This window comes from Cyprinodon tularosa, unplaced genomic scaffold (genome assembly GCF_016077235.1).
Source record: "Cyprinodon tularosa strain WSP-4 unplaced genomic scaffold, ASM1607723v1 ctg67, whole genome shotgun sequence".
Lineage (NCBI taxonomy): Eukaryota > Metazoa > Chordata > Actinopteri > Cyprinodontiformes > Cyprinodontidae > Cyprinodon > Cyprinodon tularosa.
This window is the reverse complement of record NW_024039418.1, coordinates 2,036,563-2,108,651: the sequence shown is the minus strand read 5'-3', so window position 1 is coordinate 2,108,651 and position 72,089 is coordinate 2,036,563. Positions and strand designations below refer to the sequence as shown.

The window sequence follows — 72,089 nt, the reverse complement described above, 5'->3', positions numbered from 1 at the left end:
CATGTTTCTGGAAAGTAGGTAAACCCCCCTTCAAAATTTCTTTATACATTTTTCTAGAAACGTGGGAGACATTATATTAAGACCCTTCTAGTGCCCACATTCAAGACATTTTTTGATATCATGTATGGTTTGGCTGTGCAGATTTTAAGATGAGTTTGTTTCTGCCATTTTACTGCCAAATGATTCTACCCTACAAAATCTTCAGATGATTCAATTGTTTTCTGCAGTTTGAAGTTTCTGATGACTTCCTATCACATTTTCATATGTTATGCAGGTAATTTCAGCTTTTTTCATTCAGCAAAAGCATTCCCACTTTGATGTTTCTCCGAAACAGCTTTTTCTAGTTAAAATAGCCTGCGCTTTGTAAAGTGAAAAAAGTCGTAACATGCAACTTTTGTAAAAACAAATGAACATGGCACAGAAGCACCACTGTTATGACGCAGCACCTGAAAAGAAAACCCGTTGGGGCCTTCAATGGCAGTGAAGAGAGCTCATCAGCAGGATGAGTAACCATGTTTGTTTCATTTTAAAGTGGGGAAACGTTACGTTAGTTTCTCAGGTAGCTCATCTGATGCTTTCCTTAGCTTGTTAGTAGGTTACAGACATTGATAAGGTTGGCTTCTTATTTTACTTTTAATTTCATTTGAATTAGCTTAAGCAGCGTTTATATTTTCTTTATAAATAAATTAATTTGCAAATTATGAGGGCAAGGCTTTTAAAGTTTAAATCTTCTGGCAAAGATAAAGTAAAGAAGATCCTGCAATTTATGGAAGTAAAGCAGAATAAAATCCAGCCAGATCAGTAATATGTCAATTAATTATCTGCCACATTCCCATGTAAATATCTGTCTTTGGAGGATGTGTTTTTTAGCACCCCTAGTTCTCTCATTTTTATTCCAAATACAATTTATAATTTGAATCACAGGGCTATTTTTATCTCTATGGTTCAGTATTTTCTCAAGTAGCAACTTTAACTGCTATACTTTCCTGTCTTAAAAGGCAGAACTCTTCTAGTCTATAAAAACCTCATTTGTTGAAATGGGGGGGGCTATTGTTTGAACCCCTTAGGGGCTTTAAAAAACAAAAATGCCTGTCTCTTTTTGCGCTTTATGAAACAAAATACCCTATATTTTGTGGATGTACAGCTACATTTCTCATGTAAGTTTGCGTAGTTTTAACACAAACATTTATTTTTCATATTGCACCAGTACAGTTAATGAGAAACCTGTACTTGCGTGCTTGTTTGTTCTGTCTAAAATGTTTATTTTGGAATGAAGAGGTTAATATAAAAAAAATATTTTGTGTCCGATTCATCGATTAATCGAAAAAATAATCGGCCGATTCATCGATTTTCAAAATAATCGTTAGTTGCAGCCCTAGAAACCAGGCTGCAGGACAGGATCGCTACATGATAAAACCCACAAACACGGCGCCAAGATGGCCACTGCTTTGCTAAAGCAACAGAGGGTACAGGCGGCGGACTGATTCAGTAAGTCTGCAGAACCGCATCCAGTCGAGTCTCTGTCTGTCATCCTCTAAGAAAAGGTTTAGGTACCAGCAGTTTAGACAATAATGTCTGTTTTATCTTGAGGGGGAAATAGAAGCACTGTTATACAAACTATAGAGAGACAACTTTACATTGTTTTAATGTTTCCCATCTTCAGAGTATGTGATCTAACACCTTCTGATGTGTGAGGGGCGTACTCGCTGTGAGATGCTGCATTTGGATTATGACAGCATCAGAATGAGGTCATTTTTTGTTTTACACAAACAAAATTAATAGCCTTTATTTTATCTCACCTGTTACGTTAAAGAAGAAAAGAACTACATAAAAAAGAAATGCTGCGAAACAAGATCCACTCTGCTCCACACTGTAGAGCAGAGTGATGTAGTCTGAGAGATTAGCGACTTAGATGAATGACTCTGGATCTGCTACTTCATAGAATACTAGAGTTTACACCAAGGCTCCCCTTATAGAAGATTATAGATACAAAATGATAATAATCTAAAAATTAACTTGTATAAGAGGAGCAATATTGTAGAGTGGAACTGATGCCATTTCTAAATGCTTCTTAATTTTGTGTCTAAAGGATTGTTTGTAGAACAGAAAGGTTTCTGTGTATGGAACATTACAGCTCTGAATGAAATGTCTATATATCACAATAACGAGCATTTGAATAAACATTTTTGATTATTTTAGCTCCAGTGATAGAGGATTATCTTTTTGTTTGAATTCCTAACAATATATAAATAAACCAATAGCACTTAATTTTGTTGCAGCTATATTTTCTGAACCAACCTAGTTTAATAGATCTTTAAAAGTTTATAAAACCAGCAATTATCATAGCATCACTATATTTTGTGTTTAGACTTAAAATCTGCTTATGAAATAATGTCATGGCTGTGAATTGATCATTGATGCTTAAAGCCCTTTTGCCGACAGACAAAACAAAGAATGCTGCATAAATTCTTCACTTTAAAGCTGTTGAGTCATTAGCAAACTAAAAACGTCCCATGATTAAGACATTTTCAAATGCAACCCATTTAATCTCCATTAACCCCAACAATAGCCACAGCAAGGAACAATACCTACATTGATAGCTCCGATTTAAATCAGTTTTCTTTCGACTCTCCTAATAAACTGTGAGGAAATGTGGCTAGCCTAACACCACATAATAGGGCTGGGCGATAATTCAATAACGATATATATTGATCGATAGACGTGTGGCGCAATAGAAAAAAAGAAGGTTGATAAAAGTTCGATAAAAAAGAAACGCAGTTTTCCTTCCTTCTCATTGTAGCCTAGCATGTAGGTTTATGCTAGTCACTGCTTCCTCCCAACCAATCACAATCGCGGACCCAGGCACGCCGTCACCAAGCGCCGCCCTCTCAAACCACAACACAGAGCACATGAAGATGTGCAGCAAGGAGAGGCGGAGGAAATTGTTTCAAAGAAGGGTTTTTGTAGTTCGGCAGTCTGGCAGTATTTCGGTCATGGCAAGTCGGACCAAAAACAAACCACAGTCATCTGGAAAATGTGTAGGGAACCAGTGAAAACGAAGTCTGATAACGAAACCAACTTTTTTTTTTATCATCTCAGCCGCTCACAGCCGCAGGAGTACGAGCTGTGTAGGCCCCGGTGCGGCTCTCCTCCGAGGAATCTTCGGAAAATATACAGGTGCTGGTCATAAAATTAGAATATCATGAAAAAGTAGATTGATTTCAGTAATTCCATTTAAAAAGTGAAACTTGTATATTATATTCATACATTACATACAAACTCATATATTTCAGATGTTTATTTTGTTTAATTTTGATGATTACAAATGACAACAAATGAAAATCTCAAATTCATCATATCAGAAAATTAGAATATTGTGAAAAGGTTCAAAATTGATGGCCCCTGGTGCCACACTCTAATCAGCTAATTAACTCAAACCACCTGCAAAAGCCTTTAAATGGTCTTTCAGTCTAGTTCTAGAGGCTACACAATCATGGGGAAGACTGCTGACTTGACAGTTGTCCAAAAGACGACCATCGACACCTTGCACAAGGAGGGCAAGACACAAAAGGTCATCGCTAAAGAGGCTGGCTGTTCACAGAGCTCAGTGTCCAAGCACATTAATAGAGAGGCGAAGGGAAGGAAAAGATGTGGTCGAAAAAAGTGTACAAGCAAGAGAGATAACCGCACCCTGGAGAGGATTGTGAAACAAAACCCATTCAAAAATGTGGGGGAGATTCACAAAGAGTGGACTGCAGCTGGAGTGAGTGCTTCAAGAACCACCACACACAGACGTATGAAAGACATGGGTTTCTGCTGTCGCATTCCTTGTGTCAAGCCACTCTTGAACCACAGACAGCGTCAGAAGCGTCTTGCCTGGGCTAAAGAGAAACAGGACTGGACTGCTGGTGAGTGGTCCAAAGTCATGTTCTCTGATGAAAGTAAATTTTGCATTTCCTTTGGAAATCAAGGTCCCAGACTCTGGAGGAAAAGAAGAGAGGCACTTCATCCACGTTGCTTGAAGTCCAGTGTAAAGTTTCCACAGTCAGTGATGGTTTGGGGTGCCATGTCATCTGCTGGTGTTGGTCCATTGTGTTTTCTGAGGTCCAGGGTCAACGCAGCCACATACCAGGAAGTTTTAGAGCACTTCATGCTTCCTGCAGCTGACCAACTTTTTGGAGATGCAGATTTCATTTTCCAACAGGACTTGGCACCTGCACACAGTGCCAAAGCTACCAGTACCTGGTTGAAGGACCATGGTATCCCTGTTCTTAATTGGCCAGCAAACTCTCCTGACCTTAACCCCATAGAAAATCTATGGGGTATTGTGAAGAAGAAGATGCAATACACCAGACCCAACAATTCAGAAGAGCTAAAAGCCACTATTAGAGCAACCTGGGCTATCATAACACCTGAGCAGTGCCACAGACTGATCGACTCCATGCCACGCCGCATTGCTGCAGTAATACAGGCCAAAGGAGGCCCAACTAAATACTGAGTGCTGTACATGCTCATACTTTTCATGTTCATACTTTTCAGTTGGCCAACATTTCTATAAATCCTTTGTTTTTATTGGTCTTCAGTAATATTCTAATTTTCTGATATGATGAATTTGAGATTTTCATTTGTTGTCATTTGTAATCATCAAAATTAAACAAAATAAACATCTGAAATATATGAGTTTGTATGTAATGTATGAATATAATATACAAGTTTCACTTTTTAAATGGAATTACTGAAATCAATCTACTTTTTCATGATATTCTAATTTTATGACCAGCACCTGTATATATATTTTCAGTTCTGGGCAGTTTCCCACGTAGTTCTAACAATTGAGATAAAAATGCTGAGGGGTCAGAAACTTCAAAGTAATAACTCAGGTTAAAGCAGGTAACGGGGGCGGCGGCGGTGGGGGGCATTTATTTATTTGTTATATTTATTTTGGTCACTTTTCTGGTCACTTTAGTTTATTCTTTATAGTTTATTCTTTATTCTAGTCTGTATTTAATAACATAACCCAGGTCTCTTACGTTATTTTTCTTTAAAACAATTCTGTTATGGTCAAAAAATTTGGTTAAATAAAGATTTAATTCGAAGTCTTTGTTTGTGTTTTTTATTAAAATTAAACCATTTAGCAATATTATAAAAAGTCCAGGCAGAGCTGCACATAAAATATGGTTTCAAATCTTTTCAATAATTATCGACATCGATCAATATGCATTTTTTTAATCAATAAGCTTTTTTTCTATATCGCCCAGCCCTACCACATAACATTCGATATTGACTATGTTCAGGGGCCGAATCTGCTTGATTAAATAAGATCAGAACCATAATACCAATGAGGGGCATTTAAAATTAATTCTTTAGAAAAACAACAAAAAGACAGAGGTACATATATGAGTGTTGACTAATCAGATCATTCATTACACCCTCTAAAGGGAGTGTCAGCCACTAAAGGTCCTTGCTGAAGATGCTGGTTGCTCACAAAGTGCTGTATTGAAATACATTCATATACATTTGGGCTGACGGAAAACGGTAGCAGGAAAGAAAATAACCCCAAAGCCCTGATTGTAAAGCATTAATCCATTTAAGAATTTGGAGGGGCTTCAAAAGGAATGACCGTGATCACACAAAGCCTAAACATCGGCTAAAAATGTGGTGTTCTTTTTGTCTAGCCAGTCAAAAAAAAGACTCCTCTGCTGATCAATTTTATGGAAATGTGGCGATATTATAATTTCAATTTCCATATTGACTGCAGGAAAAACAACATCAGCAAAGGTAGAGGCCACCTTTAAGTAGAGTTAGTTCCTCACACCTCAGCAGAACCACAGCGTGTTCGCTTCTATGCCATATCAATAAAAATAAATTATCAAAGAGGACAACAAAATAGGGATTAGATTAAATGAAATAGTGGTTAGATCAAATGAAATACTCTTTAGAAGCCATACATCTTTGTGTAACAAATTATGTTCCAACCTGAATTAATTGACTATTATAACTTTTTTAAAGGCACTGAATTTGGGGTTCCCGTTATTTGTAACAGTCATCAAATTACAGTCAAAAAGGGTGAAAATATTCTAGTCTAATAAATCCATATATGAGCCTTAATTCCTGAAATGAGTGATTGGAGGAAGGATAAGGCTACCGGCATGTGTTTACCTTGTCACCAGCGTTAGGGTTCTTGTCTGGGTGATATTCTTTAGCCAGTTTCCGGTATGCCTGCAAAGAAATACAAAAAAAAAAAATCCTTTTAGATTGTGGCGATTTGTTTTTTTCTCAGTTTATGAACCATTTAACCTGAAACCTCCTACCTAAAGAAAGCTTGTTTACGTAATCACACGTGCCGGGATAATGAAACCCGGCAAAAACCCACATCTATCATCATTATCTTAGAGAATTATTAATCTGTTTCTCTACCAGTTAAGGGTGGCGAAGTCTTCTGGTCAGCTTTTATATACCTATATATAAATAGAGTGATAATTAGGTTTAAAGTGGACCCTCAAAATGTCTGACAAATTCGCAGCTAACGAAATTGGCAGATGGCTAGTTAGCATCCCTTTATGAAACCTAAAATGCTCCGTTAACTCTGTTAGCAGCTTATTTATTTGTCCGAAAAAATATAAATAAAATACGCCGATATCACCTCTACAATCAAAAATGAACAACTTAGTATCATATACGGAATAACTGAATATTGATAAACCGGAAACAAACGTACTTAGCTATGCTAGTTAGCCTGCATGTGGATAACGCAATTCAACGGGACATCAGGTACTACGCCAACAGGTTTAGGCTTTATAAGAAGCCAGGAAACATACCGACATAGATTCAACTTACACAAAATAAGAAAAATTACTTGAATATCCATTATATTAAGAGTACGTTGATTAATCTGCGTCACTAGGCTATAAAACGCGATTCCTTTAGCTTAACCAAAAACCAAGAGCTAAGGTATTCGTAGATAAACTCTAAATTCTTAATGTTCTATTAATATCCGAAGCAGTTTAAACTTTACACCATCGAGGGGAGTCGAAACATTCCGTACTATTAAGTACGCGGTTACTAAGACAACGCCAAGATTTCAGGCTAAAGCTAACGTGAGGTCAACAATTATCAGTACAAGCCAATAAGTTATATCACAAATTGTGATTAAATGACCGAGTTTTATAAGTGAAAATAATGGACCTCGCTGCGCATGTGTGGTCAATTATGACCAGAATTTAGATAGAATTTGTAAAAATTAAAAGTTACAGTCACATCGTCACAAGACCTTTCAGGCCATTTAATATGCTAGCAACATTAGCATGCTAGGCTACTTAAGGCTAGCATTAGCTTAGCAAACCATTTCCTGGTTCTAGAAAAGAAACAGCTTAATTTCTAGGCTTTTCTCGTTTACCCTGACCCCCTCCGTTAGATTACCTTCTTCAGGTCATTTTCAGTTGCGGACGGAGAGACTCCAAGGATGTCGTAGAGTTTTGTATCGACAACATTGGCCATGGTGTTGCTTTGGATGTTGCTTATACAAGGAGGAGGGTGGACAAAGAGAAGGAGCCGGTGGAAAATGTTTTCCTCGTCTTGAGCTTCAGTTTCCGGAACGTTGGGGTCTCTTTCTGCACACTGCTGCCCCCTCGGGGCAGGGATTCAAAATTACATGTTGATGTAGGATTCATGGGAGCCAGAATAACGTGCAATAATTAGAGACAGTCAAATTATTTTCTATTTTTCATATAGGTAATCCACCAAAAACGTTTTGGAAGAGATGTTTTAACACATATTTTAACAATTAAACATTGATATTACAGTATGTTTGTTTTTGTTTTGATCTAAATGAAGTGAGAATATATTTAAAGAAACCTTAATGCAATTTAAGTAAAATAGGTGTACCCATGAGTCTTTCTAGAATTTCTACAGTCTAGGACTAAAGTTTATTTTTATTATAATCTACCCCCAATTTAATGCACAGTCACTCATGATGAATTGCATCAAAGACCCTGATGCACTGTCACATTTTATTGTGGATCTTCTTTGTAAATATGCAACATATCTAATATACTCATTCCTAATAGACTAGTTTTATATGTATCATTGCATTTTAACATTCTCATTTCCAAAGAAAGTAAAATCCTTCTTGTGTCTGATTTATTTTTCAAGGATATTTTTGAGGCACTCATCTTAATCAGGCTTGAGAATAATTTTAATCATACTTTTTTCTTTCCTCATCTAGTTTTGAGGTTATAATGTCCTTCAAGCCATTGACTATATCCACTTATCTTTGCAGGGTTGTGGGATAGCTGATGCTTATCTCCAACAGTCACTGGGCAGGAATGCCAATCCATTGCAATGCAGAGGCTTACGGGAAAATCAAACAAGTTGCGCAAATTCACAACCGAGAGCATGGTAAAAAGGAGGATATAGTCTATTGTGCATGTTTTTAAATGATGTAATAAAGATAGAGTTCTTATATGTTTCCATTGCATGCAAAGAAATAACATGCAAACCTCACACAGGAACCCCCAGGCAGAATTAATACCCAGAAGCAGTGCTGTTCAGCTAAATAAGTAAAACTATCAGTGGCTCCCCAATGCTTAAGGAATATCTTTTCACATTTCCAAAGACTTTGTCTGATACTATCATGCTTTTGTTATTGTTCTGTTTGGACTAATTACTCCCACTCCATGGTGCATTTTCTTTAGTCCCTTCCAGCCACCATTTAGCACCATAGCTAGCTCAGGCTGTTGCAACTAACTATCTGCAAGGCTTTCCACCCGTTTCCCTCCCTGTATATACCTCACTCCCACTCCACCTGCTGTCAAATAACTAGATTAAGATCAGGGCACATGGGACCTAACTCAATATTACATATAATTGGAAAACGTGAACTGTTGCCTGAACAAACTGTTGCTTGCCAACTGCCATTAAAAATCAAGAAGAAGAACACTTCCTGTCAGAATGTAAACTAATCAGTCCGCTTGTTTGTGGACCCAGAAGTTTGTTACTCACCTGTTCCTGCCATTACCGGTAAGTCTTATTTGAAAGACAGCAGCTTCTGGCTATAATGGTCAGGACTGTTGCAGGCCACGTCTGACCTTCTGGACAGCATCAGACAGCCCCCCTTGTTTCCAGGACCTGCCTGCACCTTCTCTGCAACACCCTCACCCTTTTCAATAAAGTTTTAAACTGTCATACTGTGTCGGCTTAAATTACTGGGTTCCCCATAAAAATACAAGACAGACATTTAAAAAAAATATGACGATGAAATGTTTTTATTCATCCAATTTTTTTTTTATTTGAAAGCTCAGTGGAACCATGCACAGGTTACAAAAACCTGGGGTCATCTCAGATTCCAGTCTCACCTCTGAACACGTGGAAGGGATGCCAGCATTAAAACTCCATGTCTAGTATATGATGCTAGACATCAGCACCACCAACTATTCCTACCACCTGGCTCTGTGCTTATTGACTGAGCCCCAGGAGCTAAGATGTGAGCGGCTGACAGTGAGCAATGGGGCGCTCCAACAAAACCAGGCTCAGAGAGAGTGCACCAGTCCACTCTGATTAGGATCAGCCCATTGCTCTTCATCTGTGGTCACCGTTCCCATGAGTGTTTTAGTTAGAGCAGGATTACGCTAAAATAAGATGCAGGGTTTGGAGCTCCTCCTGCAGATGCTAGCCTCGTGAGACCATCCTGATCTTGCAACCTTTCAAGATTTCACTCGCTAATCAGTCTGGACACTTTCCGTTAAAGAAAATTTGGAGCCGTTCACCAAACGAACGTCCAATCAGCGTTGGCTTTGAGGCGGGTTGAGGTGTGACGCAACGAGAAGCGCGACAGTTCAGTCTAAAGAACATGGCGGCTTCAGCCAATGAAACTAGCGTTAGCGTGGCTATGGAGCAAGTTTTATCGGAATTACAGAGTATTTCTTCACTGAAAGAAGAGCAAAACACTGCTCTGGAGGCTTTTCTCAGAGGAAAAGATGTTTTTGCTCTTCTCCCGACTGGTTTCGGCAAGAGTAGCCTGGCTTGTGGTTGTGTTTTCGTCGTCGCTGTTAGTATGTCATATGCTTCGTTGATCTGATTGGTTTATTTGGCCCGTCTATCATCAACATAGGCCAATCAGCTAACCAGTATTTTCGCCCCTTCCCAAAATTACTTCAACGGAAGGTTTCCAGATGGATATGAGGAGCAAATCCATCTGGCGGAGTCAGGTTAGCAGATGCTGCTGAGGTCTGTAATGGTAAAGGAAGAGCTAAACTAATTCTTAATTTATCAGTAGGTCCGTGTTTCAGCCCTCATCTCTGGTCATGAGACATGGATCATCTGTGAAGAACAGACCAATAAATAAAACATGGACCCTACCTTTGACATATAGAGGGGAGAGCTTTGCCCTCTGATCCTCTGCATCCAGATGAGACAGCTGAGATGGTTCAGGTGTCTGATAGGCGCTGCCCTTTAAATCAGGGATATCAGAATCCAGCACTCAAGGAACACTTTAACAAACCTGAATCAAATAATTAGGACTCTGGAGAACTTGACTAAAATTAAAGAAGTAATGAGGCTGTTTAATACAGGTGTGTTGAACCAGGGAGATATCAAAAGGTCATTGGATACAGGTGCTCTAGTAGTTTGACTTCCCTGCTGTTTTACACAGATTCCACATAGAGGAGACCCAGAGGGGGAAAAGAACCTTTGAAAGGAGTTAAAATTCATCACCACCTATGGAGCTAGCTTAACTCTAGATAGAAAGTATTAGATCTGTGTTTCTATGTTCCTTTTGTATATCTGCGTATATCCTTGAACTTGCTACACAGTAAATGTTGCAGTGTTAAAGTAACACTTAAGAGTACATTTGGTCCCGCTCTGAATTAGTGTGGGTGTATCGGTCGTACCGCATCTACGATGCCAACACTTGCTAGTTCTGTTTGATGTTTCATCCTGTTTAAAGGGGATTTTCGTCTCCACTCTCGCTGAATGCATGCTCATTGTAAGATATTGTTGTAGTCAATGAGCAAATTCCAATTTAAATATCCCATCATCACATGCTCTTCCAGGAGGAGCAAATCCTGCAGACTCAATAACTGGAAGCATTCAGGTGGTTTTCATAAGATATAAATCTTTGGATTAATCTGACCAGATGATCTGCTTTAATGATCATCTTTGGATGGATAGATTGTTTGGCAGCATAATCAGTAGTCAAGTTGAGGGGGGATGAGAGGGGGTGGTATCTCTCTTCTTAAAAACATCAGAAAAATCATCCCCATTCTTAATTGACCATCGTCCATACCATCCCCTGTGACATTTTATCACTGAATGTGTAACATTTCTACTATATATTAACAGTAATGACAATACTATTTCCATTTAAAAATATGGCGGGCTTTGAGCTAACGAGTAGCCTGAGCAAAATAAATTAAATCAAAGAAATGTTTGATAAAACTTATAGTCAGAGTGGCTCAGGTTATCCTGAGCTATCTCTATGGTTATGCTGCTATAGGCTTAGACTGCTGGAGGACATAGGGACCCCTTTTTCATCATTCTACATCATTCTTTCTTTATTCTCCAACTCTGCAGAATCTGTTAGTCTCAGTGAGAAATTTGTCCTCTACATTTGTCCCTAACTATGTAGGGGCAGTGCTAGCCATGCTAACTATGTAGGGGCAGTGCTAACCATGCTAACTATGTAGGGGCAGTGATAGCCATGCCAGTCCGGGGACTGACTACTGTTCTACTGTAAGGTGCCTTGGTCAAGGTCAATGACCGGAGTACCTGACATGTAACAACCATACCACGCAAATTGCTTTAGGTTAATAGACCACATTAATTAGCCTATGTGGGCATCTACCATCCCCCTTCTTTTCTTTTTTTTTTTTAACAACTAGACTTCTCATCATAATGATCAAAAAATCCGACAGGTAGCTTATATCACCCACCCATTTTTATAAAGGAGATTTGTTATAACAACATGAAATAAACCTCGTCTTTAAATTTGCTATGAAAAGCATAATGATCTGGGTTCCCTAGAGATAAATAAAAAAAAGAGTTTCTTGGACAGTCACTTCTGAAGTTATCTTTCATCTTTTAGAGATGTTATTTCCCTCATTTGAGAGCAGTTAAGAAAAAAAAAACTTTTACTTCCCTTCCTCCAGATGTTTATGTTTGCCTCCAGGTGGTGCTGTTGCACCACAATACCATTTTTATTTCATGTAGTGTGTTTTTCTCCCCCCCACTGTTAGAGCACTCTTTTGGAAATGTGAAAAAAACACACAAGAACATACATTTAACCATTTAATCTACGGAATCACCAGGAAACCATGTAAACTGGTGATAAACAGCTGGTTAAACTGGACTCCTCTTTACTTTGATCCTGCAGAGATGTGTGTATGTTCATGTATATTCTCTTAAAAATCAGCCTTTAACATGTGAAAGATGCACCTCACTAATATCCATCATCGAACCATGATATGATGCTATGAGATAGTGATGTCAGGCAGAGATTTCTGAGAGGCAGAAGACCACATCACCAGAGTCAGAGGGGCCATGTTTGAAGGTCACATGTTTTTAAAGGGTGCCCCGAGCTTCAGCCTGGGACAAATACATCATGACAGCACAGGGAAGGGTGATGGGGGGGCGTTTGCATGCAAGGGAGAGACAAAGTGGAGAGATGCTGCGAGGATTCATTCAAACGTGTGACAGTCGAGAGGATGTGCGCTATCTCAATTTATTTTGCTCATAAGTGGAACTGGATTTTGTCAGCCTTGAATCCCAAGCATTCAACCAGCCTCAAACAATTGAGCGCAATAGATTATCCCAGGAGCACCTTTGCATTTTAATATCCACCACAGCATAATGTTAAAAAAAAAAACTGCGTAGGCTGTTTTTTTCTTCTTATCACGGTGTGAGTTTTACCTTGATGAGACATTTCCAACACAAAGGCTGTGCTTTGTCTTTATGTTTCCTGTTTACAGTGAAAAATAAAAGACCTGCTCAAGGATGTGAGTAAGTAAGCTCTCATTTAATCGAAGAGAATGAAATAATACAACCAGTGGTTAAAATCAAAGAATGAGTCTAATACAGGCTACATCTGTCACTCAGAGAGAAAAGCTTGTGCTTGTTTTACACACTCAGGTCGTGGAGAGAGAGAAAAAATAATAATTTTCTTCCATTAAAGATGAAGGGTTTGGGATTGTTGCTTTTCTGACCTGGATATCCACAGATAAAACCCTCATATTCCACCACTATTAATCCATTTCTTACCCATACATCACAGTCTCTTCAGGTCCTGAGAAGAAGGTGACGTGCACCCCCTTATGTGTGTATGTGGTTGCCATGGAAACTACGCCATTATTGTGATATAACATTGCAATCATTATATTTAATCAATTATTTTTCCGCCGTTGACTGTCCACCTCTAGAAAATCACTGGAACAATAATTGAACATATGAAAAAAAAAAAAAAAAAAACGTAAGAAGCCGAGCATCACCATGAGGCTGGATATAGTCTGGTTTTAACAGTACAGTACACACTGACCAAAAAGACAAATGTAAAGGATATAAATTATTAGAAGATGCATTATAGATCATATATCGTATATTTGTGCAATGGAAGGTGAACGAATGCGACAGTCAGTAGCGTGTCTCGGTTCTGTCCCACGTCTCCGGAGCTACCAAGCACCCAAACGGAGAGAGGTTTGGCTCTTCATGCGAGGACGTTTTCCAACAATGGAAGTTAGAGATTAAATGAGTGTAAAACAAGTGGAGAGACAGGACGCCTTTATGCCGTCTCCACTTGAAGCCCCGCCCAGTATCAAAAAATGAGTTGTTTGGTCTATTTTCATGTTACCCAGGTTGATCTAAAGGCTCTTTGTGAGTTTGAGGGAGGTCCTCGAGTGATGACGCCAACAAACGAAAGGTTACTTAAAGACGAGAGGTGTAGGGGGAAGCAGGGGTGGTTGGGGACACAAGATTTTTGTCCTTCTGTTTTCTCATCATTCCTTCTAGGAAATGCAAGGTCTGCTTCTATGCTTTGCCTTTCTGCTTCTAGAAATCCATGGATATGGAGCGCTGCTGTGGGTCAACTATGGTGGTGCTGTTACGGGCGCTGTTGCCCCGGACGCTGAGGGTTCCACAGGCACCTGCCATCCCAGGACCGATACCTCCAGCTATCCCGCTGGGCCCTGCCATGCTCACTCCCCCCATCATGCCGGCCATGGACACTCCTCCAGTGATCCCCACTGCTCCTCCCATCCCTCCTCCAGCAATTCCTGATGCGCCGCCTCCTCCCATCGCTCCTCCACCAGTTGCTCCTCCTCCCAGTCCCATCGCGCCACGGCCGTAAATCTCGCATGGTATCTCCTCGGTGACGCGGTCCTCGATGACCTGCTGGTCGCAGTCGTGAGTCTGTGCGTGCTGCTTGTAGCCATAGCAACTCTTCTTGTAGGTGGAGGTGGAGTTGAAAGTCTTCATTGGAGGCGGCTTGGAGAAATCGTTGTGGTAGGACAGCTCCATTGAGCTCAGGGTGGTTCTGCTGTGCTTCATGCTGCCGCCGGCAGTAGCCACGGAGCCTTGGGAGCCACAGTGGTGCTCATGGACACAGCGGGACATGGTGGAGGAGCGACGGACCTTGTGGAAGCTGTCCAACTCCTCGGTAAGGTCCCCTAAGTCTGAGGACATCTCCTTGTCGCGGAGAGAGAAGACCTCATAGTGCGGTGGGTCGAAGACCTCCTGGAATCCAGCCTTGTTGAAGACGCCTGGTCGCCGAGCTACAACCTAAAAAAGAGCATTTAGACCATTAGGGCTTCAAATATGGAACCATTTCACAGTAACAGAATAGAATAGAATTAGAATTCAACTTTATTGTCATTGCACTATCACGAGTACAAAGCAACGAAATGTGGTTTGCATCTATCCAGAAGTGCTATACAGGATATAAATATTACAGGTGTATGTACAAGCAAAAAGTAATAGGCACTGTAAAAAGTTTTGTATAAATATAAATATGAATATGGGAGCCACATGCACAGATTATACAGATTTTACAGGGATGTTAGGAAAAGGGTTATATATGTATTACCGGGTTTATAATACAAGATAAAGACTGAAAATGTTATAATATTCCACATTCAGAATACAGGTTAAAAAAAACATCTGAAGTCCTTGAAAATGTCTTTTAATTTCAGCTAAATTTTTAAACAGATAGAATTCAATTTTGAGAATATAGTGCTCCTGAAAAAAACTTTAAGATGCGTTTTAAAATAGTTTTAAAAACTCAGTCAGGTCTGCTCTATTGCTGCGCCTAAAACAGGTCAAACTTTTTTATTTCCGTCCCAAAGTCCTTACATTTCAGGTTAACTTCTCAATGTCCTTTGCTTAGCTAGTTTCAGCCCACTGACTGCCTGTCCACAGTTAATATGAGCTAATATGTATGTATCAATGGAAAAATAAACAGATATTTGAAATATGTTTAATGTAAATAAAAAGGGGATAAATGCAACACATTTCTAAAGCTTCAATGTTGTTTTTCAGCATGTATTTAGCAGGAAATATTTACTGCCTCCCTAACGCTGATTTGTTTATAGATGTTGGAGCTTGACTGTTTTTACAGTGTAGTCCTGTTTCTCTGACTGTGACTGGCTGGATGTGCTCTCTTCGTCCTCTGACATGAGAGCTGGCTCAGAGCTCGTCTGCCTGGCTGTGTGTTTCCTGGACAGGGCCGCCTGTGGAGCTGGTTGACAGTTACATTTAGCATCTTTTTTTTTTTTCTATCTCTCTTCTTTTTCTCTGTCTCCTTGAATCCCAGTCAGCATCAACAGATGGCCGCTCACACTGAGCCTGGTTCTGCTGGAGGTTTCTTCCTGTTAAAAGGGAGTTTTCCTCTCCACTGCTGCTACAAGCATGCTTAGACTGAGGGATTGCTGTTGAGGCAATAAGTCAATGCAATCATCTTGTTTTCCTTAAATAAAAGACTTTGAACTAATCTGACTGCCTGATCTGGTTGAATTGTCTCTGTAAAGCGCCTTGAGATGTGTGATGAATTGGCGCTATGGAAACAAACTGAACTGTATTCATTGTCTCCCCCTAGTGGTCTGGAGCACCTCTAGGGGGGATAATTATTCGGTGCTAATTTGCAGCTTTTCTTCACTTGCAGCTAAGTTTACTACTTGCATTATTATTATTATTATTTTTTCATGTCTTTTTTGTGTGTTAGCATCATTGACAGATCTGCAGGTTTGATGTTTGCATCATGTTTCCATACATGTAGTTATTTTTATAATGTTTTTGTGTTAGTCTAATTCTGGAGTTTGCAGGACCTTTTAAAATGTGTTCTCTCATACATTCTCCAATAAGCTTGTTAAAGCAGGAAGTTGCTGTTTTATATATATATAAAATAAACCAAATATAAAATCTTCTAGATGTGAATAACACTCTGACATGCAGTATTGTTATGTCACACTAAGGTTGGAGCGCTAGGACCCGAAGAAAGACCAAACACCCCCATGCGAAGAATCATATCTTCATCTTGGATTAGTTTTCTATTCTGATATATCAGCAACATAAATATCTTCTCAAATTGATACCAAGAAGGTCTAAATATGCCTTCAAATAATCTTTGTTTGATATGTTGCGTTTTTAAATGGAATAAATGCTTTTTACCTTTACTTAAATTAAACCTGTTAAAGAAGTGAAACTTTCCATTCTATCACTAATAAGAAAACAGCAATAATTCCACCCACAGGCTTTGCAAAGATGTAAAATTTTCATTAGCTCTACATCCCACAGATATGACCGTTTTCAGTTTTATTTGTTTTATCTTTCTAAAATCAGTTAAAACTGTTAGTCTTTGAATGCTCTGAGGATTTCTTTACCTTTGTTTTATAAACTAACAGCAAGACGACATCTTTCTAATCACAGGAAAGCAGACGAATACTCATAATAACTTCACCAAACCTTGCTTTTAAATAATCTGAACTGTCTCTTTAAAAAAAAAAAAAAAAAGGTAGAATTTAAGAGGTTCTGTTTTTAATACATCTGGTGTCAAATACAAGGATGGACTATTTATTATAGCCTTCTATCTAGCTCTCCGGGTCTGTAGGGCAACCTTCACGACTCGAATTTAGGGCCAAATTAAAGAATCACTCACCTTTTTTCTGGGCTGCTTCATTTGGACCAAAACGGAGATGATAAGAAGAACAAGAACTATGCCTGAAGAAATGCCGATAACTGTGCCGTGGGTCTTGGTTATCTGATGGAAAAGGCCCTTGGAACGCTTCTCTGTAAGAGGGTGAGACAATAAACAAGAGAAAATAAAAAATAAAAAACATTAGGTGATGTAAGAAGGTATTTCTTTCCTTAATGATTTTTTATTAATTAAAATAGTTTATTATCAGATTTACGATAAAGTAACCCCCTTCTAAGGTTAATTGCTGTGTGTGCCATGTTTGGTTGCATAAGCTGCCATTAAATGTTTGTGACAGCTGAGATTGACTCTTTTCTATCCCTGTGCAGGAAATATAACCCACTCTTCTTTGTGGAGCTGCTCTCATTCAGTCACATTGGAGAGTTTTGTACCATAAGAGTCTCTTTTAAAGGTCAAACCATGGCAAAATATTGGTTTGTAACCCAGACTTTGACCTGGTTCTCCAAAAAACTTCACTTCAATTGATCCATCAATCCAGAGGTGGGTTAGCGCCAGTTATTCGGATCATTGTCCTGCTGCCTGACGGAATTAGACAGCCTGATGGCTGGACGGCTTCCTGCAGGATTGTTTTATAAAAAAGCAGAATTCATGACTCAATTGATTGATTCATCCAGGACCATCAAAGCTGTCTTTCAGCATGACGCTGTTGTTTCTGGTATGCTGTTTATTTTTTCTTCTTTCTTAATCTATTTTGATCTCTTCGGTCGACAAAATCTTTTCCTAGAAGTTATTCAGGTTGTTTTCTGGGCAAATATGAGAAAGGTCTCTGGCCTTTTTGGTGGTTTTTGCCTTGAATCTCTCCCATGCATGCCACTGTCAGGAAGGTGTAAATGAAAAACAAAAAAAAACAAATAACGAGTGAATCAAGTGTTACTCTATACAGGTGCTGGTCATAAAATTAGAATATCATGAAAAAGTAGATTGATTTCAGTAATTCCATTTAAAAAGTGAAACTTGTATATTATATTCATACATTACATACAAACTCATATATTTCAGATGTTTATTTTGTTTAATTTTGATGATTACAAATGACAACAAATGAAAATCTCAAATTCATCATATCAGAAAATTAGAATATTGTGAAAAGGTTCAAAATTGATGGCCCCTGGTGCCACACTCTAATCAGCTAATTAACTCAAACCACCTGCAAAAGCCTTTAAATGGTCTTTCAGTCTAGTTCTATAGGCTACACAATCATGGGGAAGACTGCTGACTTGACAGTTGTCCAAAAGACGACCATCGACACCTTGCACAAGGAGGGCAAGACACAAAAGGTCATCGCTAAAGAGGCTGGCTGTTCACAGAGCTCAGTGTCCAAGCACATTAATAGAGAGGCGAAGGGAAGGAAAAGATGTGGTCGAAAAAAGTGTACAAGCAAGAGAGATAACCGCACCCTGGAGAGGATTGTGAAACAAAACCCATTCAAAAATGTGGGGGAGATTCACAAAGAGTGGACTGCAGCTGGAGTGAGTGCTTCAAGAACCACCACACACAGACGTATGAAAGACATGGGTTTCTGCTGTCGCATTCCTTGTGTCAAGCCACTCTTGAACCACAGACAGCGTCAGAAGCGTCTTGCCTGGGCTAAAGAGAAACAGGACTGGACTGCTGGTGAGTGGTCCAAAGTCATGTTCTCTGATGAAAGTAAATTTTGCATTTCCTTTGGAAATCAAGGTCCCAGTGTCTGGAGGAAAAGAAGAGAGGCACTTCATCCACGTTGCTTGAAGTCCAGTGTAAAGTTTCCACAGTCAGTGATGGTTTGGGGTGCCATGTCATCTGCTGGTGTTGGTCCATTGTGTTTTCTGAGGTCCAGGGTCAACGCAGCCACATACCAGGAAGTTTTAGAGCACTTCATGCTTCCTGCAGCTGACCAACTTTTTGGAGATGCAGATTTCATTTTCCAACAGGACTTGGCACCTGCACACAGTGCCAAAGTTACCAGTACCTGGTTGAAGGACCATGGTATCCCTGTTCTTAATTGGCCAGCAAACTCTCCTGACCTTAACCCCATAGAAAATCTATGGGGTATTGTGAAGAAGAAGATGCAATACACCAGACCCAACAATTCAGAAGAGCTAAAAGCCACTATTAGAGCAACCTGGGCTATCATAACACCTGAGCAGTGCCACAGACTGATCGACTCCATGCCACGCCGCATTGCTGCAGTAATACAGGCCAAAGGAGGCCCAACTAAATACTGAGTGCTGTACATGCTCATACTTTTCATGTTCATACTTTTCAGTTGGCCAACATTTCTATAAATCCTTTGTTTTTATTGGTCTTCAGTAATATTCTAATTTTCTGATATGATGAATTTGGGATTTTCATTTGTTGTCATTTGTAATCATCAAAATTAAACAAAATAAACATCTGAAATATATGAGTTTGTATGTAATGTATGAATATAATATACAAGTTTCACTTTTTAAATGGAATTACTGAAATCAATCTACTTTTTCATGATATTCTAATTTTATGACCAGCACCTGTATGTTGGTCTGGTCCCCCCGGACTGGTCCCCAGACCACAAAACAACCCAGCATGCTGGCATTGGTGGAATGTTCACCACCTTTCCAGGCTTTGTCCATTGGGGGGAAACGGTTTTCACTGTGGATTAAGCCTCTGAGCTGTAGAAATGGCTTAAGAACCCTTTCTGCAGGGACAGTCAGCAAGTTTATTCCTCATAATTTCTTAACATGTTAATTAGGGCTGTCCGGTTCATGGGACGTATGGGGTACCTCCAAATTTGCATCCTCATGCTGCCTCCATGAGGCTATTTTCCATAATAGGCGAGTGTTGGCCTAGTTCTTAGGGCATAGAGCTTGGAATCCCAAGGTTTTGGGTCTCTTAGCAAGACCCTTAACCCCACGCTGCTCCCCAGGCACCCCACAATGGCAGCCCACTGCTCCCCAAGGGGATGGGTTAACCTCTTAAAGCCCACCGGGTTGCCGGCGACCCGGTGGACCTTAAGTGGGGGTAATAATTCAGAATGCATAAAATTCTACCGGTAAAATTTTTACCAGCAGGTGGAGCCATTGCGCCCAAAAGTTCCATACCCCACAGCTCTGGAACTGTTATAGCTAGAGGTCGGAAATTATCTGCATTTTCGGTTGGCATTATGTAGAACACATATGATACAATGAAACCTGCTTTTTCTCAAGAATATCTTTATTACTGCTGTTCAAAAAAGAGCTATCATTTCCGAGAATAAAAAACAACAACTTTGAGTCATGTTTGAACTGATGCAGGTTGGTCTTTGTTCTAGTCACCCAATTTTAATTTATTTGTTAGGAAACTAGAGGGTTTTAGCTTTCAAATAATGTATTGCACTTTTAATTTGGGCTCACAGTTCCTTATTTCCTTTTCCATTTGGGTATGCAAAATAGGCGAGGATTACCCAAAATGAGGCGGATGTTAAGAGGTTAAATGCAGAGGTAAATATCTCCAACCTAAGATTAATAAAGTTCAATTCATTTTTTTATTACTGTTTTTTCCACCACTGCAATGGTGTTATATGGAAGGCCAGACTCTCCTAGGGTTAAAGATGATCGAATTATGCAAGAGTTTTTGGTGATGTGAGTGTGGCCTATTAAGCCAGACATACACTGCATGAGTTCTGGCCTTTTCGGGCCAATTCTCCAGTCGTGTGAGAATGTTTTGGATTGGGCTGAGTTTCAGCCTCATCATGCATCCTTCATTGTGTTGTATACAGGGGGTAACAAGGGGCGATTAGACTCCAACCACAGCCTCCCAATCAAGAGTCTTAAAGGGCTGGGCATGCTTTGTTCGCGCCGTGGTTAGCGCCTACTGTCCGGAAAAAAAAAAGACTCGTAAGGGCAGAAGAAAATCCAACATGTTTGAAATTCAGTCAGCCCTCGTGTTCTTGAGTAGATCCTGCTGTTGAAGCAGAGCTTTGAGCCGATTTACCAGAACCTTACGTTGTGCATGTGTACAAACAAGGGAATTCTTCTTCCAGTCCAATCAGCGCCATCTCTCGGCGCTGAGGCAGACGTGTGGTCCTTGGACGTAAAGTATGAGAAGGTAGATCGCATCAGAGCATCGGGCCGTACAGTGTAACAACATACATAATGTTCCGTGAACTTTTAAACCCTGCAATGTCATCGTACAGTTTGAGTTGTACCCGAGTACAACAACTTAAAATATCTTTAAGGGTATGCCCTGCTTTAGCAGGTTAAATGAGCTAACTTCAAGTTGTCAGGTGGGTTTAGTTTAAAGGATTTTTTTCCTTATCAGGTCAGCTGAGGCATTAACTCAGATTTCAAAATTGTAACTCTTACCTCATTCTTGATTAAATGAGGAGGTTATGTTGCTTTTTCACTCCGATCACTCAGATTTACTTTGTCTTATAATCAAACTAGTTTTATGATCTGACAGACAGTGACATAAAATGCAGAGACAGGGAGTCTGATGCTTTTAAAGGACTGTCGACATAAACTCCTCCTATAGACATCAACAGAAAGCAGAGTTCTAATGGTCACCTTTGCAGTGATTTTCATCCCATGGATAGACACAGTTCTGAACCCCATTGCACACCAGGGTGTTGTTGATACACATGTTGCTGTGGCAGAAGAACGTATTGACTGTGCAGGGAGCTGCAGGCAAAACACAAACAGAGAAAATGGAATTTAGCAGAATAAATCTGAATAAAAGATGACTAGAGTGTGAAAAGAACCGGAAGATATTTTGGGGACAATAAAACCACATTAACACTAACAGATACATTAGCAGTAGAAATCTCCTGGGGCTTCTAATAAACAACTAATTTTGTATTGTTAGTAGAAATGCTCAAGGTCCAATGGAGACGGTGAACACGAAGCCACAGATCATCATTTCCCACAGAAGGAATATCAGAGGATGGATGAAGAGAGGGGATGGCAGCTTCACTGAACTGCAGCCATCATGTCAAAGGAGTCTGATTCTGGGGATGGACTCAGGCGGAGGAGAGAGTGAAGAATAGCAGGGAGACCGATGGCAATTTCAGAGAAAGGCTTTGGAAAAAATGAAGAGAAAAGCAGAGCTGGTAGAAACGCACATGGTGAGGTGCTGCTGGTCGGCCGGGTGCAGAGAAAGACCTCATTAAAGTCACAGAGTGTTAACGCCAGGATGGCAGAGACACAGGTGACTGGCGATGCAAGGATAGGTTGGTCCGTCATCAGCTGAGATAAAAACAGGCGAGGTGCAGTCTAGTCATTTACTTTCAACCAATGACACTTTTTTTGGTTAAAGGGGACTAGAGAAGTAACTGGGAACAGTGGTTTGTGTTTTTTTCCCCTATTTTATTAAGGAATACAGCCTGGTACATGCCAGCTGCACCTGGTGAAATCTATTTCAGGTAAAGTAGTTCACCAGAGAGGGATTTATGCAGCCTGGTTTGTACAGAAAAACCTTTTTGCCTGGGATAGTGGCAATCTCTCTATTTCTATTAGGGTCAGGACTGAAGATTCCCTAATATCTCTTTGCACAATAATAAGATGAATGCTTTACATTAAGGGGGGCATGCTGTAAATTAGCTCAGCTTATTGTAGCTCTAAGTTCATGGGTGGGCAATTCCAGTTCCCGAGGGCCGGTATCCTGCAACTTTTATATGTGTCTTTGGTTCAACACACCTGAATCAATTAATACGATGATTGTGAAGAATCTGGAGGATTGACTGAGGAGTTAATTCAACCATTTGACTCAGGTGTGTTACACTAAGGGTGGATCTAAAAGTTGCAAACTGGAATTTCCCACCCCTGCCTAGTTTTATGTTTAGGGATTTTTATCTGCTTGAAGGTAAAACTCGACCAAATCTTCTGCATCCTTTGACAGATTTTCTTTAGCTTCCCTGCTCTTGTTAAAGAAAAGCCTCTCCACAGCATGATGCTGCCTCTACCGTGGGGTGGATGATTACATTCTGAATGACTTATCTTGTAGTTTTCTACCACACAGTAACCTATGGGCACAATGTATCTGTTAGGTTTATTCAATGATGATTATAAAATTAATGTATGTATGCTTATGAAACATTTGAGCAAGGGGATGCTCCACTGTGTCTTGTGATTCAGTCAGGAGACCACCCTGCCTTGTGATTCTGGTGGAGCATCCTGTCTTTATGAACTGATCAATTGTTCTGTCAGAACAAATACTGTTTTGTAACCATGTGTTATGTTCTGTTAATAAAAGACGGCTGCAGGAGGGGATTCGGGGGAAAAAAGCTTGAAATTGGGTTGGGCTTTTTTCCACTCCTGCAGAAGTTGCTTGAATCTCTTTCCTGTGTAGGCTCAATTTCTCTTTTACAAACCTACATTTTTTTAACCTAACAGTATCTGACCTTTACAGGTGCTGGTCATAAAATTAGAATATAATGAAAAAGTAGATTGATTTCAGTAATTCCATTTAAAAAGTGAAACTTGTATATTATATTCATACATTACATACAAACTCATATATTTCAGATGTTTATTTTGTTTAATTTTGATGATTACAAATGACAACAAATGAAAATCTCAAATTCATCATATCAGAAAATTAGAATATTGTGAAAAGGTTCAAAATTGATGGCCCCTGGTGCCACACTCTAATCAGCTAATTAACTCAAACCACCTGCAAAAGCCTTTAAATGGTCTTTCAGTCTAGTTCTATAGGCTACACAATCATGGGGAAGACTGCTGACTTGACAGTTGTCCAAAAGACGACCATCGACACCTTGCACAAGGAGGGCAAGACACAAAAGGTCATCGCTAAAGAGGCTGGCTGTTCACAGAGCTCAGTGTCCAAGCACATTAATAGAGAGGCGAAGGGAAGGAAAAGATGTGGTCGAAAAAAGTGTACAAGCAAGAGAGATAACCGCACCCTGGAGAGGATTGTGAAACAAAACCCATTCAAAAATGTGGGGGAGATTCACAAAGAGTGGACTGCAGCTGGAGTGAGTGCTTCAAGAACCACCACACACAGACGTATGAAAGACATGGGTTTCTGCTGTCGCATTCCTTGTGTCAAGCCACTCTTGAACCACAGACAGCGTCAGAAGCGTCTTGCCTGGGCTAAAGAGAAACAGGACTGGACTGCTGGTGAGTGGTCCAAAGTCATGTTCTCTGATGAAAGTAAATTTTGCATTTCCTTTGGAAATCAAGGTCCCAGAGTCTGGAGGAAAAGAAGAGAGGCACTTCATCCATGTTGCTTGAAGTCCAGTGTAAAGTTTCCACAGTCAGTGATGGTTTGGGGTGCCATGTCATCTGCTGGTGTTGGTCCATTGTGTTTTCTGAGGTCCAGGGTCAACGCAGCCACATACCAGGAAGTTTTAGAGCACTTCATGCTTCCTGCAGCTGACCAACTTTTTGGAGATGCAGATTTCATTTTCCAACAGGACTAGGCACCTGCACACAGTGCCAAAGCTACCAGTACCTGGTTGAAGGACCATGGTATCCCTGTTCTTAATTGGCCAGCAAACTCTCCTGACCTTAACCCCATAGAAAATCTATGGGGTATTGTGAAGAAGAAGATGCAATACACCAGACCCAACAATTCAGAAGAGCTAAAAGCCACTATTAGAGCAACCTGGGCTATCATAACACCTGAGCAGTGCCACAGACTGATCGACTCCATGCCACGCCGCATTGCTGCAGTAATACAGGCCAAAGGAGGCCCAACTAAATACTGAGTGCTGTACATGCTCATACTTTTCATGTTCATACTTTTCAGTTGGCCAACATTTCTATAAATCCTTTGTTTTTATTGGTCTTCAGTAATATTCTAATTTTCTGATATGATGAATTTGAGATTTTCATTTGTTGTCATTTGTAATCATCAAAATTAAACAAAATAAACATCTGAAATATATGAGTTTGTATGTAATGTATGAATATAATATACAAGTTTCACTTTTTAAATGGAATTACTGAAATCAATCTACTTTTTCATGATATTCTAATTTTATGACCAGCACCTGTATACTGTGTCCCTTGGTCTTCATATATATAATCACTGATATCTCTCACACGATTCACTTTGTGAGCTTTCATGATTCAGCTTTGTGAAATTTTAATGTTATATGCTGTAGCTTTTTAGTTGTAACATGTAAAAAATGGCGATAAGGGAGAAAAAACATTAAAAACAATCTACTGGACTTTGTTTCCAAGTTTGAAGACATTTCGCTTCCCATCCAGGAAGCTTTTTAAATTCAAAATGACAGGAATAGAGTTCAGTTCATGGCTTTATACAATAGCCCTACAAAGCCTTGTTTTTGTTTTGAAAACATTCAAAATGAAACGGATGAAGGGGTCCACCCCCTGGGGATGGGGGTCGCTTGGCTTCTTTTGTTAGTCTGCAATGCCCCATACCATTAAGTGTCTGAAAGGTCGGTCATTAAAGGAATTATTGGCCTGGCTGAATTAAACGAGGTCCTCCGCTCTCCTGTACAGAGGCTGGGGCTGCGATGATAGCGGGATTGTAGGTTTTTAAAAGCTGAAATCTGAGTCCATCTTTCTTAACATATATGGCTTCCTTCACGCCCCTCTCAAACCACCTATTTTCTTTGTCCAAAATGTGAACTATCTGGTCCTAATAATGTCCTTTGTCCACAAGGTGTCGATGTACCCCAGAGTCTTGTCCAGAGGAGGGCGCTCTTTCTGTGTTGGACCATGCGTCTGTGGAGAGGTTGTTTGGTTTCTCCAATATAAAGATCAGAGCATTCCTCATTGCATTGAACTGCAGACACCGCTCCGCTCAGATTTGGTATGGGGGTGTTGCATGATCAAAACAAAAACAAGGCTTTGTTGGGCTACTGTATAAAACCTCCAACTAAACAGTATTTCTTACACATTTAAATTTTGAATTGAAAAAGCTTCCTGGATGGGAAGCGAAATGTCTTCAAACTTGGAAACAAAGTCCAGTGGATTGTTTTTAATTTTCTTTTTTTGACCTATGACCTGACTATGACCTGGATGGCTGAGAATCTTCACCAGCGTTAGAATAAACTCTGTAACTTTTCTCTGTTGTTTCATTCCAGATCTAAACCTGACAATCAATGCAGCAAAAAAAGCTGCATATGAGTCATTCCGTGTCCCTGCATGCTTTCCCTGCCTCCGTGTTAAACAGCTTTGACACGGAGAGATGAGGTAGCGTGTCCTTTCCGTCGACGTCTCACTGAGCGCAGTGGAGACATCACTCCCATTAAACCTTCAGCACTTTAAAACTCGTAACACACCGTCTCTTAAAGCACGTCTACAGCTCCTCAACCTTTCACCACGCGGCGAGCAGCTCCACTAGCTGTACTCCAGCGACGCTGTGTATGTGTTTAATAACGTCTGGCTTACATCTTGTAGGGGCACATCGAAGGTGATGAAGTGCGAAGGGGAAAAAAACACAACATGTGGCAAAGATTAATGGTTTCCTCTGACCTCTGAGCAAACTTTGATCCAGTCGCTGACTAACCAAATAAAGTTTGGGAGTCACTGGCGAGCTTTCCGACTTCCCAGAGATCAGCTGTGTGACCAGAATTAATGAGGGCCCAAACGGTCTTAAGGGCTCTTTGAGTAATAAAAAAATATAAATGCGTGTTGGATTTGGAAGCTATTAAGTTCTGCCTGCAATAGTAAGGGCTTTACTGATGAAAATAACATTAGCATTCAGGCAGGGCCGAGGATGTGTGCAGGAGAATGTGGCAATTAATATCTCAGCCTATTCAGGCATTTAATGGAAATATTACAGCCTTAACAGGAGCGTGTTTCTCTGGGTGGCGATTTCTCCTACTTTGTGTCACCTTTGACAGCATTTGTTTGAAGCCTTTTTGGCTTTTTAAAAGCGATAAAGCTTGATTTGTGATTTCTATTAACCCCTCTAAGCTTTTGCTTTCACCAAAAATTCATTAAATAATTCCTTTCTTCTCGCGGTGAAAGTGACCCGTAAAGAGCCCATTGTGATGCTCTGACCGACCGGCATATCACTGAAATATTTGCAGCTTTTTGGTTATTTAAAAACGCTAAGGTGAATAATTGGTTTTCTCATATCTAGTTTTTAAACATTGCGCATATTAATTAGCTTTCTTTGCTGAAACGGCACTTCAGTTTCTGTTAATGACTGCTTATGCAAACAGAAAGCACGACATAAGACATGAACTGAATTATGTGTCTGTTTTTCTCTGTGTGGGTAGATAGTGTGGCAGCTGGTGGGCTCTCTCTCTCTGTGTGTTTAAAAAAAATAAAGGCATCAATGCACCATTTTCTTTCAAGCATAGAGTCATATTTTTCTTGGAAAATTAAATTTAGCCATCTAGCAAATGAATTCAAACTCAGTTTTTTTTTTGTCATTTTGCAATCACAAATTGAAGTGTATTTAAAAGAATTTTAGGTGATTGAAAAAAATTTGAAGATAACTGGGAATTGAAAGAAAAAATATAGATGGTCTAAAAAGTGTTTTACATATTACAATCTAAAGGGGTTGTCAGCATCTGAGTCAATACCAGGTGAACCTCTGGAAGCTGTTTCAAGCGAGGGGGGCTGATGGCTGGGTTGGAAAACACGTGACGTCATTATGTTGAGGGCTGTGGCTGACGTTTTTAACATAATATTGTAGGCCTACATTTGTCGCCAAAAACTGCCATTTAAAATGCATCGGAACAAAGCATGAACATTTTAAACTTTATTTCTTCTCTTTTAATCATTCAAAACAAACAACAGCTCCCAATCAACAGGATCAGGAATAAAACATGGCCTAAATATAGCCTAAACTGAGCATTGAACGTCTTGAAAGTCCATTCGACTATGGATATGGGGAATGATTTCATATCTGAAACAAAAAACACACACAAAAAAAATTAACTAATTTCATACTTTATCACTAAATAGCTTAATACAGACATAAAATTTAGTGATATGCAGCCTTATTCTAGCGTAGACTTCTTCAGCCACAGGACTAAGATGAATAGGCACATAAATAACGCTAAATGCGGCAGTATAGGGGAATTAAAACCATTTCTTACCTCGAAATAGTCAGAAATACATTTCTGCTGCCTATTGCTAGCCATGCCTAAACAAATGTGAGGAAGCGGAAGCTTCTGGGGGAGTAGCCTAGTTTTTTATGAAATATTAAAATAATGAATCATTAGTTTATATCTTATACACAGCCTATCATTTTAATCCCATTTCAAACATAGTCTTTTAAAAAATAAATACATAAATAATTTCATGTTTTTAAGTACAATATTATGTTACTCCACAGCCCCCCACCATAGGGGGCTGATGCTATGACGAGGGAGGCTGCACTCATTCCTGAGTTAATTTAATAAACTTCTTGATGTTTATTTGGTCATGCATTGGAAAATATAAAAATCTGGATATGTAATTTTTCTAAAATGCATTTGCATTTGTTCTTGGATTGAGGAGGTAAAAGAGACATATTGCCAATTGTGTCAGGACTCCTGTCTGTGTGTTTGTGTTTTCTGTGTTTGTCTTCCTTCCTCCACCAGGGGGCACCTGGTTCTGGTCCACCTCCTCAAACACCTGCTGATGGTTTCCTCGTTAAACGGAGTGTTCTTAAGCTGCTGACTGCCACAACCTCGACCAGAGTGTTTGCCAGTTTAGGGTACTCTAGCCAAGCTGATTTTTGCTTAGTCAAACTGAGTTCTTGTCAACCTGAGTTTTAACATTGTTTTTGTCTTTGCCTCTCGGCAGGAAGTCATGCTGCAAACTGGATTTTTCAGACCTTCTCTCCCTGGAAGGATCAACGGAGCTACAAACTGAGCTGGGGTTACAAACAGGAGGTTTGGATCCACTTTCCCAAGAGATCGTTTGAGCTTCACACCGAGAAAGGGATTCATCTCCACTACGACCCGTTCAAGTACTGCAGGAAATCTGAGTGGCAGTCAGTTTCTCCGTTCACCTACAAACGACCTCATTCTAGGTAAACCCTGTTCCGCCCTCCACCGTATCAGACAAACACTGGAACCACGGCACATAGAGAGGAGTCAAGGATTCAACAACTTCTCTGGAAACGTGAGTCAGCAACCAAATCCTCTTCTCCAAGTTCACAAGTCAAATTTCCCACTGAGCCTGAACTAACCGCTGTGTCTTCCCCTCACTTTTCAGTTCCGGTTGAGCAGTGTTCAGAGCAACACTTCTCTCTGTATTATCTCTTCAATAAAACCTGTTTTCCCTGGTCTCCCTGTTTGGTCTTCTGCATGGGTCTGAATCATGACAAATTGAACAAGATGATTTACACTTAAAATAAGAAAACATAATTGCATTGTCTTATTGCAAGAGCATATTGTCAAACTAGAAAATTTCTAAAGAAATTTTGAGGGGGGCCACCTACTGCCCGTCTGGGTAACTGGGCCAATACGGCCCTGGCAAGTGACATTGGGGCTCCCCAGACCAACTGCTTACGCCTTTGAGGGCTGCTGAGGGAAGGAAAGAGGGCTAGGTCATGGGCAAAGAGAGCTGTGTGCCACTTGTGCTGAAATCTGGGAAATAGACGTGCACAGCGTATGATGCACAAGGGTAATATGGTTTGTCCATATTGAACCGCAGTGGGTAAAGCGCAGTTGGCGGGCTCTGCCTGCCTGCTAGGAGCCCTTGCAGCGATGAAAAAAATCACCAATGGCGGGCTCCGCCCGCCTGCTAAGAGCCATTGCAGTGATGAAATCACCATTGGCGGGCTTCGCCCGCCTTCTAAGAGCCATTGCAGTGATGAAATCACCAATGGCGGGCTCCGCCCGCATGCTCAGAGCCATTGCAGTGATGAAATTACAAATGGCTATGAGCAATATGCCAGAATGTATGAGTGTGTATAAGGAAGAGGCTTTTATTCTGTAGAGTCCCTGTAGTGTTATTTTGAAAGTCTATCATGGATGTGCATCAAAAGATGGGTCATGCCCAGCAGTGATATAGAATCCATTTCCAAATGTTAAATCACTGGTTTTCCATGTTATTAGGTGAATAGCTGCTGTATTACAGAGTAAATGGGAGACTTTTATTGTGAAATTTGCTCTGGGGTGTGTTTTGAAAAGGTCACTAGAGTCTAATAAAAACAATCTGGAAGAGTTTGGGTCATAATGTTGAGCCATTTGCATCAATTATTGCATTAGTATAATCTAGAGGCTTTTATTTTGTAGGGTCCCTGGAGTCTTATTTTGAAAGTCCAACAGAGTTGTGTTTAGAGAAAATGTTCAGACCCAGCAATGATAGTTGATGACTTTCCAATCGTTAAATCACTCTTTTTTCCATGTTATTAGGGCAGTAGATGAAGCGGAAATGGGAGGCTTTTATTTTGAAATTTGCCTTAGGGTGTGTTTTAAACAGTCTCCTAGAGTCTATTCTCTAAAATGGGGTTGTGTTTGGGTCATAATGTTGAGCCATATAGGGCAATAAATATATGTAAAAAATATAGAGGCTTTTATTTTGTAGGGTCCCTGGAGTCTTATTTTGAAAGTCTATCAGTGTTGAGTGGCAAGGGAAGTGTCATGGACATCAGTCATATAGTATCCATTTCCCAATGTTAAATCAGTGCTTTCACCCTCCATTAGATTAATATGTGCTGTTTAAAACAGCAGAGGTAAACTCTGTTTGAAGCACGGTTACCTTGACAACGCTTAACGAGCCTGTCAGTGACAGAGAGAAAAGCGCAGCACTATCGTTCCTTAGCTCTCAGGCTTTTTTGAATGGGAGGAACAGCTCCGAACAAACGACTGCTGAGCAAAAACCGTATGAGTTATTCAAAGAATTTCTTCACCGTGAGCATCAGCAATCCTTCGACTCCAACTATGCCAACTTTGGTGTATGTGTGTCATTCAGAAAAATATTTATGACGAGTTGAAAACACATAGTGGTGTTCGTTTTTCTCCCCTCTTCTGCTCCAAAACCAATGAAAAACGGCTCTGATTTTCATCGACTTTAGGTCGGTCTGGAGCGTTTTTAAGGAAAAGTATTAATCCTACCGTAATTCTGAAGACACTGTGTGAGTCCAGAGATTTCAGTCTACAAACTGACCAAAAATGGTGACTGTAGCTCCAAATATGTGGCCGTGAGGCAAGAACAAAATCTTTTATCTTAAAAAAACGGCCTCCTCACAGTAAGATGTCAGCAGCTGCCCTCAGGCAGGCTGATGCAGAAGCTAACTGTTAGCTAGCTTCCAGGTGCTCCCCCTCCAAACAAACGACTGCTGAGCAAAAACCGTAAAAGGTATTAGAAAAATTCTTTCAGTGAAAGAAACATCTATCCTTTGTCTCAGACTGGGGTAACCTTCATGTCTGTAGGTCTTTCACAACCCAAAACGAAGCACAAACAAAATGGCTGATCCCACCTGCTCCTCCCTTTGTTTAAACTGCAGCACCACACTCTGTCACCTTTAAGCTGCTATAGCACCCCTCCAAACAAACGACTGCTGAGTAAAAACCGTAAAAGGTATCTGAAAAATTCTTTTTATCTAAGCGACAGCTATATCTTGTCTTCAATTGGAGTAACTTTCATGGCTATAGGTCATCTACAACCTGAATGGGAAGAGAAAGAATAAGAAAAACGGGTCCTCAGTCCTTAGCTTCTAACTGAGCTAGCTGCAGCAACACACTCTCACTCACCTTTAAGCTGCTAAAGCCCCCCTCCGAACAAAGGACTGCTGAGTAAAAACCATAAATGATATCTGAAAAATTATTTTTATCTAAGCTACAGCTATATCTTGTCTTCAATTGGAGTAACTTTCATGGCTGTAGGTCATCTACAACCTGAATGGGAAGAGAAAGAAAAAGAAAAAACGTTTTCTCACACCTGATCTTTTAATTGGGCTAGCTGCAGCAGGTCCCTCTCCCCCAGCTTCCAGGTGCTTACCCTCCAAACAAACGACTGCTGAGCAAAAACCATAAAAGGTATCTGAAAAATTCTTTCAGTGAAAGCAACATCTATCCTTTGTCTCAGACTGGGGTAACTTTCATGTCTGTAGGTCTTTCACAACCCAAAACGAAGCACAAACAAAATGGCTGATCCCACCTGCTCCTCCCTTTGTTTTAACTGCAGGACCTCACTCTCACTCACCTTTAAGCTGCTAAAGCACCCCTCCGAACAAACGACTGCTGAGTAAAAACCATAAATGATATCTGAAAAATTCTTTTTATCTAAGCGACAGCTATATCTTGTCTTCAATTGGAGTAACTTTCATGGCTGTAGGTCATCTACAACCTGAATGGGAAGAGAAAGAAAAAGAAAAAACGTTTCATCACAGCTGAGCTTCTAATTGAGCTAGCTGCAGCAGGTCAGTCACCCAGCTTTCTGGTGCTTAAAATGTCCTCCGAACAAACGACTGCTGAGCAAAAACCGTATGAGTTATTCAGAAAATTTCTTCATCGTGAGCGTCAGCAATCCTTCAACTCCAACTATGCCAACTTTGGTGTATGTGTGTCTTTCAGAACAATATTTATGACGAGTTGAAAACATATAATGTCATTCGTTTTTCTCCCCACTGCTGCTCCAAAACCAATGAAAAACGGCTCTGATTTTCATCGACTTTAGGTCGGTCTGGAGCGTTTTTAAGGAAAAGTATTAATCCTACCGTAATTCTGAAGACATTGTGTGAGTCCAGAGGTTTCAGCCTACAAACTGACCAAAAATGGTGACTCTAGCTATAAATATGTGGCCGTGAGGGCGATTTTAAAATGTTTTTTGGTCTTAAAAAAACGGCTGCCTCACACTCTAGCTTTTCAGTCTCTCCACTCTAGAAGGGTGGATTTTGCTAAAACTTTGTGGCGCTTGAGGTCTGATTATACAAAAACCGTAGCAGTTATCAACATACCGTCTTCAGTTTTAAATAGACGAAGGATTTATCTACAAACTGAGCTTTAAACTGTTTTTCTACATGAATGTATGCCGACACAGTGAGGTGCTGTTTTTTATGCTTTTTTTCCCTCTCCCCATTCATTTCCTATGGGATTTTTTTTGCGACGTTTTCGCTAATAATTCGCAAACCTTCGGACTAATGAGAAAGTTTTATACAAGCACGCATCGCACCATTGGTCCCTACGCGTGTGCCAACTTTGGGCCCGATCCGACGAATGGTGCGTGACTAGTTACACGCCGAAGTTTTTAGGGGACGAGGAGAACTATAAGCTATAATAATAATACGCGGAATAAATATGTGCAATAGTAATAGGTGGGCCATGCCTTCGGCATGTGGCCCCCCTAATAATACGCGGAATAAATATGTGCAATAGTAATAGGTGGGCCATGCCTTCGGCATGTGGCCCCCCTAATAATACGCGGAATAAATATGTGCAATAGTAATAGGTGGGCCATGCCTTCGGCATGTGGCCCCCCTAATTATCTTATTTTAAGAGTAAAAATAGTCATTCCATCGGCAAACTATCTCATTTACCTACTCAAATTAAGGGTAAATACACTTAATTTAAGACATTTATTTATTTCTAGATCATTTTTCCAGAGTGTTTACTCTCATCTAAAGAAACCCCTGATGTTTCTATCAGCTTTGCATCTCTAGAGACTTCCTGTTTGCTCTAGAGACTTCCTTGTCTTCTTCGCTACATTTCTCAAATACATACAGGTGTCTGTGTTGAAATCCATTTAGTTTGGATCCAGATATATTTTGATTAAAACCAGTGATTCCCAGAGTTTGAGTTTAAGTTATTTGAATAAATAAGCCAATAAATGAGCCAGAAGAATTGAAAATGTAAATATTTATTATGCAATGCTGAATTCTATTACACATTACTATAAACAGCAACAAATCATACAACTGCTTTTTAAAGATAGATTTTGGTTATTTAGCAATACTTAATATACTGGAGTTGACTTTTCTTTGTTTGATTCCTGGGAACAAAAGCGTTTATTTAAGCCAAAGTAGGAACCAGAGAGAAAATCTGAGAATCATTGTGATTGACTACATGTTGAACTTTAGCTCCACTCGTATGTTCTGCTAGTTATTTAATATTATTTGTTATTTTAATATTATTAGTGAAGTTTCCAGTCTAACTTTTTTCCGTTTTCCTAATTGTTTTTTATCCATTTTTATTTTACTACCACACGCTACCTGTCTTGCCTCAATACCACTTCAATGTTTTTTCCATTTTTTCCCATGTACATCATTGTTTTGTCACTGAAATGTGCTATATAAATAAATTCAACTTGTCAAGTTCAGCTGGCATATTTCTTTGGTATATTTTTCTGTTTACACACATTTGCTCAGTTTATTAGTGAATGAAGTCCGTCATGTATATTTACGATGACAGCTGACCTACAGTACTGTGCATGTGTGCAGAGGGCGAGCAAGGAATCAGCCAATTGCAGCCAAGACATTAGCACCTACCAGCATAGTGTGGAAACAATAAAAAAAATGTCTTAAGATTAATTGTGGGGAAAAAAAATATTCCAAGAGGGAAACGCTCTGAATACAGGAGGAACATCAGTTTTCACTGAAGCAGGAGATGAAGCTGCCAAATGCATTACTCTACATGCAAACAACATGATAGATAGATAGATAGATAGATAGATAGATAGATAGATAGATAGATAGATAGATAGATAGATAGATAGATAGATAGATAGATAGGTATCTTGGTATAAACTTATTTTATCATGATCAAATGGTTTTGTGTAGGCGTAAAACATGACTACGCACCTTTAAACGTCTGCCTCAGTTGCAAGTTTAGTGTCACTTTACACTTCTTACAAGTGTGCTACTTCAAGTTGATCACTTTCCACCAGGTTTAAGAGTTGTGAATACTTTTCTAAAGCACTTTAGTTATGTCAGTTCTCTTACTGCTGTCTCCTGTGATCAGCAGTCATTATCATCATTATACAGGTCAAATGAGAGATAATAATCCACAGTGAATCACGCTGAAAAAGGCGCCACTTACGGTCCACATAGGAGGTGAACAGCATGCGAAAGCGGCTCAGTCTGCTTTTCTCATCGGCCCACATCCGTATGACTCCCACGCCGTTGTCCAGCATCAGGTCGTTGGCTACAGTGCTACAGAACTTGGCCTTAAGGTTCTCGATGGCGCTGCTCCCGTCGTACACGGCCACAAAGTTCTTCTTGCACTCGTTGGAGTGTTCCATCTGGTAATCCATGAAGCGCAGGTAAATCTGTACAAACACAGGAGGTTGCAGTTAAGTCTGTGGACAACAGAAAACATGCAGTTCTTCACTTTGCCTTTATTTTTCATTTATGTCAATTTAACTTGTTTAAAATACTTTACTGCTGCTGTGTTGATCTTTCTACACGACTCAGTGACTAAAGAAGTTAGATAAGCTGCTATAAGTGAACTTCTTTTCCTTCTGACATGCCTCATGTTTCTGAATGTTTATTTGCATTCTGAACCAAATATACTGATATAATGGATCCATCATGACAATGAGGATCCTTGATTCTTGTTGTCTTTATTTAACGAAGTAAATGTTTTTACAGAAAAGGCGCCAGAACAGAACCGTCCTTCAATAATATACTGCAGGTGGTGATGACTTTGACTGTTTTTTTTGTTTTTTTTATTGTTTAGTTTTGAAGGTAAAGGTAACTATTTTAATGTTTATATTTTCCAGAGTTTAAATTTATGTTGTGGGTACGAATAAAACGGGGTTTGAATTTCATTAATTTTGCTCATGGATAATCAGGATAATCCAAATCTGTTGGTTGTCTTAACTGTAAAGACCATCTGTTCGGGAGGTCAAACAAAAATTAATTATGTTTTCCAATGCTGTATACATTTGTAAAATAAATACAGTAAATTTAAACAATAATTTGCGTCATAGCCATAGAGATCAGTGGTCACAACTTCCAACCAGTGTGGCGCGATGCCAGGCAAACAAAGCTGTGGGTGTGTCTCAGGGCCATGGATCCCAAAGAGAAAAAAAGGAAGATAGCTGATGAGAAAAGAGGATTCAAAGAACGGAGCGAATCATTTGCTTTCATCATCAATGCGGAAGGATTGCCTGCATTTTTGCTTTGTAATAAGAGGTTGTCAAACAACAAAAAGAAAAATTTGGAAAAGTATTTCCAGGGAAGGCGAAATATGCAGCCGACCACCATGTTGGGGGTGAGAGAAAAAGTGTGATTGCAGAAGTTCTGGATAAATTAGAGGAGCGCAAAGATAGATTTAAGAAGTGGATTACATCTCCAAACTCCACTACTGCTGCTAGTTTGGTTGCAAGGATTTCAAACTGTCCACAGATCCAACAGGCAGAGCTCTGATGCAGGGATGGGAACTTTCTTCCATTTTTTCTCCCCAAATCCTAAAAATATAAATCACACCAAGGAATGATGGTGACGGAGGATGTGGGATTTCACGGTTAGAGAGCTCTGCTCTGATGGATAGCAGTTCCTGCTTGGTTCCTCATGACTCAATAAACTCCTCCCAACAGAAACACGTCCACCATAGAAAGATTCCTTTATCATGTTTCTATAATTTCATCAATGCAACAAAACCTAAGCCGCGTAGTAAAGGGCAGTGAGGCAGCACACAGTGAGAACGTTCACTGCTCCTCCACCTCATGCTGCTATGTGACATTTCCTCCAGGAAAAACATTTAATCATGAATGCTTATCATTTATTTAAGCCCACATAGTCCTTTTCTATAGTAGGATAATACACTTAGTTGCCATACGTGTGCATTTTTGTGGCTCCAGACAGTTTTATTTTTTGGTCCAATATGGCTCTTTCAGCAGTTTGATTTACCGACCCCTGGGTCAGGGCATAGAGCTTGGAATCTGAGTTCTGAGTTCGAACCCACTCCCACAGATTGCCACTCTGGGTCTCTGAGCAAAGACCCTTTACCCCACGGGTAAAGGGTCTTTCCTCTGCATGAATGGGTTAAATGCAGAGGTAAATTTCTGCAATGTGAGATCACATGGGAGATAGAGCATTTTGTGCTGCTGCCCCACATCTGTGGAATTCCCTCCCTGACACCTTGAGGGCACCTCAGTCCATTGAGTGTTTTAAAAGAGGCCTTAATTTCTTTTTAGCAAAACTTTTGGTCCCCCTTAAATGTTTCTTTTTTCTCATTTAAAACAGCTTTTATTATTTTATTTTATTTCTTTTATCTCTATGTATTTCTTTTTTAATGCTTTTTTAATTGCTTTTTTGTAGCACTTTGAGGCCTTTTTGGTGAAAAGTGCATTGTAAATTAAATGAATTATTATTATTATAAAGCTCAATTATTATTATTATTATCCAGGAGCAGCGGGCTCTCTCAGTCAGTGACTCTATGGAATCAGCTGGGTTTCCCATGATTTAAAAAAAATCAGTCTGTATGATTTGACTAAATTAAAGTTCCCTGTTGTAGAAATGGTGCAAATTAAATAGATTTAATTTTATTTAAATGGGTGATATGTTACAAAAGAGGATTTCTTAAACCAGATAGATTTAAATGAACAACAGTGATGTCACTGAATCTCTGGCACATTTAGCACCCGGACACCTGTTTCCTGCAGCTGCTGCTATTGTGCTGCAGAGTGTCCTCTCTTCTCTGTTCTTTCTGCTTCATCTACCTGGCAGAAGAAGTGAGCTCCCCTGTTATATTGAGATCATCGTCTCTGCGGCCTCCAAACACTCAAGCTGGGCCAGTGCAACGTATCCGTCAGGTCAGACTGAGGGAAGACAGAGCCATGTAGAAATGTGCACAATGCGTAAAATATTACTTACATTATGTGACACTTCATTATGTGATTTGGGTACATCTGTGGCTTTACACTATTTAAATGGGCATTAATTTGGGTTCATTTTACAGCCAGTGAGCAAAGCAGGGGTTGGGATGAGTCACTTAGCCATGAGGGAGAAACAGAGCTGCTGTGAATCAGGGCTAGCCTGGCTGTGTTTTTCATTTCAATGAGGTTCCTCTTATCACAGCAAAAATATCGGAAGATGTCAGTGAATTTTTCACTCCTGGCTAAAAAAAACAAACAATAAAAAAAAAACCTCTTCTGAATCCCCAGAGGTTCGTTTTAAAAAGCTGAACATTTTGAGACGATAAAAGAAAATTAAAAGTCATTTTTGGATTTAAGCAATGCAGTAATGTTTAACCAGCGAGTAAAAACTTCATAGATTATTTTAATTTTGTTCTTTTTTTAAAAGATCAGATTAGTTGATCTTTAGCGATAGTTTAGTAGCGTTAGTCAGTCTAGTGGAATTACCACATTAATCCAACTATAATGGATTGCAATAACATTCATATATTTAATATGTGTCTCCCATATCTTATAACCTGACTCCGCCAGATGGATTTGCTCCGCATATCCATCTGGAAACCTTCCGTGGAAGTAATTTTCGGAAGGGGTGAAAATACTGGTTAGCTGATTGGCTGATCAGTTAGCTGATCCGCGAGCCACAGCTCCACTTTTGTTTATTTAATAAACGTTTTGAACTTTCCTACTGACTGTCTCTCCTTGAATACTGGGTCCATCTGTCCTCGGTCCATGACAAAAAGAAGTAAAGAGCTAAGTTAAAGCTGCAGCAAAACTTATTGTTCATATGTATCAGGGCAAATTTACAGAACAGAGAGTAGAAAACAACAGGTGCAGATGGGAAGGTTGAGAATGACCTTACTCCGACACACACACAGAAAAAGCTGATTAACAGGGGAGCAGAAAGGCAGGAAGCAACTCCATATTTGGAGATATGAAGTATGGAGTATGATCACTCTGTGGGACTGTCTTTTTGAAACTGTAAGATTAAAAAGAGCCGGTGTTGCACGCGGGGTCAGAGTTGCTGTTCGCAGATGCGTGCTGCTGGCGCTCCTCTCCGAATCAAAGGCGAATCGAAGCTTCGTTGTCCAGAATTTTTTTATAACACTCCATCTCAGTTAAGTTACCTGCACTCGAATTAACGGACCCGGGGAAAAACCATGACAGTGTTTTTCAACAGGACACATTTTCTTTGGCGTCCTTTGCAAAAGCGAAGAAAGATGTTCTTACTTTTGTCACCCACTGGCGAAACAACTGATTGTTTTGAACTGGAAATCTGTACCATCCTCACACATCCGTTGGATCGAGGACATGCTCTATTTTCTTTGATAGGTAGAAGTGGAATGTTTAGGAATCTTTGGGGACCATTCCTCGAATATGTCAACAAGTCTGATATCTCACTTATTCCTGACCCCAACGCTTAAAGGAATAGTACACCCAAAACATGATTAGCCTTCATTTTCTACTCACCCCCATGCTGAACAACACTCTGGAGTACTTTTTTGATATTTCAAATGCATCTGGAGATCTGGGAGGCTTCTTGCTGTCTGCTGACATTCAAATAATGGAGGTCTATTGTGCCCGAGACAGAAAGGTCCATAAAAGTCCACAAAAACGTGTCAATATTCCTCCATACTGCTCGTCCAATGTATTCCAAGTGTCCTGAGTGGGTAGCATCCAGAATTTACTCGAAATGAAGTCATTTAGAATGTTTTTAGAGCATAAACAGTAGTGTATAGGATTTCCTGAAAGCGTGCGCCAGCGCGTTCACGAGCCTACGGAAACCGCGGCAGACCAAACCAGATGAAAGTGCGCATTCAGCTCGGCAAAGAACTCATGCTCTTCCTCAACACTGAAGTCCTCAGACATTTTTCTTTCGTTGTTTCTTTCTTTGCACAGGTAAACAGCACATTTCTTCTTCTACGCTTGCATTATCGGCAGAGCAGACGCTGAATGCGCACTTTCATCTGGTTTGGTCTGCCGGCTTCCGTAGCGTCCTGAACGCGCAGGCGCGTGCTTTCAGGAAATCCTATACACTACTGTTTATGCTCTAAAAACATTCTAAATGACTTCGTTTCGAGTAAATTATGGACGCTACCCACTCAGGACACTTGGAATACATTGGACGAGCAGTATGGAGGAATATTGACACGTTTTTTGTGGACTTTTATGGACCTTTCTGCCTCGGGCGCCACAGAACTCCATTATTTGAATGTCAGCAGACAGCAAGAAGCCTCCCAGATCTCCAGATGCATTTGAGATATCAAAAAAGTACTCCAGAGTGTTGTTCAGCATGGGGGTGAGTAGAAAATGAAGGCTAATCATGTTTTGGGTGTACTATTCCTTTAAGGGGGGCACGCAGAAAAATGATTAGTATGCTATGTCTGGCTGTGTCTATGTCTATTTAAAGAGGTCTTGTATTTAGCATTTGCTGTTTGATGGGTAGGTTCCTTTTTTTTCTTGTTTGTCTTTGTAAAAAAAAAAAAAAAAAAAAAAACTACATTTATGTGAAATATTGTCTGAGATCATTTTGCTTAATAAACAAAGTTTAAAAAAAAAGAAGAAAAAAAACAGATAGGGATGCACGATATTGGGATTTTGGCCGATATCCGATATGCCGATATTTTAAAACTCATGTAGCCGATAACCGATACCGATACCGATGTTAAAGCTGGACAAAAATAAGTAGTCATTGAAAATAGCAGTTTTGTTATCCATTTCTGATACTTTGAAAAATAATATACTCAAATATATTTTCATATGCTGATATCAAATTGATTTTTAAAAACGCGGTATCGATCTATTTTACTTTCAAAATCTCGTGAAATTTAATCGTTCTGTTACAAACTCTCGTGATATTTTGCAAATTCCTGTGAGATTTTGTTAGTAAAATAGATCGATACCGCGTCAATATATCAACATATAAAAATATGGCAAAATTTCGTGAATTTTCGGGGGATTTCGTGGCATAACGATGACATATAGCAATATTTCATTAGTAAAAGAGATTGATATGGTGTTTTTAAATGGAAATATATCAGCATATGAAGATATTGTTATATTTTAATGTATCAATATTTTTTCCCTAGTCTTTAGAAGTTTTTAAGTCTGTAAAAAAGAAGTTTTTAAGGAAGAAGAAGAAGTAGTATTTTTTTTTTTTTTAGACTTTAGAAACTCAGAAGCTGATCAAATATCGGGTTAAATATCAGTGGGGTGGCCGATGTCCGATATTCAGTTTTAAGGCCGATACCGATAGGGGGCCGATTATATCGTGCATCCCTACTTTGAACTAATCTGAACCCCACTTCTTTGTAGACTTTTCAAGTTCTAATCACTCCTGCAGGGATGATTATTGCAGCATTATTCTGCATTCGTCTGGCCTTGGATTTGGTAATCATGTAGTTAAAGTGTGTATTAAGTGAGATTTACTGTTTTAGTGCTAACTGCTATTTGAAACACAAACCTATCACGTTTTTCAAAACATTTTCACATGTTTAAATGCTAATAAAGCACATTTAAAAAACAGTCAGGGGTCAGAGGCAACATGCCAGGAGAGAAACACTAATCTACGCTCCACTCAGCAGTAGAACGCTCCGATCATTCCTGCATTTTATCAGCTCTCTTATCAGAAGGACTCTAAACCGTAGGAAGAGAATGATGGAACATTTAACACTTTAAGCAGAACCACGCCTACTCACACATGGAGATTTTACTGCATTACATTTGCCACTGGCTTAATGCAAAAGAAAAACTCCAACTTTCAGACATTAAATACACAGCAGCATTGGATAATGAACTTTGACCTGCAGGTTAAAGGTTTGTGGGAAACATTGATCTTCTAATAGGAATAATAGTAATGGGAAATATTTAGCAGCAGGTAACCTCCTTAACTTAAAGTGCGTCTTTCTTTAATTTATTTTCTTCATCAGAATAACTTTAACCAGCTGTTTTTTTTTTTTTTGGTTCCTACCAATAAAAACATTCCTGAATGAAACAACTTTTCGATAATGGGAAGAATGGGGATCAGTTTTGTCCTTTTTCTGCTGAAAGCCTAGAAAAAAAATGCTTTTAACATGAATGCTGCACAGAGGAGGATCCAGCAAAGTGCTTCATAACATTCAAGACATTTTAGTCTTTTGTTATTCTTGGTTATAGTCAAAGTCTCAGTTTAATTGATGTTAGAGCCTTTGTGGTTAAAGTCATTTCAGTGTCACTTTTATGTGCTTAATCTCAGCATCAATGGATGGATAGATAAGGAATCTGGACTTGATTTAAATCCCCACATCCACAGAAAAATAAAAATGTGTTTAATCTTTAGGCAGTGAGGATATGAATGTTTATAGGTGATAAAATAAGACTGACGGTGACTCATTCTCACAGATCAAATCCCGCTGGTTTCAAGCTTTCCTGGTTTCTTTTTTAGATAGATTGTTATGGAAGCTGGGGAGTCAGCTGCCTGACTAATACGGTCCTTTGAGCTGACCTTAGACTGAGGGGGAGCCCTGATGGTCCAGATACAGTCCAGAGCATCACCAGGCTTAACTCGCTCTTCCTCCTCCACCTGACTGGAGCGAATAATCCCATCCCATCCTCCGAGCTCAAACTGGCAGTCTGCAGGAGGAGAGAGACGGGCAAAAGAGGTAAGAAAAAATGGATGAGAAACAGAAGGGAGACATGAAAATGAGGAACGGTTATGTTGAAAAAAACGCAACGCAATGGATTTGGTTTGGGAGTGAAAAGAGTTTAATGTTCAATAGAAGTGAGGACAGAAGATTATAGCAAATGACAATATAGAGAGAGAGGAACAAAGACAGGGAGGGAGAAGAAAGATAAAAGAGGTGCATGCCCTTTCGCTGTCTTATAACTATGCATATGTGCGTGTGCGTACATCCTTTGCCTTCATGCACCATTACTGGCTTGTCAGGCTACGTTTGAACATCCTGCATTCACATCACACTCAGAGACAGCCTCCAGTAAGCTACCGAGCACAGAGGAGCTCGGACGCCATGGAGCGTACCTGGGATGGGGTTCAGCAGTCCGCCCACGTGCAGATGGAAATCAGGGTCTGAAATGATCAAATTTAGGAGGAACATTAGTCTCGGAGCAGAAACGGGTTAGCAGAGAACACACGATCTGGTCCCACCGAGCCGGGCCAGATAAAGCACAGAGAGGTTCCTTTATCTCTCGCCTGATGGGAGACACTGATTTCTAGACACACGTGGTTTAGATGTAAAGGCTGTTAAATTGAGCTGCCACACAAGAGAAGCAAACGACGGACAGTCGGGAGCTTTGAAAAATTAAAGAGCCCATAGAGGCGATGGATGATCAAACATAGCAGAGATTCTTAGAAACTCCAATGTCTGATTCTGCTGTATATATTAGGCTCTTTGCAGTGAAGGTTAATCAGATATAGCTCCTCACTGATCTCACTAAGCACCTTTAGAGATGGAAGAAAACAACCCCCTCTCCCTCTGAGGGGGCTTTGTGGAGTTCACCGCTCACCTGCGATGAAGGTGTACTGAATGCGGAAGCCGAGGCCCTCCAGCTCCTCGTCGCTGGTGAACTTGATCCACATGAAGCGGCCTGTGGAGGTGACGAGGCCCGGGTTGTTTCCTCCGCAGAAGCGATCGATGAGCGGAGAGAAGCCAAACGGCCCGTCACGTATTTCGATGTGATCAAAGCGACATTGGAACGACGGCTCGATGTAGTAGTTCTTGTCAAAAGCCAGCTGGATCCTTTGTCTGGGGAGAGCTTGGGGAAACATAGAAGCAACACAAAGAGGGAGATCAATGAGAAGAATCTAAACGAACCATGCTTTTGAAAGAAAGATAATCTGGATGTTTTTTTTATTATTTTATGACAGATTTTGAAAATAAGTAGTAATGCGTCTGATTCTACTGTTAATTTTCAAAGTCAGCTTAGATTTAGATTTCTGCTGGAAATATAAATGAATCTGCAAATAAATGCATTTAGTCATGTTGCTACAAGTGTTTTTAATGTGTTCAATCTTCGGTGTTTTTTTTTTTTTTTTATAGATTTCATTTGAAAGGCCAAACCTACGGAAGAGGATTAGGGCCACTGGAAAAAAAAAAGAAAAAGTTAACTGCTTTTTAAATTTTATTTCAGTTTAGTATGGGAAAAAGTCAGAATTCTGACTTTAATCTCTGGATCTCTGACTTTTTTTTTTTTTAGAATTCTGACTTTAATCTCAGAATTTTGACTTTTTTTATTGTCAGAATACAGTCAGAATTCTGAGATTAAAGTCAGAATTCTGAGATTAAAGTCAGAATTCTGACTTTTTCTCAGAATTCTGACTTTAATCTCAGAGTTCTGACTTTTTCTCAGAATTCTGACTTTAATCTCAGAATTTTGACTTTTTTTATTGTCAGAATACAGTCAGAATTCTGAGATTAAAGTCAGAATTCTGAGATTAAAGTCAGAATTCTGACTTTTTCTCAGAATTCTGACTTTAATCTCAGAGTTCTGACTTTTTCTCAGAATTCTGACTTTAATCTCAGAATTTTGACTTTTTTTATTGTCAGAATACAGTCAGAACTCTGAGATTAAAGTCAGAATTCTGACTTTTTTCTCAGAATTCTGACTTTAATCTCAGAGTTCTGAGTTTTTTCTCAGAATTCTGACTTTAATCTCAGAATTCTGACTTTTTTTATTGTCCGAATTCTGACTTTATTCTCAAAATTATGACTTCAATCTCAGAATTTTGACTTTTTGTATTGTCAGAATACAGTCAGAATTCTGAGATTAAAGTCAGAATTCTGACTTTTTTCTCAGAATTCTGACTTTAATCTCAGAATTCTGACTTTTTTTATTGTCCGAATTCTGACTTTATTCTCAAAATTATGACTTTAATCTCAGAATTCTGACTTTTTTTATTGTCAGAATACAGTCAGAATTCTGAGATTAAAGTCAGAATTCTGACTTTTTTCTCAGAATTCTGACTTTAATCTCAGAGTTCTGAGTTTTTTCTCAGAATTCTGACTTTAATCTCAGAGTTCTGAGTTTTTTCTCAGAATTCTGACTTTTTTATTGTCAGAATACAGTCAGAATTCTGAGATTAAAGTCAGAATTCTGACTTTTTTCTCAGAATTCTGAATTTTTTTATTGTCAGAATACAGTCAGAATTCTGAGATTAAAGTCAGAATTCTGACTTTTTTCTCAGAATTCTGACTTTTTTTATTGTCAGAATACAGTCAGAATTCTGAGATTAAAGTCAGAATTCTGACTTTTTTCTCAGAATTCTGACTTTAATCTCAGAGTTCTGAGTTTTTTCTCAGAATTCTGACTTTAATCTCAGAGTTCTGAGTTTTTTCTCAGAATTCTGACTTTAATCTCAGAATTCTGACTTTTTTTATTGTCCGAATTCTGACTTTATTCTCAAAATTATGACTTTAATCTCAGAATTCTGACTTTTTTTATTGTCAGAATTCTGAGATTAAAGTCAGAATTCTGACTTTTTTCTCAGAATTCTGACTTTAATCTCAGAGTTCTGAGTTTTTTCTCAGAATTCTGACTTTAATCTCAGAGTTCTGAGTTTTTTCTCAGAATTCTGACTTTAATCTCAGAATTTTGACTTTTTTTATTGTCAGAATACAGTCAGAATTCTGAGATTACAGTCAGAATTCTGACTTTTTTCTCAGAATTCTGACTTTAATCTCAGAATTCTGACTTTTTTATTGTCAGAATACAGTCAGAATTCTGAGATTAAAGTCAGAATTCTGACTTTCTTCTCAGAATTCTGACTTTAATCTCAGAGTTCTGAGTTTTTTCTCAGAATTCTGACTTTAATCTCAGAATTTTGACTTTTTTTATTGTCAGAATGCAGTCAGAATTCTGAGATTAAAGTCAGAATTCTGAGATTAAAGTCAGAGTTCTGACTTTTTCTCAGAATTATGACTTTAATCTCAGAATTTTGACTTTTTTTTATTGTCAGAATACAGTCAGAATTCTGAGATTAAAGTCAGAATTCTGACTTTTTTCTCAGAATTCTGACTTTAATCTCAGAGTTCTGAGTTTTTTCTCAGAATTCTGACTTTAATCTCAGAATTCTGACTTTTTTTATTGTCCGAATTCTGACTTTATTCTCAAAATTATGACTTTAATCTCAGAATTCTGACTTTTTTTATTGTCAGAATACAGTCAGAATTCTGAGATTAAAGTCAGAATTCTGACTTTTTTCTCAGAATTCTGACTTTAATCTCAGAGTTCTGAGTTTTTTCTCAGAATTCTGACTTTAATCTCAGAGTTCTGAGTTTTTTCTCAGAATTCTGACTTTAATCTCAGAATTTTGACTTTTTTTATTGTCAGAATGCAGTCAGAATTCTGAGATTAAAGTCAGAATTCTGAGATTAAAGTCAGAATTCTGACTTTTTCTCAGAATTCTGACTTTAATCTCAGAGTTCTGACTTTTTCTCAGAATTATGACTTTAATCTCAGAATTTTGACTTTTTTTATTGTCAGAATACAGTCAGAATTCTGAGATTAAAGTCAGAATTCTGACTTTTTTCTCAGAATTCTGACTTTAATCTCAGAGTTCTGAGTTTTTTCTCAGAATTCTGACTTTAATCTCAGAATTCTGACTTTTTTTATTGTCCGAATTCTGACTTTATTCTCAAAATTATGACTTTAATCTCAGAATTTTGACTTTTTTTATTGTCAGAATACAGTCAGAATTCTGAGATTAAAGTCAGAATTCTGACTTTTTTCTCAGAATTCTGACTTTAATCTCAGAGTTCTGAGTTTTTTCTCAGAATTCTGACTTTAATCTCAGAGTTCTGAGTTTTTTCTCAGAATTCTGACTTTAATCTCAGAATTCTGACTTTTTTTATTGTCCGAATTCTGACTTTATTCTCAAAATTATGACTTTAATCTCAGAATTCTGACTTTTTTTATTGTCAGAATTCTGAGATTAAAGTCAGAATTCTGACTTTTTTCTCAGAATTCTGACTTTAATCTCAGAGTTCTGAGTTTTTTCTCAGAATTCTGACTTTAATCTCAGAGTTCTGAGTTTTTTCTCAGAATTCTGACTTTAATCTCAGAATTTTGACTTTTTTTATTGTCAGAATACAGTCAGAATTCTGAGATTAAAGTCAGAATTCTGACTTTTTTCTCAGAATTCTGACTTTAATCTCAGAATTCTGACTTTTTTATTGTCAGAATACAGTCAGAATTCTGAGATTAAAGTCAGAATTCTGACTTTTTTCTCAGAATTCTGACTTTAATCTCAGAGTTCTGAGTTTTTTCTCAGAATTCTGACTTTAATCTCAGAATTTCGACTTTTTTTATTGTCAGAATGCAGTCAGAATTCTGAGATTAAAGTCAGAATTCTGAGATTAAAGTCAGAGTTCTGACTTTTTCTCAGAATTATGACTTTAATCTCAGAATTTTGACTTTTTTTTATTGTCAGAATACAGTCAGAATTCTGAGATTAAAGTCAGAATTCTGACTTTTTTCTCAGAATTCTGACTTTAATCTCAGAGTTCTGAGTTTTTTCTCAGAATTCTGACTTTAATCTCAGAATTCTGACTTTTTTTATTGTCCGAATTCTGACTTTATTCTCAAAATTATGACTTTAATCTCAGAATTCTGACTTTTTTTATTGTCAGAATACAGTCAGAATTCTGAGATTAAAGTCAGAATTCTGACTTTTTTCTCAGAATTCTGACTTTAATCTCAGAGTTCTGAGTTTTTTCTCAGAATTCTGACTTTAATCTCAGAGTTCTGAGTTTTTTCTCAGAATTCTGACTTTAATCTCAGAATTTTGACTTTTTTTATTGTCAGAATGCAGTCAGAATTCTGAGATTAAAGTCAGAATTCTGAGATTAAAGTCAGAATTCTGACTTTTTCTCAGAATTCTGACTTTAATCTCAGAGTTCTGACTTTTTCTCAGAATTATGACTTTAATCTCAGAATTTTGACTTTTTTTATTGTCAGAATACAGTCAGAATTCTGAGATTAAAGTCAGAATTCTGACTTTTTTCTCAGAATTCTGACTTTAATCTCAGAGTTCTGAGTTTTTTCTCAGAATTCTGACTTTAATCTCAGAATTCTGACTTTTTTTATTGTCCGAATTCTGACTTTATTCTCAAAATTATGACTTTAATCTCAGAATTTTGACTTTTTTTATTGTCAGAATACAGTCAGAATTCTGAGATTAAAGTCAGAATTCTGACTTTTTTCTCAGAATTCTGAATTTTTTTATTGTCAGAATACAGTCAGAATTCTGAGATTAAAGTCAGAATTCTGACTTTTTTCTCAGAATTCTGACTTTTTTTATTGTCAGAATACAGTCAGAATTCTGAGATTAAAGTCAGAATTCTGACTTTTTTCTCAGAATTCTGACTTTAATCTCAGAGTTCTGAGTTTTTTCTCAGAATTCTGACTTTAATCTCAGAGTTCTGAGTTTTTTCTCAGAATTCTGACTTTAATCTCAGAATTCTGACTTTTTTTATTGTCCGAATTCTGACTTTATTCTCAAAATTATGACTTTAATCTCAGAATTCTGACTTTTTTTATTGTCAGAATTCTGAGATTAAAGTCAGAATTCTGACTTTTTTCTCAGAATTCTGACTTTAATCTCAGAATTTTGACTTTTTTTATTGTCAGAATACAGTCAGAATTCTGAGATTAAAGTCAGAATTCTGACTTTTTTCTCAGAATTCTGACTTTAATCTCAGAGTTCTGAGTTTTTTCTCAGAATTCTGACTTTTTTGATTGTCAGAATACAGTCAGAACTCTGAGATTAAAGTCAGAATTCTGACTTTTTTCTCAGAATTCTGACTTTAATCTCAGAGTTCTGAGTTTTTTCTCAGAATTCTGACTTTAATCTCAGAATTCTGACTTTTTTTATTGTCCGAATTCTGACTTTATTCTCAAAATTATGACTTTAATCTCAGAATTTTGACTTTTTTTATTGTCAGAATACAGTCAGAATTCTGAGATTAAAGTCAGAATTCTGACTTTTTTCTCAGAATTCTGACTTTAATCTCAGAGTTCTGAGTTTTTTCTCAGAATTCTGACTTTTTTGATTGTCAGAATACAGTCAGAATTCTGAGATTAAAGTCAGAATTCTGAGAAAATACTAAACTTAAATAAAATGAAAAAATCAGTTAACTTTTTTTTTTTTTCCCAGTGGCCCTAATCCTCTTCCGTACAAACCAGAGTAGAGCATAAACGTAAATTTGGTTTGTATGTTTTGTTACATCTCCTGAGCCAATACTTTGCAGAATAATATCTGCAGTCTTTCAGTGTCCGGCTCCTTCTGAATACCTCATATTCTATCTCCTCCTATTCATAGCTCTTTTCCTTCACCTTTCGCAGGGTCAACAGTAAGAACTCTATCCAGGGTAGAAAAAGATTTCCAGATTTCAGCCTTACTGTTGCCATTATGCAACAGACATGCATATGAATGAGACTATGTTCCAGAAAAAAAAAAATTAAAAACAAAAGTTACAAAAATGTAAAAAAATGGCTGAAACTCTTCATTAAAAAACTCAAAACATGGAGGTTTGCAGAGGTGTCAAGTAATAAAGTACAAATACTTAATTACTGTACTTAAGTACACTTTTTAGGTATCTATCCTTTACTCCATTACTTATTTTTCCTCCTACTTCTGACTTCTACTCATTACATTTTCACACAAGTCTGTACTTTCTATTCCTTACATTTTTAAAACAAACGTTACTCGTTACTCTTGGCTTCGGTTTATTGTTTCTAAATCTTTATTTCCCGTCATGTGCTCCATCCAATGCAGATCATTGGCTCCACCCACATCTAGTGAAAACTAGTGTGATTGGATGAGTCATAGAACGCAAACACTCATTGGTTAGCTAAAGGAAATCATCAGAAGCAAGCAGGTGTTCTTCAAACTGCTAACGTGAATTGTCTATGCCATGCTACAATGTGGGATTCGGAAAAAGATGTTGAAATGTCTGAAAGGTCGGACACAGGCGAGAGCGTATCGGGAGACGGAGACCAACAAGACCTCCCTCATCTCTAAGAATTTTTAGAAATCGTCGAAAAATTGAGCTTTCAGCTCATATAGTGGCATCTGGCTGGTTTTTTTTAAAGGTTACTTTATACTTTTATACTTTAAGTAGTTTTTGGAGCACATACTTTTTCACTTTTACTTGAGTAAAGAGGTCAAGTTGATACTTCAACTTTTACCAGAGTGTTTTTAAACTGCAGCATCTTCTACTTAAGTAACAAATGTGTGAACTTTTGACACCACTGGAGCTGTGTACGTTAGCATGTGTCACACAGAGTACATGTGAGGAAGTAATGTATTCATGCTAAACCCTGCACTGAAAAAACTCATAAGAGTTACTTAAAAAAATATTTTAAGTATTTGAATGCAAATGATTTAAGTCAAATTAAATGCTACAATATCAAGTAACACTCACTGGCCAGTATCAAGTAAATATTACTTTCCATAAGACGTATCTGTCTAACCATTCTCAATAAAGAATAAAATCTCTACTAGATATTTGAATAAAGGTATCAGTTATTTTTTGACAAATAATATATACCTTATTTGTCAAAAAATAAAAACATTAATGACAGACAACCTTCCACCAAGATTAACTGGAACCCACTGCTAATTCTTTACATTTGATGCCAGGTTTTCCTACCCTAAGATGACAAAATCATGAATGCATTTAGGAAAGCAACTTCAACTTTAGGGTGTTTACTTTTAGGGACAGTTTAAATCCATCCGACTCCAGGAAAAGTTTTTGGAAGACTTCAAAAGTTTAGCGCCGAATGGGGGGGGAGGGTATGCCAAGTTCAGGGCATATATCAGTCCTTTTGTAGGCTTTTGCGGTACTGTTGCACCCTACCAAAATGAAAAAATGTCGTCGGATGACCTCTTGCCCTGTGTGTGATCCTGTAACATCTGGATTACTGTGAGCTACAGTGTGCATGCATCATGCATGCGTTTTAAAGCACTACATTTTTAGAGTTTATGTAGTATTTTTAGGTTTATGAACATACTGCTGTTAAACATTTAAATGTAAAAGGAAATCTAAGTAAAATTTACTCTTTCCCCGAAATTCATGAATTACATTTTAAAAAATTACTTCAGAAAATCCAGTTTTTATTGATGCTTATAAAAAACAGAGTAGAAATTCTGACGAATACTTTAAAAGAGTTTACTGCACCAAAAAGTCCCTTTTTTCAGTGTGTGAGGTGGGCAGTGCCATTTCATCTTGTCATGCAAAGGATTATGGGAAACCCTATTACTCCTAAGAAGCAGATAGGAACGTTAGAAGGTCCTTATTCTAAAGGAACTATCAATAGGAAGCAGGATGCTTCCTCTTCCTACCTCCTTCCCCCGGCCAACACTAACCTAGAAGGTATCCTGGCGACTGCGGACACATTTCCACTTTGGCTTAGGAGACCAACAATAAGAGGTAATCTGAAGCTGCTGTGTCTGCAGCAGCTTGTCACAGAAAAGCTGCTCATTCTTATTTGCGAAGTGCTTCAGGTTCTTTCAGATTCAGTGGAGGGTTTCAGCAAATGTCAGTTTCAGATCCTGCTACGGTTTGTGAATTAATTTTTCTCCTGAACTTTAACTTGTTTATTCTGACATATCAGGATTGTAAAGGCCAAATGAATATGCACAATTATTAGTTAATAATTCAGCATCAAATTTATCAGATAAACTTAATATTCTAGAAACATTTTAGTTTTATTTAATCACTTGTTTTGGTGAGTTTAGGCTCTATCAGGTGTTATTTATTCTTTTATTGGAGCTTAAGACTCTACAAACGGGTTCAGAATAAATACACCAACGTCTAGTTAAAGCTTAGACCCGTAGATCCGTTTGGCAATACTTCTAGTTTATCATTAGAAGCATTACTGGCTGTTTGTTCTTGGTTTTTCTGCTGAGACGTCAAATCTTCCATCAGTCTTTAATAGATCTTTTTTTTTTTCTGTTTGCATTAGTTTGAGCTTCATCCTTATCAACTCTGACCAGGTTACATCTCCCTCCTGAAGTAAATAATTTACCACCTTAGTATTGGTTATTTTGGTCTCATCAGATCAGATGTTTATTGTCCCAACTCTCCACCATAAAGTTGTATTGTAATGTGTTCGCCTTTTTAATGGCGTAACTATCGGTAAGCAGAGACAGCAGTTGCTTAAGGGCCCATGACCTCTTAGGGGCCCCATCACTGTCAGCTGGTAGGCCCACCTACGTAATTGTAGACTAGGACGTCTGTTTGCAGATGCAATGGTGCGAAAAATTCCTCTTAAACCCACCTGATACTGCAGTGACTGACCGGACCGTATTTATACTGCAACACATGGCAGATTTCAACATGATAGTGAGCCGTTTAACCCCTAGAACCCTACGGACCCACCGGTGGGTCCAGCTGCTACGTGACCTCTTAATTTTACCAAACCCCCAGTATTGATGTAAAAAACACATTCTGCACAGTTTGGTGACATTTATGGATAAATGTGCCAAAATGGCCTCTCCGCCTAAGAAATTTCTCACTAATACCATTCTAAAATAAATATGATTCATCTGATTGAGTCCAAATTTGGTATATTTTTACACAACATTTAGATTTAAAAGTCTGTACTACTTTTTTGTGCTATAAATAATATTTTGGTAGTGTTTTGCAATGTTTATTTCAAAGAAAAATTTTGGCGAGGTTCAAAAAATGCAAATTATTTTGTATTTTGTCCCTAATATTTCAGGCAGGGTCAAAGCTACAATGGTGCTGACACCAGAAAACCATTCTATGACATCTTACCTTTACAGACGTACCAAAAGTTTCTTCTTAAATCTAATAGCTGTGAGGCTATAAGTGATTTACTTTTGTGTGTTTTTGTCAGGCAGAAATTTATTTATACCCCCTTAGGGTGTAAGAGGTTAAACGCGACACCAATAGCAAAGCAGAAAGTGGTACTTTTAATTACTATGTTAATAACTGTGTATAGTTCATTAGACGGTTGGTAAAAAAATCCACTCATATAACATGTTTCAAACCGCAATACAGATCTTAAAAGAACAATGTATTTCAGTATTTTATTTTTTACACTACGACCTGGAATTATGGGTAATCCAGAGCGTAGATTAAAACCATAACCTTTACCTACAATGTGTTAGCGACGATGGATACCAAAAACAGGTGCTTAAGCGGATTCTGTAACATGTGGTGGTGCGCTGTCACCGATGCTTCCGTTCAAGGTGTGGAGTTACTATTTTTCCGTGTGTGATGTGTGATCATATACTACTGAAAATTGCATAATTGGTTCTTTTTGGCCGATTTATGGAATTGTCGCCGTATCCTGAACTTTTATCGCTTGGTACTTCACATGGGGGACCCCCGAGATAATGTTGCTTAGGGGTCTATTGTTTTGTCGTTATGCTATTGTGTCTGTCCACATGTTGCTGTTTGTTTACTAATATCGTTTTCTGAGGTCTTTAATTCAATTCAATTCCGTTTATTTCTATAGCGCCAAATTCACAACACATGTCATCTCAAGGCACTTTACAGTTCAACCAGATCATCCAGTCAGATTGATTCAAAGTTTTCTATCTAAGGAAAACCAGTTTATTGCATCGACTCATTGACTCAAATACAATCCCTCACACTAAGCATGCTTGTAGCGACAGTGGAGAGGAAAAACTCCCTTTGAACAGGAAGAAACCTCCAGCAGAACCAGACTCAGTGTGAGCGGCCATCTGCTGAGGCCCACTGGGGTTCAAGCAGACAGAAGCCGCTTTACAGAAATGTACACTTAGAAAATATTACCTACATGCAGACTTAATTTACAGCATCGGCGACTTTGAAGGAAATTTGCACTGATTTATATCAGATTCTGTATCACAGTAAACGGGTGTGAATACAGATAACTGTCAGATATAAACCTGAATCACACTGCAGCGCTAAATCAAACCTCTAGCCCAAAAAACGTTTGTACTAGAAGAAAGATCTCACTGCACATCAAATTTATAATTTTATTGGTAAAGTGAAAAAGAAACATGCTCTCACTCGGCTGGACGTAAAAGTAGACACACACACGCAGACACCCTGACATCTCCGAGGCGACGTCTCTGACTCTGATCTGAAGTTCAGCGGTTCAAGCAAATCCGCACGTCTGTGTTCTGAAAGGAAGCGGCGCTCTAAAGCCATTTCCACCCCAGAAACAGAGGGCTGGGGGCAGCTGATGCCCTGCCACGGAGGATGATTCAAGGATGACGGGGATTAAGGGGAGACTTTCTGCAGCAAGGTGGGATTGAAGAGGCATATGCATGCCCAGAAAAAGGAGGACAAAGAGTGGAGTCAAGAATGGTTTTACTATGAAATTGCGGCCAAATTACTGTAGTGATTTTCTTTAGTTTCTTTTGCTTGAAGAAGCAGCGTGTACGCCTGAGCATGCCCACTCCCCTTCTCTCTGCATAACTCACACAAAAATAATGACAGAGCTTAAAACAGAAAGCGCAGAATATATAATCACCTAATCTATTTAGCTGATGAACTTGGGGACATGACACAATCAATGAGGCTCACTAACCACAAATTATGATTACAAATCAAACATTAACAGATTAACAGAGGCCTTTGTAGGAAACGATCGGTCCGATCTGCAGGGCGCCAGGCCCTCTGTGATGAACCAGAAAACTGAAGCTGTGACAAAAGTCAAAGCTCTTCCGGCACAAGCAGGTCTGGGCCTGGTTCGTCCACAGGTGGAGCACTTGAGCCGTGCGTGAGATCAATTCCCCCGCTGTAGAGGGAGGAGTGCACACATCTCATCTGCATGAAGAGCTGTGCTTCAGCATGACAGACAAACAGTTCATCAGCTCCAAAAAAACGCATCACCCAGACCCCATCTCCTATAGCTGCTAATGATCTTTTCCATTATGCTTCCTATGTGCCTCCAAATCACTGATTGATGGGATATTTGAGTGAGCACTAAAGCTGACGAGGATGCTAACAATTCAGTGATGAGCCACTAAAGCCCAGTTCTGCACCAGATGTTCGACTCTTTTATGTGCTCTTCAATAAGCAAATCTTCTGGCACATCCTGAGCATAGAGACGAAAGGGGAGAGCTCTAGGCAGGCAAGAAGCCGGGGTATGGAGAGATAGCTCTTTATCATTATTCAAAGGGCTATAGGGCAATGACACAAACTCAGAAAGGCTCCAAAAATAGAAATATATAAAGCTCATTGCTCTATGACAGAAAGGAATATCAGATCAGCGGGAGGTTAAATAAATGTCAGCTGGGCTGACGGCCTTTCCTAAAAGGAAGGGAAAGTGATGCAGCAGAGCAGAAAATGGCTAAAGGGATTACCTTCCAGGATGTAAACACACTCCTTGTTGGGTGGGTAGGTGTTGGGGTAGTTCGGTGACATGAACACCCCTCCATTGATGTTGCGGACCCACGTGCCGCAGTCGCTCTGGCTGGGGCTCTGGCCGCCAGGGTCACCCGGGAAATCTGAGGGCAGAGAGGGAGAGAGAGCGGGAGGAGGGGGGGAGGAGAAGGGTTATTGAATCAGTAGATCAATGTGGTAATGATTACAGAGCAGAGCGACAGAGGAAGGGAGAGCAGGAGGAGAAAAAGAGCAGGAATGGAACAAAATTGGAAGAAGATCGAATTTCTATCGAGGTACAAAATGTGCCACAATTCATTCAAATCTGAAATAGATAGAAAACTTCTTTTTAAATATAATGAATTAGTTTATAAATGTATTTTAATACATTCATAAAAAAATCATTAACAAAAAATATCTATTATTTGATCATTGGGGTTCTATTTGGCCCTAAAACTGGAGGTGAGGCTAATTCTGCTAATACTGCTACCCTGTTGCAAACTTCCACAGGGTATCCAGTCAATATCATTTATATGGGAGAGGATTAGGGCCACTGAAAAAAAAAAGTTAACTGATTTTTAAATTTTATTTCAGTTTAACGTGGGGAAAAAGTCAGAATTCTGACTTTTTTCTCAGAACTCTGACTTTAATCTCAGAATTCTGACTTTTTTCTCAGAACTCTGACTTTAATCTCAGAATTCTGACTTTTTTCTCAGAACTCTGACTTTAATCTTAGAATTCTGACTTTTTTTATTGTCAGAATTCAGTCCGAATTCTGAGATTAAAGTCAGTGTTACTCCTCTAGAGATAATCAAGGCTCAACATCGTTCTTTTGGTTTTAACAACCATTTATTGTGGACACGTCTTATAAAGCCCCCAAAAATGCCGTCAGTAAGAAGGGAAATAGAACCCAAATTAGCTCAAAACAATTATAAAGGTTTACACAAATAAATAATTAAAACAAAGTCGTACCTCATTGGCCGCATAAACTCCAGAGGAATAAAGATTATTTATACAGCTTTTCTCAGAAAACCAGGCTTAAAGCTTTCTGGTGAAACTTCTTGAAGAAACAGGTGCAAAAAAAAAGAATTGTGTCAATCAATCTTCCCATGGGCAACAACGTGAAATGCGGAACAAAAAACATAGGTTCCTCCTTACATTTTAAAGAGCTTTTTAACCAACGTACATAAACATAAATTTACTGAAAGTTTATTAGTAGTATTTATTTATGATTTAACTTTTAATTTCAATACTATTATGTATTAACTCTCGTTTTTAACTAAATATTAGAATATTTAAATGAGTTGACTCTGATGGCAGCTACAGTCAAAATTCTGAGATTAAAGTCAGAATTCTGACTTTTTTCCCATACTAAACTGAAATAAAATTTAAAAACCAGTTAACTTTTTTTTTTTTTTTTCCACTGGCCCTAATCCTTTTCTGTACATTTAGGAGGAACTAAAATAAGATAAAATATTCTAGGAGCAAATTTATGGAACCGCCTGGATGATGAATTAAAAGGCTGCACCTCCTTAAAAACATTAAAAAGAGTTGCTTAAATCCAAAATTATAGACACATATATATATATATATAAAAAAAAGAAGAATAAATAAATACTTCTATTTATAAATAAATAATTTTTGTAGTGATTCAGTAATGGATAATCTCTACAATAAAAGACATCAATAACCCATTTCCTTATGAATACATAGAAAAATCAGGGAACACAAACTAAGAAAATAACTATAAATAACTATACTATAACATATACTTGCTCTAAGCAGGTATAAAAGGAAAGGCTTTCATAAGTTTTACTTTTGCCAAAACCTTTTTGATTGGTGTCCATCATTTAAAAGGCATGCATTGTACTGCACTGAGATATGTTTTTAAATATCTGACGACCAAAATAAAACTAAAGTGAACTGAAATAGGTTTAATATAATTGATCTGAAGCTAAACCAATCAGATGTCAGTATCTGTTTCATCAGGCATAACTCCAGGTTCATTTCCTGGATTATTCATAATAAGGATTTTATCATATTTCTACATCCAATCATGTCTTTTAAGATTAGTAATACCTATTTCAAAATAATTGTTGAGGAAAAGTGGCATATTTGGCACTTTGCAGCTTCGTTATAATAGAAGTCACTTCTAACATGCAAAGCAGTGTTCATTAGCTCACCTTTATTTCTCTGTGCCAGTGAAAAGCCCTCCTCTATTAGAAAGAAGAGTATCCACGCTGTAAAACAGAGATTGTACACATTAGTCCATAATATTACAATATAGGTGTCAGGTCATCAGTACTATGCTGAGGTCACTCAAACCGAATTAGATCTGTCTGATATCGACTGCAGGTCTGATAAAGTTTTAACTGCAGCAGCAAAAGTGGGGTAGAGGCGGCCTTGTGGTTAGGGCATACAGCTTGGAAACCTGGGGTTCTGAGTTCAAGCTCCACTCCCACAGACTGCCACTCTGGGACCCTGAGCAAGACCCTTAACCCCACACTGCTGCCCAGGAGCTGCACAATGGCAGCCCACTGCTCTCCAAGGGGAGGGGTTAAAATGCAGAGAGTGAATTTTGTTGCCCTGTACTTGTGACAGTGCAACGCCAATAAAAGCTGGAAAAAGGAGTCCCTGGTTCAATTCCCAGGGTAGGGTTTTTCCTACATCTTCTCGCTGTGCATGTGAAGATTCTCTGCAGGTACTCCAGCTTCAGTGGCGGAGCTAGATGGGGGGCCAGGGGTGGCTATGGCCACCCTTAGCCAATCATTGGCCAGATGGTGGCAGCAGTAATACTTTGAAGGGGAAAGTTCAAACTTATTAAACATTTAAAATCTTCATATATCAAAAATTACTTTATAACAGAAACACTGTTGTTAATTATGCACATCTATATACAAACTGTAAAGATGATAAATACAGAGTTCATGCTCTTTTCAGAAGTGGATTTTGTGTTATATGGAGTAAAGATAAAATGATGTGTCTGCAAGTCATCTAGGAGTCTTCAGTGAAATTATAAATAAATAACTACTTTAATAAAACCTTAGAAATTAATTAAATGTGGATATTAATATTTTTAAATATAAATTTTTTGCTGAATGATTATTGATAAAACTCGTTAATGACAATATCAAATATGTTCGCCCCAGAATTCAAACCTAAAAAAAATTTTGTCCACTATACCTTTTATTTACACAGCATAGATGTTTAAATATATGCATCTATTTGTTAGCAAAGGCTGTAGGAAAGTATAGTTAGCTTTTATTTAGATAATGAATAAATTACTGAAAATGTTTTGTCATTGTCTCCTTTCTATCTCTTCTTTCTTACATCTTCTCTCTTTTTTTTTCTTTTCTTCTTCTGTTTTTCTGCTCTATTTACATTGCAGTGTCCATATAAACTGTAAAACTCGCTGCATAATTATAATAAAGCAATTTATATGCATGGAACAAGTGGAGCAATATGGCAATTGCCGTACTGCTACACTTGTGAAAGTAAAATCTGTTGGGCTCTTTTTGGCATCAAGACTCTTATTGCCACATTGCCAGACATGACACTCTTAAAAAAAAAGATAATAAATAAATATAAATATGGATGTTGTGCTTGTTCCTGTTGGAACAGCGTAGATTGACCCTGAGGTTCTGGCGCCTTTCCGCCACCTCTCAAAGGTTACTGACTGGCCCCCCCATTAGGATTTCTGGCTACAGCTCTGTCCAGCTTCCCTTAATGTTCTAAAAACTTTACTAGCTGCGTCTCCGTAAAACCATCAAATAATGCATATTGTAATTCTAAAAATAAAATTGCTAAGTGGAAAAAGTGAAATATTGCGAAATTAAAATAACTTTAAGAGGTTTTTGCGCTTCAATTGGGGTTTTTTTTCAGTTGCGTTGAAATACTTATATTTCACGAAACTGTAATGGAAACACTTTTCTCGCGTCACATGAGTCACATGATCTGCAACTGGACCATACACTGTAAAAAATCCAAATCTAGATAAGTCATTTTTTCTTAAAATAAATGCATTTGTTCTTGGATTGAGGAGTTAAAAGGGACATTTTGCCAATGGAACAAGACAATTTACTCTTAAAATAGGAACAATTGCATTGTCTTATTTCAAGTGCATTTTTATCTAATTATCTTATTTTAAGAGTAAAAATACTCATTCCATTGGCAAACTACCTCATTTACCTACTCAAATTAAGGGTAAATAAACTTAATTTAAGAAAATTCTCTTTATTTCTAGATCGTTTTTCCAGTGTACTGCCTTGCAAAAACACGACGAGGAAGACGGGAAGTAGATTGAGGATGATGATGTGGCAGATTTAGATCCGTGAGAGGAGTATTTTTTACTTTCAGTAAAATTCTACAAAAATTAATTCTAAATTAAATGTAAGAGTTTAAAATGAGCGCTCGAGCTGTAGCTAAAATATGGATATATATCATGTGTTTACATCTGGCACTGCCATTTTTTTCAGTTTTCATGTGAACAAATCTATTAATGTGCAATTTAAATTTTATTTGTTCATATTAAAACATTTCATGAGAAAGCTGTCCTCATACTATTGTTCATAGATGTTGCAGTTATGCAAACTACCAACAAGATGCATGTATAAAGAGATACAGGGGAGAACAGTAGAATGCTCAACTAATATACAAGTTTGTAGATTTATCGTTGTTTTGAAACGTTAACTCCTAATAGAAAGACAAGCACAATGCAGCTCAGTCTCAGTGTTTCCTTTTCAGATCTCTAGGTCAATATCGTCTCTATTTTTAGGACATCCTTGAGAAGAGCTCTGACTGTTTGCACCACAATAGAGGGTTTCCATGGGATATTAAAATGTTGTTAACTAAGAGGCTTCCAGTGTTTGAGAGGCTGCAAGGCAAACTGCTGATCAGTAAAGATGCAAAGAACGTGGCGTGCTCTGACCAGAAGCTGGCAACGACTGCACTACTGCTTCATCATGACTTAATCATTCTTTGAGATACAATTTATTGATGACATCTGGTAGGTCGCTGAAATTGCACAAGGATCTACTTACGTACCTGCAAGTGAAGGGAAAGCAACAACAGTAGTCATGCATTGCATCAACTGACATGCTGGATGTGTTGCACTGAAGTAAACCAAGGAAGAAAAGATTGATAGGCTTCAGCCATCCTGAAGAATTTATGTTTCTTTGTAGAAAAGCTTTCAAAGGGACAGAAGCTTGAATCATCAACCACAACGACAAAGCAAATTAATGAACATCAGTATAAAAACAAATGTAAATATGCCGGATTATAACTACAAAGCTAGTTTTCATCCGTAGTCCCTAGGCAGGCAAATACATAAGAAAGAACATAAAATATACAATATAAGAATCACAAGGAAATGTTAAGTGGTCACATGACTGGTTTGTTTTCATCCATAGTTTGAGTTGAGCTCTAAAGTTGATCAGTGTAGGGTTGCAGATGGAGCTAACATCGTTCCATCCTGCTGTACCAATATCCTGAAGCTGACGTACACCTTCGGTTGTGGCCACAGAAGTAACTGAGGCTGCCTCCCCTTTATGGGCCAGTTGGTTACCATGGAGACTGAATGCGGACAGGAGACGAGACATGATGGCGTATCAAGTATTCCTTGGCATATTCTTGGACTTTTAGGTGCTTGGCCATTAAACATTCTCCTGCTAAGAATTCAATTAAATTCAATTCAGTTTATTTCTATAGCTCCAATTCACAACACGTCATCTCGAGGCACTTTCCAGTTCAACCAGATCATCCAGTCAAATTGATTCAAAGTTTTCTATCTAAGGAAAACCAGCTGATTGCATCGACTCATTGACTCTTCAGCAATCCCTCACACTAAGCATGCTTGTAGCAACAGTGGAGAGGAAAAACTCCCTTTGAACAGGAAGAAACCTCCAGCAGAACCAGGCTCAGTGTGAGCGGCCATCTGCTGAGGCCGACTGGGGTTCAAGGAGACGGAAGCAGACATAGAAAAAGCAGCTGTAAAAGGCGGCCCCCGTCCAGGAAATACACAGACTGACTGTCCACCCAGGGACAGTCAGAGAAACAGGACTACACTGAAAAACAGGCCAATCTCCAGCATCTTTAAACAAAGGTTTTGATGGAAGCAGCACAGCTGATATTTCTCTCAGGGATGGAGTCACAGCCAATTCTTTGATCCACTAAAACTTATAGAAGACTCTTTTTCAATGACAACCAAAGGAACCATTTTGTTTCCAACCACAAAAAAAAACTATCTAAAAATAAGTGAACAATTCTTAAAATAAGTGTATTTACCCTTAATTTGAGAAAGTAGATAATGAGATCTCCCAATATAAGGAGTAAGTTTACTCCTAAAATAAAATAATTAGATATCACGGACTGGAAATAAGAGACTGCACTTGTCCCTTCTTGTTTTTATTGTAAATTGTCTTGTTCCATTGGCGAAGCGGCTCAGTTACCAGCTTAATTGAAGAAAAAAATCCCATATTTTAAGAAAAATTTACATTTCCGTTTCTTATAGTGTCGAAGGAGAAGCAAAAACTAAAACAATCCAACATACAAATCAACCAGTTTCATCCAACATATGACCCACTGCCACCTGAAAAATGATTAAATTAATTTTGGGCTGCTCAGTGGAGCAGTGGGTAGCACTGCTGCCTTGCAGCAAGAAGGTTTCGGGTTTGATTTCTGGACTCGGTCTTTCTGCACACTGGAAAAAACGATCTAGAAATAAGTAAAAAAAATGTCTTAAATTAAGTGTATTTACACTAAATTTGAGTAGGTAAATGAGATAGTTTGCCAATGGAATGAGTATTTTTAACCCTAAAATAAGATAATTAGATAATATGCACATGAAATAAGACAATGCAATTGTGTTTTCTTATTTTAAGTGTAAATTGCCTCGTTTTATCTCCTCAATCCAAGAACAAATGCACTTATTTTAAGAAAAAAGGACTCATCTATATTTCGATTTTTTCCAGTGAGTTTGTATGTTGTTGCTGAGAATGCGTGGGTTCTCTCTGGGTACTCCAGCTTCCTCCCACAGTCCAAAAACATGACTGTTATGTTAACTGGCTTCTCTAAATTCTCCTTAGCTGTGAGTGTGTGCGTGAAAAGTTGTTTGTCCTGTGTGTCTCTGTGTTTCCCTGTGATGGACTGGTGACCCTTCCAGGGTGAACCCCGCCTCTCGCCCATAGACAGCTGGAGATTGGCACCGGCACCCATCACGACCCCAGCTGGGATGAAGCGTGATAGAAAAAAAAAAAATGGATGGATAAATGAATTTGTTTCTTGCCAAAGAAGGAAACTTTAACATAACTACAGCCAACGACCTTAGCATGAAGCAGCTCTGGGCTCAATCCTTAGAAGAACACAAAAACTGTTCAGAGAGCTTTCAATCTATTTCAACAAACGGGTAATAAAATCCAAAATTTTGTTATCTGTGGCTCAAATGCAGTGATGGTTTTAGTTCTGCTTGCAGATAATTGGGCATAAAATATTATCTAAGAACCAGCGCATGAAAGAAGCAGTTCATCAAAGATTAATAGACATGGATGGCAGGATAATGGGATGAAGTTACGACATTAAAACCTATTGGATAGCTAAAACTGTGCAAGTAATGTTTTTTTAAAAGACAGTTTTAAAAACGCAGGTCAAAAAAAAAAAGGAAAAAGAAAAAAGGCAGCAGCCATCAGAAGCCTAAAGCGCCTACAGAATGTACCTGGGCAGGAGAGGACTTAGGGCAATCCATGAAACATATAATAAAGAGGATAGGTTCACCGAGAGCGAGCAAGTCCCATCTTCTGACGCTGTCTTCTTCTGATAAGATGCTGCCGACTGTGTTCCCACTGAGTTTGTAATAGCTTGGCCCCCTCACACTGAATTAGAGAGTTGTTGAGTGGGAGCATCACCTAACCGCAGCGAAGAACGACGGAGGAAAAGGGACAAAGAGCGTAGTAAAGGCAAAGGGCGACTCTCTAACTATATCAGTGTGCACCATGAATGAACTCATTTTAAAAATGCACACATATTCACGTTTCCCCCCCAGGCTCCAGGCTCCTCATTAACTCTATCTCTATTATCTTGCAGTGAAGTGTGGTACGTAGGTGGGAGAATGAACCACCACAGGCACATTTGGAGAGCAGACCTCCCAAATTCAGCCACCAGCTCAACAGATCTGGAAGCTCTTCCTAAAATCCTTTATTTAAATCATGAGCCATCGTTCAAGATTGCTTGTAGCAAAGATGAACCTTAATTGAGAAAAAGTATTTTATTTAATTAAACTTATAGCAGATGCAAAATACTTTGCACACTGCAAAAAAATTAAATCTAAATAAGTAATTTCTTCTTAAAATAAGTGCATTTTTTCTTGAATTAAGGATTTAAGTGAGACCCTTTGCCAATGGAACAAGACAATTCACACTTAAAATAAGAAAAAACAATTGCATTGTCTTATTTCAAGTGCATAATATCTGGATACCTTATTTTCAGAGTAAAATTACTCATCCCATTGGCAAATCATCTTATTTACCTACTCAAATTAAGGGTAAATACCCTTAATTTAAGACATTTTTACTCATTTTGAGATCATTTTTGCAGTGCAACTTTGTCAATTAATTCCCGGCTAAACCGGATCGCAGACACTTTAAGAGATCAACTGGTTCATCTGGAGATAAATACATTTGTTTAAGGAGAAAATCAACAATTAGTGAAATTTCCTGCTACACATGCTGCCTCTGTTCTCCAGCAGCTGAGATCATCATCAGATCCCACAGGGAGAAGTGTTTCCTGACCTCATTTCATTTTCAAGAAGAAGAAAAATTACCGCGGGTTCAAACCAGCTATTCTAGGTCATGTCACTTCCTTTCTACATCACTTCTCACTTTGGCTCACAAGCTGAATTTAAGGCTGGGAAAAAGGCCACTACGGCCATCTGTCACAGAATGCTGAAACAGCTGAAGCTGCGGTCCTGATTATGGATAGTCGACTTCGCTTACAAACACACTGCATCTTTCAGGTGGCCAACAAGGTAAACTAACACAATAAAGTCCCCTGAGCTCATATTATACTCACTGATATCCGTTTATTTTATGCACAATTAGAGACAAGACAAGTGGATTAGTCAGTTACTTCATTTGGATGGGATTAAACTGATTTTAGATAATAAAGTAAAAATAAATTGTGTTGTTTTTGATCAGGACCTGTCATTTAAATCTCATATCAAAGAGGTTTCTAGAATTTCCTTCTTTCATCTGCAGAATATTCCAAAAATTAGAAATCTCCTGTCCAGGGGTGATGCTGAGAAACTAGTCCATGCATTTGTTACTTCAAGGCTGGACTATTGTAATTCTTTACTATCAGGAAGTCCACAAACTGTAGTTAAAAGCCTTCAGCTGATCCAAAATGCTGCAGCCAGAGTTCTGATGAAAATGAAAAAGAGAGATCATATCTCTCCTATCCTGGCTTCTCTTCATTGGCTTCCTGTTAAATCCAGAATAGAATTTAAAATCCTCCTTCTCACATATAAAGCCTTAAATGGCCAAGCTCCATCTTATATCAGAGATCTGATTGTTCCTTATGTTCCTAACAGAGCACTTCGCTCTCAATCTGCAGGTTTACTAGTGGTTCCTAGAATTTCTAAAAGTAGAATGGGAGGCAGATCTTTTAGTTATCAGGCTCCTCTCCTGTGGAACCAACTACCAGTTTTAGTCCGTGAGGCAGACACCCTGTCTACTTTTAAGGCTAGGCTTAAAACTTTCCTTTTTGATAAAGCTTCTAGTTAGAGTGGCTCAGGTTATCCTGAGCTATCTCTATAGTTCTGCTGCTATAGGCTTAGACTGCTGGAGGACATAGGGACCCCTTTTTCATCAATCTGCTTCATTCTATCTCTATTCTCCCACTCTGCAGAATCTGTTAGTTCAATCTCTAACGTTCTGCTCTCTCTGCTTTTTCTCATAGTAGCTTATGCTGATGAAGATTCTCAGTCATCCAGGTCATAGTCATTCTGTAAAAGTTCAAAAAATATTCACTGGACTTGGTTTCCAAGGTATTTAGACGTTGCGCTTCCCCTTCAAGAAGCTTTCTCAGTTCAAATGTCTGGATCCGCAGTGAGTTTGAGTCTTTATATAGACAAGGCCTTGTATTGCTTGGAAACATGCAAATGGAAACCGATGAATGGGTCGTTTGATTCCATTGTTAGCCTGTAATATCTGAAACCTGTCTATGATTCTGAAGGTCGGTCATTAAAGGGGGGGGGGGGGGGGGGGGGGGATTGTCTTCCTGGAGAGGTAGCGAAACATCTTCAAATCTTGAAAACCAAGTCCAGTGGATATTTTTTGAACTTTTACGGAATCATAGTAGCTTCATCTGGTCTGTTCATGTTTGGCTGTGACTCCATCCTGGAGAGAAATATCAGCTGTGCTGCTGCCATCAACACTTTGTTTCTAGATGTTGGAGATCGGCCTGTTTTTCAGTGAAGTCCTGTTTCTCTGACTGTCTCTCCATCCTCTGACATCGGAGCTGGCTCGGAGCTCATCTAGCTGGCTATATGTTTCCTGGATGGGGCCGCCTTTTACAGCTGCTTTCTGTGTCTCTGCTTCTGTCTCCTTGAACCCCAGTCGGCCTCAGCAGATGGCCGCTCACACTGAGCCTGGTTCTGCTGGAGGTTTCTTCCTGTTCAAAGGGAGTTTTTCCTCTCCACTGTCGCTACAAGCATGCTTAGTGTGAGGGATTGCTGAAGAGTCAATGAGTCGATGCAATCACCTGGTTTTCCTTAGATAGAAAACTTTGAATCAATTTGACTGTATAATCTGGTGAACTGGAAAATGCCTTGAGATGACTTGTGTCGTGAATTGGCGCTATAGAAATAAACTGAACTGAATTGACAATTCTAGTAATTTTCCCCAATATTTAAAAATCTTTCTTGCAGACACGTCAGCTGCACACCTGCTTCTGCCTCTAACCCGTCCTGTATTTAGATCTGATGTCAGCAAAGGAAGCAGGAGTTCTCTGCAAAAATACTCACCACAGACTGTAGTGAACTAAGGTCATAAAAATGTTCAGAAAGCGATGCATACTCAGTTCAAGCTATACTTATTGGTATTAAGAGGCATAAAGTATGTCCACACAATCAAAGGTTACAACCTGGACTGCTGACACCAGCTAGGCTGGCTCAGTGGATTCATGAATTCGATGCCAGATTCCAACACCGTCTGCAGTCTCAGCAGAAATAAAGATTTCTTTCTCCTGAGTTCTCAAAAGTCCAGTTTATTGTGGCTGTTTGCTTGTTGCAGCATCGAATTTCTGCTTTTGGTTAAAAGCTTTAAAAATCTTTTGTTGGTCATATAGTCTAGGCTTTTCTCCTCACCACAGCTGCAGAGACTGTTTGTCTGTTCCACCATTTTGACAGAAACCCCAGAGACTTGAGTGCATGAAAAATCCCATGAGAGTTTAGATTTTTAAAAATACTTAAACACCCCTATGCTGCCACCAACAATCCTGGCACAATCACACTAACTGAAAACACATTATTTCGTTCTATTTTCCTCATGGGAGACATCACTCTTTGCACAGGGTGTCACTATATCTGATGGAGCACAAACACTTAAAAAAAGAGGAAAACAGGTAGCTGCCATTTTCACCCTGAAACACGATTCTATTGCAGACATGGAGAGTTATTGGGGATGAATCTGATAAGCTTTAAAATCTAAATTAAAAATTAAGTAAATAATAAAATAATGAAAAGGAAGTTCAGATTTATTAAATAGATACTCTGTTTGTGAAATTACAAAATAATAATTCTAAGTAGGCTAGTTCTAGAAAATCTTAAATGTTTGCTAATGATCAGATTTAGATATTTGTACCTCATTATAAGTATATTTCTACCTGTATGACCAACAGGGATTAATACTTGAATAAACACTGGGAAAATAAAATAAAAAAAGAAATAAAATGAGCAGAAAATCTGACTTTAGGCAGTTAGAGGCAGGAAATGAGCCTTTAAGTGTGATTCTGGACATAAACAGCCGCTCAGCCTGACGTTAGAACCACGAGCCCCACAAAGGCGCGCGCTTCAGCTGTGCGCTGCGACAAGTGTTTCACAGGTGCTGATGGCGCGAGACAGACCGACAGACAGACAGTCAGACAGACAGTCAGACAGACAGACAGTCAGACAGACAGACAGTCAGACAGACAGACAGACAGACAGTCAGACAGACAGACAGTCAGACAGACAGACAGACAGTCAGACAGACAGACAGTCAATGGCTGAAGCGGAGCGCGAGCTGTGGCGCGTGCGTCTTCCGAGAAGCGTTTCCCCGCAACCAGGAGAAAATACGGACAAGTTAACTGATGTCGGAGCTCTTCTTTTATCTTAAAACCTCTTATTTCTATTTTTGTGTTTAGATAAGAATAAAATAAATAAAAATCTATTTGGATAAATTTTCCCTTTACGGCAATCACTGTTAGATATTCATCTAACTCTTTGCTTTCTGCTGGGAATCTGACCTTTGCTGTCACGACTAAGATTTGGTTTGGCTCTGGGAATATTATCTGTTTGTGTCAAATAATAATTATTGTTTTCTATTTATAACGCCACTTATCTAAAATGGTTCAACTCTACATACTTAGTTTGGAAAAATGTAAATGAAATAGAAAACTAAATGATTTAAATGGACCAATGAAAGCAGACTGTTTACAGATACCAGCAGGTGTATCACTATATGAGGCTGTAGTCAGTTAAAAATGTAAAATACAGACAGTTTTAAAGCAGAAGGTGAAAATGAGAACAAGTTGAATTGATTTTACTGAAATAGATCCAGGCGGTTGCCTCATTGGGAGGCAGCGGCGCCTGATGCGCACCGCTCAGCTTCTGCGCGTCTAAACTCACCTCTCCGCATTTCTTCTCCTGGTGGAATCCAAAGCGTCTTTCTAAAAAATCTCCCCTGATCGGCCCATTGTAAACGGATCCACGAGAGGATTTCACGAAATCCAACTTGCCAGCAACGGCAGCAGTAAATCCATCAGAGATGAAATGCGCGCTCCAACCGGCAGCTCCGCTCGGATGTGATGGGGAACCTGGAACTGGGAGGAAACGAGCCGGGCATCCCCCCCTAGTCCGATCCCACCTCAGATGGAGCGCAGTGGGGATGGTGAGGCAGGGCTGGTGCGCTCAGACAGGCTGCTATCCAAAGGACGCACACGCATTTATTGGGGATGGAGACAAAGGGAGAGAGGAGGAGAGACGCTCCAGGCTGAGTGTGAGGAGCGCTCCTCCTGAGCGCAGCTCATTTAAGCCGCGCTGCTGCTGCTGCTGCTGCTTACATCAATGAGCGGCTGTCACCAGCGTCGTCAAGGTAGACTCAGCAGACAGCTTCACCTTCCGGTTTGCAATATTTACCTTCAAAAAAACGAATAAAGTGAGAAGAAATTCAAATAAATCAAAATACATTTTATTGGTTCATTCCGGGAGCGATTAATCAATATATCAGAAATGGAAAAGATAATTTTCTATGATCAAAGAAACATATTTCCTACTGCAAGGCATCATAAATCACAGCTCGACCAATACCTTCTTTAAATGTTTGCACATTTTTAATTCTAGATTTTCCAATAAGAAGTGCTGTTATGTTTTCATTACCTTTTACAACGTGTGCATTAATTATTAGGTGTTTTGAGGTTTATTACCAACAAATCTGTCCATCGAAACAAATAAAGGTTTTTGAACCTCTGATCTGTTCCAAGAAGATAAAAATGAGGCTTTGACTAAGAGAAAAACTATGCATGCACAATTATTGGGGGAGTGGAACCTTTGCAAATTATCATGCAATTTATATTAAGGAAAAAAAAAAACATTTCTGACATTTTACAGAACAAAGGAAACCAGTACATCCTTTTATCTTTTAACACCAGTCCTCCTTCTTCTGGATCAATTGATGATCAACTTTAAGTGTTGCAGCAAAACTCCTCCTCCAGGAAGTTTAGAGGTGGAATGTTCTCTATTCCCCCAATTTCTCGTTTAAAAATGGTCCATGAAGAAGAGTTCTCATTTGTTGGAACATTGCCTAAATGCATGTCCAGCTTTAAAGATGTTGACATGTCTGAACCACTGAAAATGGATGTTTGTGTCATCTAAAAACTGGCAGTAGGTAGAGGAATTGATTTAGACTGGAAAGGTCCAGCTATCCTACCTTTAATGATGAAAACCCCACAGCACTACCACTCCTCTACCTTGCTGTGGCCTGTTACTGATCCATTGGTTTGGCTCAGTGAAATTTCAGCAGAGGTTCAGTTGGTTCTTTGCTATGTTGGATCAAACTTCTGGGCCCCTTAGGAAGGTTAAGGTCAGCTCTGTGCTGGGAAAATACCCTGAACCCTACAATGCTCCATAGGGGCAACACGCTGCTCCCTAATGGATTTGGTTAAACTTAGAGAACATTCTTATTTTTAAAAGTCATTCCTATTGTTCGCTGGTAGAGTTTAGTATACGGTAGTAATGGAGGGAAAGGAGATCCACCCAATTTCTCCAACCTTTAATTAATAAATTGGCTTTTTATTTATTTTGTTTAGCTTGCTAACTTTGACTATTTTAAGCATTTTGAATGTTTCTGTTGTCAGAACCCAATACCTGCCGCCTAAATTGTTTCCTGTTTCTCTGACTGTGACTAACTGGATGTGCTCTCTTCATCCTCTGACATGGGAGCTGGCTTGGAGCTCGTCTGCCTGGCTGTGTGTTTCCTGGACGGGGCCGCCTTTTACAGCTGCTTTTTGTATCTCTGCTTCTGTCTCCTTGAACCCCAGTGGGCCTCAGCAGATGGCCGCTCACACTGAGCCTGGTTCTGCTGGAGGTTTCTTCCTGTTCAAAGGGAGTTTTTCCTCTCCACTGTCGCTACAAGCATGCTTAGTGTGAGGGATTGCTGAAGAGTCAATGAGTCGATGCAATCAACTGGTTTTCATTAGAGAGAAAACTTTGAATCAACTTGACTGGATGATCTGGCGTATGGAAGCAAATCGTTACCATATTTCCATTTTAAGAATGTGGCTGCATTGTTTGACTCATAATTAAAATTCACATTTCAAATTGAATTTTGGTATGTATTTTCTGGGGTACCGGTACATTTTGAAAAATAAATCTCAAATGTTTTTTTTTTTAATTTTAATTAAGTAAAAGGATGAGCGGTTTTAAAGAAGAAAATGAAAATGCAAACAGAATGATTGATTACCAATTTCATTTCAGTCAAGAAATGCAGCCACATTCTTAAAATGAAAAAGCATTTCTTAAAAATGCTTTTTCATTTGAAATATGGTAACGATTTGCTTCCATACTGGTGAACTGTAAAGTGTCTTTAGATGATGTTTTGTGAATCGGCGCTATAGAAATAAACTAAATTGTATCGATTTGCTCCTAACATGGCTCAGATTTGTACTTATTGATGACCACTCCAAAAAACAAACTGAGCTAAACTCTATATAGTTAAAGGAATAGTAGACCCAAAACATGATTAGCCTTCGTTTTCTACTCACCCCCATGCTGAACAACACTCTGGAGTACTTTTTTGATATCTCAAATGCATCTGGAGATCTGGGAGGCTTCTTGCTGTCTGCTGACATTCAAATAATGGAGGTCTATGGCGCCCGAGGCAGAAAGGTCCATAAAAGTCCACAAAAAACGTGTCAATATTCCTCCATACTGCTCGTCCAATGTATTCCAAGTGTCCTGAGTGGGTAGCATCCAGAATTTACTCGAAACGAAGTCATTTAGAATGTTTTTAGAGCATAAACAGTAGTGTATAGGATTTCCTAATAGCGCCCCCATGCGCGCTCACGATTCTACGGAAGCCGGCAGACCAAACCAGCGCATTCAGCTCGGCAAAGAACTCATGCTCTTCCTCAACACTGAAGTCCTCAGACATTTTTCTTTCGTTGTTTCTTTCTTTGCACAGGTAAACAGCACATTTCTTCTTCTACGCTTGCATTATCGGCAGAGCAGACGCTGAATGCGCACTTTCTTCCGGTTTGGTCTGCCGGCTTCCGTAGAATCGTGAGCGCGCATGGGGGCGCTATTAGGAAATCCTATACACTACTGTTTATGCTCTAAAACGTTCTAAATGACTTCGTTTCGAGTAAATTCTGGATGCTACCCACTCAGGACACTTGGAATACATTGGACGAGCAGTATGGAGGAATATTGACACGTTTTTTGTGGACTTTTATGGACCTTTCTGCCTCGGGCGCCATAGACCTCCATTATTTGAATGTCAGCAGACAGCAAGAAGCCTCCCAGATCTCCAGATGCATTTGAGATATCAAAAAAGTACTCCAGAGTGTTGTTCAGCATGGGGGTGAGTAGAAAATGAAGGCTAATCATGTTTTGGGTGTACTATTCCTTTAAGATAATTGTATTTTATATATTTCCTTATTCAAATAAATCAATTCCTTATTGTCATTTTCTGCTGTGTGAAACATAAGCTAAAAATAACCAAATGTGCCATTTAATTTATGGATAACACATAGAAATGCATAAAAAGGAAGAAAAACGCCTGCTAGCACGTTTGACTGCATCTTAGCTTTAGTTTGCTGTCAGTTGCAGCTCTTAGGACAATTCTCAGCTTCTACTACAGTAATATCTATTTTTATTACTCCCCATATAAACTTGTTCTTGACTAAAATATTTATCTTATTCTGCCTTAAAAGTGAGGATTTAATCCTAAAGCAAAGTAGAGGTTAGAAATTATTCCTGAACTTTTAATTAAGCTTGAATAAATAAAAAAAACAAAAACAAACAAAAGCCTTAATGGGTAATAATTAATTTCCTTCATATTTCCCTCCTATGCTTTTACTTTTTAAAGATTTCCTGTTTTTATCGAGCCGATTTCTGCTCATCTTTATAACAGCTTGTAG

General features: G+C 38.8%; 1 protein-coding gene across 1 annotated transcript; it reads right to left on the bottom strand.

The window, feature by feature from the left end:
- Positions 1-12,988: 12,988 nt before the first annotated feature.
- Positions 12,989-68,468, bottom strand: LOC119771406 (neuropilin and tolloid-like protein 2). Its single transcript, XM_038267324.1, has 10 exons — positions 68,080-68,468; positions 57,389-57,445; positions 55,187-55,330; positions 43,366-43,614; positions 42,881-42,928; positions 42,347-42,474; positions 35,046-35,274; positions 21,694-21,807; positions 17,135-17,265; positions 12,989-14,763 (listed from the first exon to the last, which is right to left on the bottom strand). Exons 1-10 carry the CDS (start codon positions 68,087-68,089, stop codon positions 14,035-14,037), a joined length of 1,839 nt encoding a protein of 612 aa, XP_038123252.1. The 5' UTR covers positions 68,090-68,468; the 3' UTR covers positions 12,989-14,034.
- Positions 68,469-72,089: the final 3,621 nt, after the last annotated feature.

Excerpts from the sequence above, each read along its gene's own strand:
- LOC119771406 (XM_038267324.1), bottom strand. Across the intron at positions 55,331-57,388 it reads ACTGGCACAGAGAAATAAAG|ATTTCCCGGGTGACCCTGGC; the intron begins GTGAGCTAATGA and ends CTCTGCCCTCAG. Across the intron at positions 17,266-21,693 it reads GGATGAAAATCACTGCAAAG|AGAAGCGTTCCAAGGGCCTT; the intron begins GTGACCATTAGA and ends ACCCTCTTACAG.